The 60,948-nt window shown below is 47.7% G+C and overlaps 2 protein-coding genes and 1 long non-coding RNA gene across 3 annotated transcripts; 1 reads left to right on the top strand and 2 right to left on the bottom strand.

Moving 5' to 3' along the window:
* Positions 1-16,875: 16,875 nt before the first annotated feature.
* On the bottom strand, positions 16,876-23,003 carry LOC135408949 (uncharacterized). The gene is made up of 2 exons (XR_010427948.1): positions 22,014-23,003; positions 16,876-17,176 (listed from the first exon to the last, which is right to left on the bottom strand). It is a non-coding gene; the product is annotated as an uncharacterized LOC135408949 (long non-coding RNA).
* TPBGL (trophoblast glycoprotein like) lies at positions 20,268-22,580 on the top strand. The gene has a single exon (XM_064643878.1). It carries the CDS (start codon positions 20,597-20,599, stop codon positions 21,668-21,670), a length of 1,074 nt encoding a protein of 357 aa, XP_064499948.1. The 5' UTR covers positions 20,268-20,596; the 3' UTR covers positions 21,671-22,580.
* Positions 23,004-28,213: 5,210 nt separating the features above from the next.
* On the bottom strand, positions 28,214-57,932 carry PGM2L1 (phosphoglucomutase 2 like 1). Its single transcript, XM_064643896.1, has 14 exons — positions 57,630-57,932; positions 49,258-49,425; positions 44,481-44,587; positions 42,840-42,924; positions 42,133-42,216; positions 40,283-40,476; positions 39,478-39,667; positions 39,166-39,263; positions 38,264-38,444; positions 36,672-36,765; positions 35,469-35,598; positions 33,692-33,881; positions 33,246-33,379; positions 28,214-32,226 (listed from the first exon to the last, which is right to left on the bottom strand). The coding sequence occupies exons 1-14, from the start codon at positions 57,738-57,740 to the stop codon at positions 32,124-32,126; spliced, it is 1,869 nt and encodes a 622-aa protein (XP_064499966.1). The 5' UTR covers positions 57,741-57,932; the 3' UTR covers positions 28,214-32,123.
* Between the last annotated feature and the right edge of the window lie 3,016 nt (positions 57,933-60,948).

Below are 60,948 nucleotides of genomic sequence, written 5' to 3'. Positions count from 1 at the left end.
TCCGTGCTGGAAGGCTCAGCCAAAGAGGAACACACCGCCCTGCAGATGGTGAGAGCTGCTGTCAGCTCCTACAGGGAGATCACAGCTGAAGTGGAGACACAAACTGGCATGTGGGAAGGTAGACAGGGAAATTATTCGGGATGGGTGAGTCTGTCACTACCTGTGAGCAACAGCCCAGTGATTGCCTGTCACAAAGCAGCCCTGCTGAACCTGATTGCAAACCTGATCTCACATGTTCCCAGCCAGGCTGTTGGCAGGAACAAGGAAACAGGAGATTGCACAGAAGTGCCAGCAAGCTCTCTGGGATTAGGGAACACCAGGTTTCCCAGGGGGGGCTGTGGAGGATGTCAGGTCCTGGGCAAACCCAGGGCTGAACCAGTGCTGGTGACCTTGAACTGGCAATGCAAGGGAGCTCCTAGAAGAGGCAATGGGCAGGAACTGATGCCCGCGAAGTTCCACCTGAACATGAAGAAATTCTTCACTGTAAGCACTGGAAAAGGTTGCCAAGGGAGGGTGTGAAGTCTCCCTCACTGGAGATATTCAAGGACGTTATGGACACAATCTTGTGCTCTGGGATGACCCTGCTGGAGCAGGGTGGTAGGGAGCTGCTGTGGTCCTTTCCAACCTGAACCACTGTTTGTGAAAAAAGGAAATCCCTCATCCCAGCTGCCTGCAGAGATTGCAGGGGGGAGGCAGTGGTACAAGAGGGCTCACAGTTAAGTGTCATCCAGCTCTCCGGAGGGAGGACAGGTACCTTATTGGATGCAGAGCAAGTCCCTGCCATGGTGACTCACAGACCCTTATGTTGCACTTCTTATTTACACTCCCCAGTGGTGACGTTCTGCTTCTTAATGGCTCACAGGACACTATTTCATCTTCTAAATATCCATCCCCATTGTGCTGCCTGAACTGCCTTCATTCCATCATGAGCTGACTGCAGGCATCAGTCATGGCTGTGATAAACACAAACTGCCCTGATATCACTTCCCAGCCTGGAAAGAGCCTAAGCTCAGCTGTGCAGGAGCCAGATGGGAGAGGGAGTGTGGAATAGAGACTTACACTCTGTTAAATGTATGTGACATTTCATTATGACTGCAATAGCTTCTCTCTCATCCCGGGTAACACAAGGCTGAATTCTGCAAATAAGAGGAAAAACCCAGATAATTCAAGCTCTGCTGCTTCCTGACCCAGCCTGGGCATTCATTCACTGTAGCACAACCCTGTTCCTGGAGGATTTATTATCTCAAACGCTGCATCACACAAACACAAGAAGCTGCTCAGGATCAGAAATAACCCACCTGAATCCCCTGTGAGTTTTGTAATTCGGGACTGGAGCTGAGCTGCCCACAGAGGGTCGATTATTCCCGTTATTTCTGCTGTTGCAGTGCTGAGGAGCTGCCCTGGGAACTCAATCCCATCTCCAGGTGCTGTGGAAATGCTGGATGGAAAATCGGTGCTGTTTTAATGGGCAGGTATTGGCCCAGGTGGATGGAGACAGCAGCTTCAGCCAGGGGGAGCTACAAGGAGGTGGTTTGGTCACACATCCCTGTGAATCCCACTGCTGTTAGGACTCATCCGTGGTGGGATGTAGGAAAGAGCAAGGATGTGGCTGCACTGAAGTTTACAAAGTGAGGAAAAAAATGGAAGAAAACCCCAAGGATATTCTCCAGAAATTCATCAATACCTGCCACCTTCCAGGCCTGGCTGAGCCACGCTTTCCATGCTGGAGAAGCAGGGATAGAAAATAAAGGGGCTTAAACCAAGGAACAGCAGCTCATGGTGCTTTGGAGAGGCAGAACAGTCAAATTAGAGCTTTGGGCAACGATATAAAAGTGTTCTGGGTTGGCCCAGACATGACACATGGGAATTGCTGCCATGGAGCAGGGCACAAGGATTAGACCTGGACACATGTCCAAATGGGAGAAAGGTTTTCCAAGTGGGAAAAGATGCTGCAGAGGAATGTGTGAAAGCAAAGCCCTCCTGGAGGGCAGGACTTGACTTTGCTGTGCTCTGGGCCATGAACCACTGAGCAAGGGGTGACACTTTCTCAGAATAACACCTTCAATTATTAATATAGTCCTTGATTTCTTTGTTTTAGAGCAAAAGCAGGAGTGGTGACCTCTGGTCTCCCAGTTTCTCTCAGCCTGTCACCTGCTTGCAGCAATGGGTGTTCAGGGAAAGGTTGGGTAATCAAAAGGAACACACAGCTGAAAACCTTACTGATTAGTTCCTATTTTGTCCTGATATCCTTTGTAAAATTAAGGCCTTTTTTTCTTTCTTTTGGAAAGTGGAAAGCACAAATATCAGCAAACAGGAGCCGTTTAATACCAGACTTTTAGCAATGGGTAAGTCTCTATCCAGCTCTCCAATTCTGATAATGATCTCCTCCCCAAAGCCCTGCTTTCCACAATAATAAAGCCCTTTTCTCCAGTAACACAGAGCTTTGAGGCAGCTTTATGGGTGGTGGGTACATAAATAGGACCAATTTGTTTCATGCCTGGAGGAATATTTCTTTTCTGGCAAATGAATTTCAGAAAGGCAAGGTGTGAAAATACAGTTTTCTGGGCTGTTTTTCCTTCTCAGGCAACCCCCCACATTCCTCCAACCCAGTCCTTGGATGACAAACACTCTGGAGCAGGTACAACATCATATGTATGTGGAATTAGGGACAGAATGGATTTCTCCATAGAACAAGGCAGAGCTCATGGAATCCCAGAAGGGTTTGAAGAGGACCTTAAAGCCAATCCAGTTCCACCCCCTGCCATGGGCAGGGACACCTTCCACTATCCCAGGTTGCTCCAACCTGGCCTTGGACACTTCCAGGGATCCAGGGGCAGCCACAGCTTCTCTGGGCAACCTGTGCCAGGGCCTCCCCACCCTCACAGCCAGGAATTTCTTCCCAATATCCCATCTATCCCTGCCCTCTGGCAGTGGGAAGCCATTCCCCCTTGTCCCCAGTCCCTCTCCAGCTCTCCTGGAGCCCCTTTAGGCCCTGCAAGGGGCTCTCAGGTCTCCCTGGAGCCTTCTCTTCTCCAGGTGAACCCCCCAGCTCTCCCAGCCTGGCTCCAGAGCAGAGGGGCTCCAACCCTGGCAGCATCTCCGGGGCTTCCTCTGGACTCTCTCCAGCAGCTTCGCGTCCTTGTGCTGTTGGGGTCATGGAGCTGGAAGAGGTGTCCTGGAGAAGCTTTTCCCCAGACAGAAAACCATTAAAAACAGCCTGTTCCTACAAGTATCCAAATAGAGGATCAGCTTCCTCTGGCTGTGGGGCTGTGGGATCACAAGGAGCAAGGGGCAGGATCATTGCCCACCACCCAAGGGCATAGAATCCTGCATGGGAGGGACTTTTGCAATGCTAAAATATCAGTGTGACTGGGAGAAATGTTCTTGTGCACTCCCACCAGGGGCTGCCTGTGCTGATTCCCCCCTGGAGGAAGCAAACTTCCCCATTCCCATCTCACTGGCACACGCTGGTGGATGAGAACAATACCCAAAGTCAGAAATAAATGGGTTGAATAATTTAGAGGGCTCTGGAACATGGGAATGGCAGAGCACGTCGCCAGGAATAGGAAAGCAGGGCTAATAAAAGCAAGAGACAGAGGGAAATTCATTAAACATTTTTCAGACAAGAACATTTTGCCACTCGCAGAAAAAAAAGATAAATATTAAACTGGAAAGGAGAGAAATTTTGTTCTCCAGATGGGTTTTTTGATAGGAACTACATAAAAAGCTGAAGAAACATTTGATTAGAGATTGGGAGAGAAAAGCCTTAAAAAAAAAAAAATCTGCAACCCTAATTTCAATGTTATGAGGCTCAGATCCACTCCTTTGGGTCCTGCCTGTGCAAGCAGCCTGCAGGTTCACCTGCATGTGCAGAGGTGTTTGTAGCAGCATTCAGACAAAGAAATGCCATCAGATTCCAACACAGGGCATTCAGTGTCTCAGAGGCTCATCAACAGCACCTTCCAGCCCCTTTTTCATGGAGCATTTCTCCATTTCTGCCTTTTTTTCTTCTCACAGTCACTCTCTCTGCTCTCCCATAACCTCCCACCCAGTTGCTGCCACCTCCAGCACTGGGGAGTCCAAAGTGCTGGCAGGACCCTCCCCACCTAAATTTGCCATCAGCCTGTGCATCCATGTTTTAGCTCAGTCATTTTGTGTTTTTGGAGCACTTCTGGCACTTTTTGGCACCTTGCTGTTGCCCAGGAGCAGAGCACTGATGTCCCCTGAGTGCAAACTTGCTGGGAACTTCACAGGAAAATCCCTTGTGGAGTGCAAAGGACATAAAAAATAAATGCCAGGGCAGGCCCAGCACTGTACTGCAGGAAAGTTTCTCCATGTCTTCATGAGGTTTCACCACCATTTCCCTTCTTTCTTGTCCTCTTTTCACCCCCGACCCTCTGAGCCTACAAGTCTCTAAATTTACCTCCAGTTCGTGGCTTTAACATCAGGATGAGCCTTTTGTATCATCCTTTCCTTCCCTGTGTTTGCAAACTCCACTGTTTCTGACATTTAGAAACTAAACAAACCAGGCTAAAAGCTTCTGGTCTTTGCAAGAATAATGATTAAAGGGGACAAAATAATCGATGCTCGCAAGGCAAATATGCATGAATAATTCAGGGTGTTTGCTGGAGCCTTGCAAAGACAAACCAGGGCTGGAAACAAGAGGTGGGACAACCAGAACAGGTAAAAGCCTGGAATAAAATCACCAAAAAAACATGAAAACAGCTCCCTAAGGAGCAACAGCTACTGCCTTTGTAGTAAGAGGAATGGAGGAGCCTCACCTCAACTGGGGCCAGGAGCTTTCCAATGGTTTGTGATGTAATTGAGATGTTAATGGTTGTGGATTTTTTATTTGGGATGGCCTGAGGAAAAATGAGGATTTCTGTCCAAGCAGCTTCTTTTTCTGATTCTTGGTTGCCCCCACAACACATTGTGCTCAAACTAACCCAGCACTGCAAAGCCTGACACAGATAAATAGACCCAGCCCACCTGAGAGGGGAGAGCTGCAGGGGAGGCTTTTCCATCACAGGCAGGTCAACACACAGGTGAGAAAAGGCCTCTGATGTTTTCATCAGGATCCTCCTGGATCAGACCCCAAGGAGTCAAGGAGAGGTGGGAGCACCAAGCACACCTGCTTTGGATCAGAGGGGAAAAGTGTCAGAGAACTCTGTAACAGATGACAGGGCAAGAGGAAACAGCCTCAGGTTGAACCAGTGCAGGTTTAAGTTGGATCGGAGGGAAAATTCCTTCCTGGAAAGGATTGTCCAGCCCTGGCACAGCTGCCCAGGGCAGTGGTAGAGTCCCCATCCCTGAGGGATTTAACAGCCCTGTGGGTGTGGCACTTGGGGACAGGGCTCAGTGGTGGCCTTGGCAGTGCTGGGGGAGCAGTTGGACTCCGTGGGCTTTTCCAACCTAATTATCCCATGGTTTAAGCTCTTCTCATCCCAGCATGTGCTGCTTCCAAAAGGATCTTTGTGGAGCCACAAGGACATAGCAGAGAGCAGTGTCCACATGAAATATACATTTGTCTCTCTGAGTTTGCCATAAAAGATTTTATTTTCCTGACTAAGTGCCTTGCTGCTGGGGAAGAATCAGGGCCCAGAATGAAACCAAGAGTCTTCCTCTGCAGGTACCTTTAAATGTAATCTTCCAGGCCATAAATCCAAGTTTAATCCGACATGGGAGTACAACTCCAGTCCTCATCAATTCACCTCCCTTGGTTACACGTGAATATAAAAGGCTCCCTGATTTATCCAGCCTGGAAGAGCTGCTCGGGGTTTCTTTTCACAGCTGACGTTTTATCTATCAATTCCTCACTCCCCTGTGTCTGTTCCTGGGCACCTGATTGGAATTTATGAAGATCTGCACTCCGCCTCAGAGCAAACCCACTTCCCCTTACAGTTCCAAAGCACAGGCTTTTACCAAGGGAAATGGGAATATTTATCAGCCCCCAGGTACAGAGACACCAGAAAAATAAGAAAATGCCATTTTAAGGCTTATTTCATTGCCTTTTTTTTTTTTTTAAATGCCACTTTTCTGCTAAACCAAGACTAACAGCCCTTCTCACAAGACTGTGTTGCTTCTGGAAATCAGGAGGAAGGGCTGATCTCACCCAAATCCTGAGCTTCATTCCCTGGGATCCTGTTTTACTTGCTAAGCTTTGTTGACTTTAGATTAACTATAGGAGTAAAGTAACATCAAAATATATCAAGTTAATTGCCTTCTGAAGGGACAATGCTGTTTCTGTGGCTATCCATTGCTTTCCCTCATAATCTCAGCGTGTCCTTAGATTTTTCCAGCTTGAATTCCCAGTCCCTGGACCCCTACCTTCTCCTTCTTCTTGCCCATCTTCCTCTTTCCCCATCTTTTCCATCAGCAGCACGTGGCAAACGTGCTCAACTCCTCCACCCTGTCACACTCTGTTGTGCAGGAAATCGCCTTTGGATCTTGGTGTGTGGGATTCCCAGTGCCACAGGGCAGGATTAGGTGGGATGCTGGGAAGGAATTCTTCCCTGTGAGGGTGGTGAGGCCAGAGAAGCTGTGACTGCCCCATCCCTGGAAATGTCCAAGCCAGGTTGGAGCAACCTGGGATAGTGGAAGGTGTCCCTGCCTACGGCAGGGGATGGAATGAGATGAGCTTTAAAGTCCCTCCCAACCCAAACCATTGTGTGATTCCATGATTTCTCTCCCAGAAGGACCACCACAGTGCAACTCTCGAGGCAGAGCACAGCACATTATCCCCATTCCAGGGCCACTTTCCATCAGGAAAGAAGTAAGATCACTGGGCACTCCACAACGAGTCCCCTGTGTCCCATCCCTGCACCGAAATCCTGTTGAGCTGTTATTTCTATTACCCACCATTTAAGTCCCTCATTAAGACCTGTTAACACTCACTTAATTCTCTCCCAGGACATAAAGTGCTCGTGTTTAATGAACTCTCTGCAGAGCCAGAGACATCTGGGGAGATTTAAAACAAGCTCTCCAGCAGCTGGTCAGGGTGTGATTAATGCTGTGGACTCGGGAGGAGCAGAACCAAGGGGACAAAAACTCCAAGAGGAAGAGGCACAAGCTGTGCCTTGGTGAGCGAAGCTTGTTCCTTCCCAAAAACCAGACCACATCGTATTGAGGGATCAGGCAGCAGTGACATTCACCATCTCTGGCTGTTTTGAAGTGAAGGGTGAGGAGCTCCAAGCAGAAATTATGACCTAGAAGGAGAGAATGAACTATTTGGGGAATGGGACACAAGGATTTTCAAGGCATTGGAACAGGCAGAGTGGTACCTCTAAACCACAAAAGTATTTGTCCATGGAAAGGAAGATACTCTGGGGTACATACCTGGCCACAGTGCCATGGGATGTCCCCAGGAGGGAATTCCCACCTAGATACTCTTATTTCCACTGCCCAAACTCCTGGAGGTATAAAGACAACCCAAAAATGCTTTTCACTCTTTCTGTTTCTGCAAACAAGGTGTCTCTATCTCTACAAAGATGCCCCCTCCCTCTTTTCACTTTTTCTGCCATTAAATAGTTAAATCTTTGCATCCTCCACAATATCCCTGAAAGATCCTTAATGAATCTGCCCCAGGGAGAACCCATGCTGAAAAAAGGGCTGTACTCTCCCTCTGCTCTGGGACTGTTCCTGCCTCATCCACCTCCTGTCAATTAGCCAGGGAGGAGCCGGGGGGGGGGGCGGGTGTCGGGGGGGGGGAGGGGGGGGGGCGGGTGTCGGGGGGGGGGAGGGGGGGGGGCGGGTGTCCGGGGGGTCACTGGAAACATCTTCCAGCTGCAGGCTTTGCAAGGAAAGCTCTGACAGCTCAGGAGCCATCAGTGGAGCAAGGAATAATTTGGCAATAATCCCATGTCCTGAGCAAAGATAACGAAATTGCAGTCAGCTCCTGACAGAAAATGCAGGGAAAATTCATTTACAAATAACTTCCCAGGCACCTGGGGCACAGTCCGTGTCTCTCTATGTGCACACCAGGCATTTATCAGTACAGCAACAGATCACGGCCACGCTCCTCTCCTGCCCTTTGCCGTCCACAGCCTTCAGGGATTCATCGAGCTGGGAGTACTGGAATATTGACACACGGGACACAAGGCATTTGTTGTTCAGAGTGTATTGGATGGAATCTGATCCTTTTGCTGCATGGATGAGGCTCTTAAAACCCCCCTCCAAGTGAAGGCTGTACAGCTGCCCCTCAGTTTGCACAGAGGTCATTAGACTTTACCAGCAGTGGCATTTACCCAGCACTGTGCCAGGGGAACACTGAAGCTCCAGAATGTCACAGCGTCGTGTTAGGGCTGTAAAGGTCCAGCTTTCTCCCAGATAGATCATATTTCCATGTCAGAAGGCAGCAAGCAAGGGAACTTGTTTAACTCTGCAGTGCCTGGCTGCTGGGTCACCTTCCCATACCACCAGCTGCAAAGCCAGCTGTGATTTTCCTCTCTTCACCCCAAAGGGTTTTTTTCCCCCATTCTCATGCAGGAGCTGTAAATTCTTTCAATCCATTTATTTGCTTCTTCTTCTCCCTCATTATCTGTCCCTTGCATATCCCAGGATCCTGGGGAAGATGATGCTCCTCCCTTGCATCCATCCATCACCTGCTGGCATTTCTGGCTCTCGTCCTCTGACACCCACCTGTCCCTCAGTACACAAACACTCTCTTTACCATCATCATCTGTTTTCAGAGTCCAACAGACTCCTATTAAAGAACAACAACCACTGGAAAAGCAGCCAGCACAAAGCAGGGGTGGGATGAACTGGGATAATTCTGGAAAAGATGGGAACAGATGAACTGAGGCCATGAAGATCCCAGTGCTGCACATTTTTACAGGAACCTCAGTATGAAGGTGATGCTGAGGTATCATTTGAACATAACTCTGCCCTCCTTGTGCTCCTCCTTTGCAGCTCCTGTTGTAAAGGAACACGATGAATGAGGCTTTGGGATGAAAACAACCCAAAAGAGTTTCCAGTCAATGTAAGAGGGTAATTGCCAACCACATCCTGGGCTGCATCCAGAGAGGAGTGGCCACAAGGCAAGGGAGGTGATTCTCCTCCTGTGCTCCTCTCTGGAGAGACCTCCTGCAGAACTGCCTCCAGCTCTGGGGTCCCAGTACAAGAAAGACATGGAGATGGAGATGGTCCAGAGGAGGCCCCGGAGATGCTTCAGGGTTGGAGCCCCTCTGCTCTGGAGCCAGGCTGGGAGAGCTGGGGGGGTTCACCTGGAGAAGAGAAGGCTCCAGGGAGACCTGAGAGCCCCTTGCAGGGCCTAAAGGGGCTCCAGGAGATCTGGAGAGGGACTGGGGACAAGGGATGGAGGGATAGGACACAGGGAATGGCTTCCCACTGCCAGAAGGCAGGGATAGATGGGATAGTGGGAAGGAATTCCTGGCTGTGAGAGGGGGAGGCCCTGGCACAGGTTGCTCAGAGAAGCTGTGGCTGCCCCTGGATCCCTGGAAGTGTCCAAGGCCAGGCTGGAACCTGGTGTAGTGGAAGATGTCCCTGCCCATGGCAGGGATCTTTAAATGTCCATTCCAACCCACACCCAGGCAGTTCCACAAAGGGGCCAACACAGCACCTCCCATGCTGTGCTGGAGGGTCCTTTCTGCAGAGGGGTCTGTTCCCACCCTCCTGCCCAGGGAGGTGTTTTGTCCCCAGTCACCCCCAGGACTCAGGAGAGGGGGCTGTGACCAGGAGAGCACTGAGGACACATCCTGTGGGATGCACACACACAGATCAATCCCTCTGGCTGCTGCTGGAGCCATCAGACTGATGCAGCACTTTCATTCCCACACTGAATTGCTCCCTTCCTCCTCATCCCTCATACGGAGGCCTTTTTTTCCTCTCTCAGTTGCTTATTCATACCTTAATGGCACTTGATTTTCAATGGGCTCTCAGAGCCCTTTCTGTGCATGCTTTGCAATGCTGTTGGGATTTTCCACATTCCTTTGTTCTTTAAACAACCTTTTGCCTGCTTTCCCTGTAGAGACATCAAATGGTGCCAGGGTTACACAACTTCCCCTCTTGGATTTGCCATCCAGCTGGATGTGGCCATTCTCAAACTGAAACAGGAATAGCAGCAAAGCCTTTGGAATATATAAATACACTGAGATGGGCTCCTCTTGGTCGCTGCTCCAAAGCAGGGACACCTCCCTCTAGATCAGCTGCTCAAGGCCTTATCCAAGCTGGCCTTGAAGACTTCCAGGGTTGAGGCATCCACAATCTCCCTGAGCAACCTGTTCCAGTACCTCACCACCTCATGGTGAATAATTTCATCCTAAAATCCAGTCTGAATTCCCCCTCTTTCAGTTTGTATCTGTGACTCCCTGTCTGCAGCTCCTGGTGAAGTCAGGAGAGTTTCTGAGTGTGAGCTGGGCCTGAGGAGATTGGGCTGGCAAAGCCCTCTGTGCCTGATTCAGCTGCAAACCAGGCATCTCAATCCCTGCCCAGCCTTTTGCATGTCTGCTCTGGGTCAAGTCCTGTCCTTTTTCCCTCTCCCAGAAGTGTATTCTGAAGATTTTAAGCCTCTACATTTCCCTTCTTCAGAGCAGCTGTTCTGCCTGACTTCCTTCCCTGGATGACAAGGAAGAAGGGATTGTGAACCCTCCAGTGGACATTGATACTGGCATTTGTTTTTCCATTTGACAGCCCATCTTTCCTTGAGCCATTTGCTTTCCAAGGCGTTTAGTGCCTGGTGCACCTCCAGCTTTCACATCCATCTGCTAAAAACCCCCAGCCCAATAGCATTTGAGTCCCTTTCATCATTAAATTGTTGAGGTTTTCCCTGATCAGATCATTCCAAGCTGCACCTGCAGCCCTGGATGTGAGTGTCAGTCCCTGGTAGTGGTTCCTGTGGTGACAACCAGTCTCCAAATATCTGCATGGGATCAGAAGGAGCCTCCTGTGGAGCAAGAATTGAGCCTATGGATGTTCTTTTTCTGTGGGGCTGATGAGGGAGCTCCTCCAGAGGCAGCTGGAAGGCCTGCCCTGGACTGTTGGGATCTCACAGCTCACTCACTGGGGGTGTTTTTCAGTGCCCAAAGCACAGATATTTTAACTTGCTCCTTAATTTGCTCCTTAAAGCAGTTAGCAAAATTCCAGTCATCCATCAGCCCTGGCAGCCCTTCCAAAAGGCATGGCCAGGAACTGCACATTAATTGGGAATGCTTTGCTGAATTTACTGCGTGGCAGGACCGAATTTTTCACTCTGAGATGAAGCATGAATGTGCTGTTTGGCACAATCAATACTCTTCTAGGTTGCTAGGAAATGATTCAGGGATTCAGTGGGGTATTACCACCCCTCCTGGGCAATGAACAGAAACATAGCAACTCCTCCCCTGCAGTGAAGTGTCTGTGGATCAGCATTGGAAACTGCTGTTTCCATCAGGGGATGGGGATAAAATGGGACATCACCGCCAAGGGCATTACCAAAGGGATAAAGAAGTCATTATCCCACTCTACTCAGCACTTGTCAGGCCACACCTGGAACACCTGGAACACTGTGCCCAGTTTTGGTCCGCACTATGCAAAGAAAGTGGGTAAAGGTCCATAAAAACACCACAAAGGTGATCCAAGGACTGAGAAGCTGCCACATGAGGAAAGGCTGAGAGACCTGGGTTTGCTCAGAGGAAAGAAGGGCCAGGGAGGACCTCATCGCCACATTCCAGTATTTAAAGGGTGGCTACAGAGAAGGCAATATGTCTCCTCCCACCTCCATCCAAGGATTCTTGGCTGGCTCCCCATGCCCCTGGGAGGCTGAGATAGCATCTTGGAGGAGGCAGGGCACGTGGTGTGGCACTGGTCCTGCTGGGAGCCCTAAAAAAAGGTTTAATTAGCAATAGGTTCCTGCTGAGAGGTTGATCCGGGCCCTGCCTGGGTTATTCATGAGATTTTTAGAGCAGCTTCCATCAAGACCTTCTATTTTTTTTCAGCTCAGCCTGAGTGGTGATGGCTGGAGAGAATGCAAATGGGGCAGTTTGTTACAGCCAGGGTGAGACCTCTCTGTGACCATCTCCTGAAGGAGTGGTCTTCAGGATGTCTTAGCAGGGCTTTAGGATACAAGTCCAATGCCCATATCCCAGATCCTCTCTCCCAGGTCAGTGCTACCTTTATTTAATTTTGTACTTAATTTTTATGTTTCACTTGTGGCCATTTTCCCTGCTTGGATGGAGAAATTTCAGATATCACTTGGTCAGAGTTGCAGGTGTGTTGGGTTTTTTGTCGGGATGAACAACAAAAATCTCACTTCCTGGAGAATTTTTCTATTTTTCTGTGAGAATCTCTGTTTCTCAATGAGGTGTTGCAACTTGTGAGATGTTGCAGCTTTTCCTGAAAGGAAAAAAAGGAGCCACATTCATGACTGATAGTTGAATAGCTCCCAGTGCTCTGCACATCTTCAGATTCACACAGGTCAGGAACTGAAGGTCTGATCCAGCAAAGCCTGAAGTTTCAAGCAGTCCCACAGCACCTGGGAAAATCCTTCAGGCACGTGCTTGTGTCCCCTGGGTTTTCTGAAGTGCAAATGCACCAGAAATCAGGCCAGGAAGGGTCTGATTGCACCCCGGAAATGTGGAAGTATCTTGGACCCAGGAGACAAAGTGACAATGGTATTTCCCAAACACGTGGGTTTATGCATTTGCATATCCTTGGACCAGCCGTAAATCCACACTTCTCCAGTGGGAAAGGCAACACTCCCTTTTAAACAGCCTTAGCTGAGGGTCAGCTTATTAAATTTTGTTTATCTTAACTAAGCTGCATATGATTGGAGTTAAAATTATCCCATGACTTTGATCAGCCCTGAACCATTCCCTGGCTGCCAGTAAGCTCTCACTCCCCGTGGATCTCCAGAGTCTCCTGCTGGTGTCACTATGTCCCAGAGTGAGCTGCACCTTCCTCAGCAGCCCCATCACAGGTCTACTCTCATGGTCTACTCCATGAACTCTTGCTTTTCTCACAAAAGCTCAGCCTGAGGATTTTAAGTCCCATCCTCAGCACTTCAACCCTTGGCTGCTGAGCCTTGCAGGAAGGAGCAGGCGTTTTTCATCCTTTCAGTAAACAAAGCCTTAACCCAGGCCCTTAAATCTGTCTAGATTTTGAAATAATTGCAAGCAGCCTCCTAACTTGTATGAAGTTTGATTTAAGCCTTAATTTAATGGTTTATCTGGAGAGCAGGAAGTAAGCTGGCACTGCCAATTAAGAGCCATCTGTTTTCTCCTAATCTTTTGCAGGCTCCAGCCCAGTAAACAAGATCCACCACAGCTGGGCCATCCCTTGTGCCAATCAGAAACAACCCACCAGAGCTGCTTCTGGGGACCATGTCCCAGGGTCTTCATAGATCAGTGACTCCTTCCAGCCCTGGGAATAGTGGTGAGTGTGGTAAGCTGTGAGTGGGATGCTCCGGAGAGAGGGTCAAGGACCAGTGTGGATCAGTGCTGGAGAGGAGGGAGATGCGTCCTCAACAGAGGTGGCTGCTTTGAGCAGGACCCTGCACCCTGCTGGCCCCTGGAGGAAGACCCTTAGATGGATGGGACAACCCTGAAGGAGGGGTGGGCAGATTCCTCTTGCAGAAACCGCTGCTCCACACAGCAGACCACGGAGAAGATGCCAAGGAGCTTCTTTCAGCCTAGAGAGGTGATTGTGGCTGGGAGAGCAGCAGGGCTGCCAAAGACTAAACCATTTCCCCTGCCCAGAACAAGACACCAGGGACAGCCATGTGTCCTTCCCTGCTCCCATTCCCTGTGTGCACCAACCTCCAGCTGAGGATGGATACTGGCTCTGCTCCCAGGCCAGCTGGCCCCATGCCCTTGGTGCACCACCACAGTCAAGCAGTTCTGGCAGCTCTGAAGTGAATAACAACCCTGGACATAACCACATCAGGCTTGTTCATCCCTAAAATCTTCCCCATGTAGCAGGTTTTTTTAAAAAAGCCTCTATTCTAAGCACATAAAAGCTATTTCTGGGGTGCTGAGAGGTATCTGCCCTCCCTGGGGTAGGGACTCTGTGGAGATGACATCTCCCTCAGCTCCCATGGCATCAGAGAGGTCTCTGGGGAAGGTGACTTGGGAAATACCTTTGAAAAGTCAAAGACTGGGGGCTTTCCTTGCCCCCCACTTCCACATAGCAGTTTCAGGGCAGCCCTTTCTTTGGTTCTCAGGAGCTTTCATCACAACCTTGATGAAGCTTGTTGGGGTTTTATATGCTAGCCATTAAACAACAATAAAGCAGCAATTAGAGAAGGATCATTTACCAGATGTTATCACCTCCCTTGCCAGCATTTTCCTCTGCAAAACCTTCTGGCTGCAGCATTTTGCTCCAATGCCACCTCTGCTGCCCTGCCCTGCCGGCACAGGTCTCTCTGGTGGCACAGCAAAGCCCACCCTGCTTGGATGCACAGCCTGAAGAGCAGCAGAAGGAGAAGAGCCAAGCCCAGGTTCCTGAAGCTTTGGAGGGCTTTTTCCTTGGGGGTTGTTCATGACTTTGATTCATGGAGATGCTCCTGCAGGAAATATCTCTCTCCTGGCTCTGCTGAGTCACAACACTGCTTTCCACGCCATTCCCGCCTTGCAAGCACCTTCCCCACCCAGCTGGAAGCCCTCTGGCCACAACAATGACTCCCCCACCTCATTTTGGCCAAGGGTGACAACCATGAAAGGTCCAGGAGAGCAGTCAGGGCTCTCCAGCCCTTTGCCTGACACTGTACTCCTCCATCCCTCAAAAATGGGATTTCTTGTTGTAATTTGGGCTGAAGGACAAAGACAGTGGCCAGGGAGAGTGAGGAAAGGTCAGGGAAAGACTTGGAGGAGGCTTGGACATGTCACCAGGGGTAGGGAGAGGCAAAGTTCTCCAAGCAGGAGCAGTCCTGCTACTCACATCTTGCAAAGGAGCCCAAGTTCCCCACAGCTCTGGTTGGTGCTGGCTGCTGCAAGCACAGCTCCATGTGGGGGCACAGGGAGGCTCATCCACCCCACACCCACCCACAGTTCTGCTGCAACTCTTTGGGTTGGTTGGGGTTGGGAGGGACTTTAAATTCATCCAGTTCCATGGGCAGGGATACCTTCCACTAGACCAGGTTGCTCAGTCCCCCCTGCAAACTGGCCTTGCATCCCCAGACCCACCTTGTTTCACGTCTGAACCCCATCTCTTCCTCACAGCTCCACCAAGGACAGTGTCCAAGGCCACAGCATCACCATCAGGTGAGGACAATGCCTGGGTTGGATTCATGGGCTGCTCTGCTAGGACACGTTTTCATCACCTTTATTTGAACAACTTACCCTCTGGGTAAACCTCAGAGGCGACTCTGTCCTTGCTGGGCTTTAGTTTGTGAATCTCCTAAGGCACGTTTTAAGCCAGCAGATCGCTGTGGTCCATAAAAGAAAATAGGATTCATTTTCCTGCCCCTCTTTTTGTTACAGTTTCAGTCGGTGGTGCCAAGCCACAGCCCTTGATGCTTTACAGCCCTCACTAATGCACTGGTTCTTCCCAGAGCAAACTATTTATGACCCTGCCACAGAATGGAAGGTGGAAGGTCCCCATAGCAAGTTATTTATAGTCCTGCTGGTCCCTGGCCTCAGCTTTTCCCCCTGGAGCATCCCTCCTGCAGTCAGGAGGCAGTTTTATATGTTGCCATTAGCTCTGTTGTCACTCCTTGCTCAGAAATCATCATCAGTGTAGGGGGTTTTTTCTCAGTTTTTCAGGAATTTAGGAAGAATTCACCATAAACCTCACCTGCAGAGCCCAGGCTCACCTCAGGGGAGCTGCTGGATGCTGCACACACCATCCCACCAAAGCCAAGGTAGTCCCAAATACCATGAAAATCCTGTTGCCCATGGGAGGTGGGAGACAAAGGCTGAGCTGTAATTTCAGGTTTCTGGAGATTATGGGACACTCTCCCATTGGCTTCTCCTTGTCTCCAAGGAGGCCAGAGCAGGGCTGTCACTGGTGAGGGTCACCCCCAGTCACCTCCTGCAAAGGAGGAGTCTCAGCATGGCCACAGTTGCTCTTTTTGACCCCTCTAGACTCAGAACATGATTTATATCACCTGAATAATGCAAAACCAGGTTCTACCTCAGTGTTTCAGCAGCTGGAAGACAGAAATTCCCTGAGGGGGCGGGGTGCACAGACCTCCCCAGCTCACTGCACCCCAGTGTGGGACTGGCCACCAGTTTGCTGGGTGGGAGAAGCCCCCAGAGCTTTTTGCAGGGACCTACCCCAAGCACTGCTGGCCCTGGTGTGTCCCCCAGTGCAGATCCAGGCAGGACACATCCCCATCCCTGCTGGGGTTTGCAGGGAAGTGTTTTTTGCAGGACTGTAGCACTCCAGTGACACCAAATCTGGGTGGCCACCACTGAGCACCCCCAGGGAAGCCCGGCTGGGTCCATGCACCACCTTCATCCTCACCTAAACCCCAGCAGACACAGAACAGGCAGGGATGGAGGAGAGTGAGGCCACAGGACCCCCTGTTCCCCCCCCCTTTTTATCCTACATGGCCTCAGGCAAGGAGATCCATCCCCACCATCATCATCATCATTGCACAGCCTCGTGGGGGCAGGAACCTCCTCCCTGCCACCACCCACCCTGCAAGGATGGAGAGGGACACCCAAGCTTCCCAAGCCCAGGAGCAGGCTGCTCTGAGTGGGTGCCCCCATAGCAGTGTCCTTAGCTGGCAGCCCTGATCCCAAAGATGTCCATCCTTCCATCCTGGGAAGGAGCTTTGAGTTCAGCTCTGCCATCAGGACTTTGGGGTTCCTGGGAGCTGCAGCCCTGAGCTTCCATTAAATATTCTCCAGGTGCTGTGAGTGATCACAGGTGAGGTGTAATCTGTCCTATCTCCATTACTAATTGTCAGCTCCAATGTGAGTGATTGTGTCCCTCCCCCAGTTCAAAGTTGAGGAAATGTATCTTTTTATTTGCTTGGTGTCATAGCAAAAGCTCAGCTGGCTGCCAATGGAAAACATCCAGGGAAACATGTTGGAACCACGGCGGGAGTGGCAGCCCATCAGCTGCTTCACTCCCTTGGCTTCCACCTGACTTGAGAATCTGGGATGCTCAAGCAGCTTAGCATCAACCATGGCCTGGGAATAAAGCTCCACCACCATCCTGCTCATCTTCTCCAGCAGCCCATGTCATTGACACATGGTTTCCAAGCCACTCATTAAAGTCTGCAAGTGGATTTGTCGCCCTGAAAAGCAGAGAAATATTATTATTATTAATAATAATAATAACCACCACCACAACAACCACAATCACCACAACAGCTGATTTCCAGTGAAATACAGAAAGACAAGCAGGTCTGAAGGGCTCTGGGGAGTGGGGGTTTCTGCAACCATGAGGGAGACAATACAATGAAGGAGCAATTTGGAGCCCTTTGCCTAATTACCCATCCTGCAGCAGCCAGAAGGTGTCAGGCAGATAATTAAACAGCACCACTGTTATCAGCTGGTCTAGCCACACCAGGGAATCAGTGATGGACAGAGGTGGGTGTCCACTGCACTCCAGTAATCCTGTTTATTATCCTTTTTGAATGTATGTTCATGGCCCATATATTCACTCTTGCCATTATAGACTGGTCCTGGTTGTGGGGATGGGTGGGAGGTAAAATGCACATGAAATTTTATGGGGGACATTCTTCCCCTCCTCTTTTAGCAGCTCAAATGCACAAATCACAGAATCATGGAATGGTCTGTGTTGGAAGTGACCTTGAAGCTCATCCAGTCCCACCCCCTGCCATGGGCAGGGACACCTCCCACTAGCCCAGGTTGCTCCAAGCCCCATCCAACCTGGCCTTGGACACTTCCAGGGATGGGGCAGCCACAGCTTCTCTGGGCAACCCGTGCCTGCCCACCCTCCCGGGAAAGGATTCCTTCCATGGGACACACAGCCTGCCCACTTCCAGAGCCCCTCCCAAGAGCACGACCAGACCGTGACACTCTGGCTTTGCTGGGAGCTGACCCTGTGCTGGGCTGGCCCAGCTCCCAGACCCCATCCCAGCATGAGGCTCCTGTGAAAGCTGGGCAAATGAAGAGCTCATCCCTTTCCTCTCTCCTGAAGCAGAGCCACTCCTGAGCTGTTTGCAGCCAGCTGATGTATTGGTGCCCAGCTTTGGCAGAGCAAGGCTGTGGGAGGAGAAGGGTTCTGAGCCAACAGCCCGGTTTTCCAGGCCCCATTCTCCTCACCAGGAGGTTGGTGGACCCTGGGATGGATCATTTACAGTTGGTAACAAGAGGGTTTGCTTTTATTTGGGGATGTGAGGACCCTTTTGAAGCAGCACAGGACCCCGTGATGAGCAAACACAGACCGAACGCCTGTGATCAGCCTCCTGTAACCTCTCTAGCACAGGAGTCCCCTCCCCAAATGATCCTATGTCACATCCATAAATTCATTGCATCTCCTTTTCTCTCTACACCTCAGGTGGGTGTTCGTGATTCCCTTGGGACCAGCTGTGATGGGGACAATTTCCCCCCCCAAGTTGGGAATGGGGCCACCTTGAGTCACAGGGCAGTGACTTTTCAGGACCATATCCAGCTGGCACAGCTCACTACTTCTTGCTACACCCAAAGGGGATAAACTCTCCCAAATCAGGGGAACTCCCAAGCTTTCTGGGAGTGGAGAGTGCCACGGAGAGGACTGTGACTCCTTGGGAGGGTCAGCCCGTGCAGGCTGAGGAGCATCACAGGCAAAAATGCTGATGTAAGCAAACCCATAGTGGCATGAGGAGGGAGACTGTGCCCTCTGGACTATTTCTGGCTTGTTTTTCCCAACTATGGAGCCACTGATCTATGATATTGTCAGTGCTGTGACTAAGGGCTCTGCAGTTGGAGTCACATCGAGCTGGAGTTGGAGAGAGGGATGTGAGTGGCTCTCGGGGGACCGGTAATGGGAGAGAGCCCTTCACCTCCTGTTTACACTTTAATGCCCAGCCAGGTCATTCATTATTTATTGCTAATGTATTTATAGAGCATTACCAGCACGCAGGAGCTCTGCAGACAGCTGGGGGAAAGGTGCTCTCTCCTTTGGATATTGTGGGATTAACAGGGCGGTTAAACACAACACGGGCTCTGCTGACCCACTGCCTCTGTACCCTGGAGGGGCCAACTTTCCTCTCCTGGATCTTGTGGCTTTTCCACGAGTGTTTGTTTTTTCCCTTGTAGGCTGGTGTAGCATTTTCTCCATGCATCTGTTGGGCCCTGGACACACAGCAAACCCTGGTTGTGGGCCCCCGAGGCACCTGCTCCCTCATGCCCACTGATCTGCACCCTTGTGCTGGCCATCACAGTCCAGCACTGTGGGGTTCCACTTCTTTGGGGTGAAGAAAAATCACCTTGATGACTCCAGGTCAGCCAGTGAGGTCCTAATTCACTGCCTTCCCTTACCTCCTCCTCTCCTTCCCGTTCAGGAACCAGCTCCAGCTTTGACCACCCACAGCTGCATCACATGTCTGTTCTGTTTAAATGCAAATCTTTGATACCATCTTAAAATATGCACCAATTAACTCAGCTGTGTCCAGTTCCACCTGGATCTCTGGATGCCAATGAATCCATTAGCAGCCCTGTCCAACCTCGTCTTGCAGACTTCCAGGGATGAGGCAGATATCAGTTATCACCTGGGAGGGTGAAGGGACCCAAGCAGTCTTGGAAGCAGAGGGACACAACCCTGCAATGCTCAGGGGTGCTGCAGGATGTCTGGCTTGTGGGGCAGGTCAGGGAATGGGGACAGGGCTAGGAGGGGAGCAGGACAGACATAGATCCTTCCCGGGCTGGAGAGGGGCTGACACAACCCCAAATCCTGCCTGAGAGGGAGGCGGACTGAGACAATCCCCCAAAATCCCCCTGGGACGGAAGTGGACTGATACAACTCCAAATCCTCCCTGGGATGGAGCAGGACTCAGACAACCCCCCGAATCCCGCCTAGGCTGGAGGGGGACTGATGCAATCTCTCAAATCCTCCCTGGGACGGAAGGGGACTGAGGCAATCCCCCAAATCCTCCCTGGAATAGAAAGACACCGTGACAGCCCCCATCTCCTCCCCAGGGCTGGATGGGGACACACCGCACCATCCTCCCAGCTCCCACCTTGCTGGGTGCCGGACAGCTCCCAAATCCTTCCCGGGCTTGATGAGGACCGGGACAGCTCCTAAATCCTCCCCGGGCTTGATGGGGGCCGCGACATCCCCTAACCCCTCCCCGGGCTGGAAGAGTACAGAGCCAGCCCCCTCCCCCCGCAGCGGCGGGGTCTAGGCGGGGACCGGTGCCGAGCCGAGCTTAGCCGAGCCCGGCTCAGCTCCCCCCGACGGCCGCTGCCCGCGGCGCTCCGCCGCCCAGCCCGCAGCGCCGGGCAGCCCCAACCCGTCCCCTTCCTCCTTCTCCTCCTCCTCCTTCTCCTCCTCCTCCCCCTCCACCCCCCCAGCCCGATTTGGGCAGCGGCGCGCCCAGCGCTGCCGGCAGAGCCGCCGTGTGCGGGCGCCGCGCCGGAGGCAGCTCAGCCCCGGAGGGGGGGCTGCGGAGAGGCAGGAGCGACCCCCGCACGCCCCTCCGTCCCCCCGCAACCCCTCCCCCATCGCGCCCCGGCCCCCCCGCCCTGCCCTGCATGCCCGCGCAGGCAGCATGGCCCGCAGGCAGGCGCGGGCAGCGGGCGGCGGGCGCTGGCTGCCCTGGCTGGGGCTCGCCCTGCTGCCGCTGGCCGTGCCCCCCGCCGCCGCCCCCGGGGGCTGCCCCTCCGCCTGCTACTGCGTGGCCACCCCGGAGCTGGTCACATGCCGCTACGAGCGGCTGGAGGAGCCCCCGAGGGAGCTGCCGGCCGCCGTCCACAACCTCAGCATCGCCGGCAGCAACCTGAGCATCCTGCCCCGCGCCGCCTTCGCCGCCCGCCCGCTGCGCGACCTCCGCCTGCTCCGCCTGCGCCACGACAACATCCACACCATCGAGGACATGGCCTTGCAGGGCCTGCCCGCCCTGCGCACCCTCGACCTGAGCCACAACCCGCTGCTCTCGGTGGCCGCGGGGGCCTTCGCCGGGGTCCCGCTGCTGCGCACGCTGCAGCTCAACCAGGCTCTGCTGGCGGCCCCGCTCGAGGAGCAGCTCGCCCTGGCCATGCAAAACCTCACCCTGCGGCGCCTGGAGCTGGCGGGCAACGCTCTGCAGGCACTGCCGGCCTCCCTTCTTCCCCCCGGGCTGGAGGAGCTGGACCTGCGGAACAACTCCCTGCAGCGGCTGGCGGCCGCCGAGCTCCGCAGCCTGGAGGCGCCGGAGCTGCGGGGGCTGCGGCTCAACCTGGGAGCCAACCCTCTCAGCTGCGACTGTGCCCTGCGGCCCTTCCTGGCCTGGCTGCGCTCCTCGGGCTCCCGGGTGCTCGACGCGCGCAGCCTGCGCTGCGCGGGCCCCCCTGCCCGGCGCGGGGCCGTGCTGCTCCGCCTGCGGCCCGAGGAGCTCGTGTGCGCGGCCAGCGAGGGCGGCGAGCCCGGCCAGCTGGAGACGGCCTCCTACGTCTTCTTCGGCATCGTCCTGGCGCTCATCGGCATCGTCTTCCTCATGGTGCTCTACCTGAACCGCCGCGGCATCAAGCGCTGGCTCCACAACCTGCGCGAGGCTTGTCGCGACCAGATGGAGGGGTACCACTACCGCTACGAGCAGGACGCCGACCCCCGCTGTGCCAGCGCCGTGGGCACCCCGGGCCTCTGACGGCGCCCTCGGCATGACCCGCCGTGCCCCTCGACGCCTCTCCGCTCCCAACATCCACACCTCGCACCAGCCCCGTCCATCCCCTTGCCATGGCACCACCGAAAATTAGTCTCCGAGGACGAGCCGGGAGCGGGTGCTGGGGGGCAGCAGAGCGGGGTGATCCTGGAGGGCTCTCCCTGCCCGTGCCCTCACCTTAGCGCTGAATCCCACAGGGGACCAGGCTGGATCCATCCCCCCCTTCCCGGTGCCCGCGGGCAAGGGAAGCACACCGGGATGGGCCCCGCGGGGTGCTGGCAGGCAAGGCCTCGGTGCTCCCCGGAGGATTAGGAGCCTCTTCCCACACCTGCTCTCCAGCGGCGAGTTTTCCTCGGCGGCCCGCGGGATTCCAGGCTGCCGGCGGGAATCGGCACCGCGCGCGCGTGAGTGTTTGCTTGGCGCATCCAGGCGATACCCGAAACTGTCCTCCTGGATGTTCCTGGAGCCTGGACTTGACTTTGACCATGTACAGCTCTCTTTCCTATTAGATTTCTATTTGACAGATGCAAAGTTCAACTCGATTTCTTTTTTTTTTCTTTCGCTCCAAAGAGGGAAACACACCGTCCAGCCGCCCCCCGCCCCCGAGAAGCGACGTGCTTCGCCGAGCCCGTTTATCCATTTAGTTTTGTTCCATGACATTTCCAGCTCGTTCCAGGCACAAAACGATGCAGCTGCGTAGGAAACGCCTCCGTTTGCTGCGTGCATGTTCCCCGGGGCACTTTTCTGACTCTGAAATCTATCGTAGACTCGGCTGTCTCGGCACTTTGTTATTTAAAACGAGCGAAGCAGAAGCTCCCGTCCTAATTCCCCCGCCCGTGTTTGCTTTAGTGCCTGTTACTATATCCTAGAGCAAATATATTGAAAGCTGCACCCACTCCATCGTCTATTTTCTCTAGAGCTCCTTGCAATGATTTCTAAATATCCCCGAAGATAGTGCGGCTGGTTTGCCAGAGGAAGGCAGCTCTGGGCTTCTTCGTGGTTTCTCTGGTGCTTAGAAACTTCTTTTCCTGGGCTGGTTTGGTGACTAGGGATTGCAGAGAGGTTCTGTGGGGCTTGTGCACAGGTCTCAGGCTCTGCCTGTCTTAATCCTTCCCTTGGGCTCAGGAAAATTGTCCAGGAAATAGTTTTCTAAAGCAGTTTTTCTCTCCCGGGTGGTTTGGCACCTAATCCATGAGACACTGGAGTGCTGAGCATCTACAGATGCAGGGCTGCGATTCCCAGTGCTTCTCGAAAGGAAGCTTTTACAATGTGGCATCTTAAAATGCTGAATTCCAGTGCTGGGATGAAAACTGGAGTGTTGCATTTTGATCTTTCTGTGTTTGCCTTTCTCCATAGGGGGAGGGTGATACTGGTATTCAGTGTGCTGGGTTAGTAAGGGAGAGTTTTCTGGGAGTTGTGTTCCCTAAGATTATGTGTGGACTCAGCTGCTGGGTGGAAAGCTCTGCTGGAGGAAAATACAGTTATTTCCTACCCCCCAGAAGGATGTTTCTGGTGCAAGATCCTTTGCATTTTGTCCCTTTTCTTCTTCCCTTTTTGCAGTTTTCCCCACCTGAACTTCCTCCCCTTGAAATCCCAGTATCAACGTGGTCAAGCTGGGAAAGGGGAGCTGGAATAGAGCCTGGATTCTGGTAGAGATATAGCACTGGGCACCAAAATAATTTTCCTGAGTGTTTTGGACTAGTCCTGCTGAGGAGGGAGCTGGTTCCTGATGAACCCTGAGAGCACCCTGGCTCAGATCATCTGACAAACTTGTTGCATTTTGGGGATCTTTTCCCGAGGTTTCCTCCCCACTGTAGGAGCTTGCCACCTCATGCAATGAGGGAGGGGGAAGAAATCTCAGCCTGCCCCTCACCTTCATCCACTTCCCTGCTTCCTCTCTTCACTTCCCACCCCTGTGCAGTCGAAATGCAGCCCCTGAGAGAAGAAAGGGCTATGGGGTGGATTAGCACATGTGGCAGAGCATGGCCCAGGCTGTGACTCCACAGGCACAGCAGGTCATGGGGATAGAGGTGGGAAACCCTGGTGAGATTTAACATCTTGCAAGGAGAAGTCTGGAGAGCACTGCAGGCAGAGGGGTGGTTGTTGGATCAAGGAACACCAGAGCCTGGGATAGATAACAGGAAAGAAATCACCTCCAGGATATAGGAAAAGTGGCTAAACACATCCTGGCCTCAAAGTCCCTTGACTAGCAGGGTGGGCTGGTGTGTGCAGCTGGTTGCTCCAGCTTTTCATGAGGCTGGACGGAGGGATGTGGTGCCTTTCAGGCCCCAGGGATGAGAGTTCTCCTTTTGGCACTGAGCAGCAGGAGGTTGGGAACATCCTGAGTGCAGCGAGACCCTGTGTGTGTGCACTGACCCCCTCCAGGGAGGCAAAGCCCTGGGGTGTGGGTGGATAACCAGCTGTAGGAGCATAATTCCTGTGGCTTGTTAACATCAACATTACTCTGTGCAGCACATACCCCACGCATGACAAACCAGCAGGATTAGGGAACCTCGGGATTAGCGAATTGTCACCGAGCTGAGAATCAAAATGTGCTTTTTGGGTTCCCAGAGACAGCCCTGTGTTTGGAGAAGCCCATCTGTTCGCATGCAGTCCCTTTCCATGAAGGGGAATGTGGACCTCCCAGTGTCCCAAGCCCATGGCTGCTGCTCGAGTGGAAAGTTACCCCAACAGCTCCTGAAACCAGATGAATTTCAGGATATGAACAGTATAGGAACCAAGCAAAGGATGCTCAGAACCCCCTGCAGTGGCTCATCACCGAAAAAGAGGAGGGGGAAAAAAAGCCCAAAAATGCCTATTTATATGCCCTCCAAATGAGATGCCACCAGCATTTTGCAGCCCAGAGTGGGCTTTCAGATCTGCTTTTCCTTCCTTATTTTCCAAAGAGCTCGGAGGTTCTCCTGGGCTGATCCAGCCAAGAGGCAGGCAAGGAGGTGGATGTGGATGGAGCCAGAGCTGTGCCAGGATCCCCTCCCTGCCCTGCCTGCACCCACCTGCCCCCACACACATCCTTGGGGGGTTCAGGTGCTCTGAGTATCCCAGGTGTGTTCCAACTTGCTCCATGGTGCCAGAGCTGTAGGAAAAAGGCTGAGGGTGGTCTCCTTTAGTGCAGAAGAGGCCAAAAGTCCCAGTATGGATTGCAGCTGGATTTATCCAGGGGAAATAACTGAGCTGGAGTACCATCCTTGTCCCCACTGAGTGTGGGGTTGTGATGCTCCTACCCAGGGGCAGGGAAGGAAATCAACCACCAGCTGCCCCCTCCTGATAAAAATACACAGAATTAATAATAATTAATTCTCCCTGGGCAGCTTCACCCCTGAGAACCCTCATACCAGGCTCCCTCACCCTCACCTTTCTCCTCTGTTATCAGGGATTAAGGCAAACCTAGAGAGGGAGGAAAAATACCCCTCTGCTTTTCACTTTTTCCTTTAGAAAGAGCAAGAGGGAGATGTTACCCTCATGCCTTGGGGAAACTGAGGCATGAACAAAGCAGGAGTGAGTTCCTGAGAGCAGGGGGCAGGGGAAAAAAACTGACAGAAATGGATTTCAGACCTCAGCAGGACTCAAAACTCAGGGCAGCTGTGGGATCTCCAAGCCCAGGACAATCCCTGCTCTGTTTGTCCTTCTTCCAGCTGAGAGGTGGCTCCGGCACCCTGTTAAAGAAATTAAGATTATTGAGGATCCCCCCCTATTACCTGTGGATGCTTCTAATTAGCCAGGTTGGGATAATTCTGATGATGGAAGGTCCTTGCTGAGCACTGACCTGCCCCTGGCAGCAAGGAGAAGGTGGAGGTGACAACAGCAGGGATCTGAGGGCTTTTCCTGAGGGAGAGGGGCTGGGGACACTCAGCTGGGCCAGGGAAGCAGGTCAAAGCCCCCAGCAGCAGCAGAGCTGTGTGTTTTCCCAAGCCTAACTCCGGGCAGCCCCAGAGGGAGCTGGCACAGCACTGCCCGGGCAGATGGGCAAGGACGTGTTCCCACTAATCTGCCCCAATCTGGATTATTTTTCCAAATAAATTTGCTTTCCCAGCTGTTTTATACAAGATTTTGGCATGTTGGGGACAGGTGGGGTTCTGGGGATGGGGTGGAGGTGATGGAGGGGTGTCCCTGTGCCCTCATCTGCGTGGAGAGGGGGGACCAGAACATCTCTGAGGTGGTTTTGGCAGCACGTCACCCAGTTCCTGAGGCTGGGATCATCCCGTGGTGCCTTCTGAGGGCAGGGTCTTCACTGAAGTTTCCTCCTATGAAAATCCACTGAAAAATAATTGATGCTGAGGGGTTGGTGTCACTCCACCCCATCTCCCATCCAAAGCAGAGCTGGGATCTTCTGCAGCTCCCATTGGGATAAAACAGCACAGAAAATCCCTCTGGCGCTGCATGCCCAGGATGATCCACATCAGCCAGTTTCTGGGGGTTTGGGGATCTCTCAGGGAGCCAGGGGGAGCAGGATCAACCCAGGGCACATCAGTGTTGGTCCCTGCTCCTGTGTGAGGACACACCAGCACAGCAGGCCTGTGGAGCTGCTCCATCCTCCCAGCATGTTTCCCAGCCCCTCAGCAGCCTGACATTTACAAATCCCTATTTTTAGATGATCTTCATCCCTTTTAATTGTTCAGGTGGCTCAGAGATGCTGCTCTGCATGGGCAGGACAGATCCCTGAGCCCCTGTTTTCCTCTGTGCCTCAGTCTCCTTTTGGAAAACAGTGGAGTTGACTACCATTGACTCCAGGGACCATGTTTTGGGGGATGTTGGTCCCATTCCAACCCCAAACCCTCTGATGGGACTTCAGGAGCTCCATACACACAGAAAACATTCCTTAACTTCCCCAAGTAACATCACAAGAGGAGGCAACCAACCCTCATCCCTTCTTGCTCCCCTGACACCACCAGCAGCCCAGCACCCACGGCACTATCCTCATTCTCCCATGGCAAGGTGGAGCCAACCAGGACCTATCCACGAGCCCCCAGGGAGCTGAGCCCAAGGGACAGCCCACACAGGCTGGGCTTGGCACATTAATTATTATTAATTAATTTAGTTACTAAATTAACATTTAAATTGACAAGACCTAAATGTGAAGCCAGGCACCACTGCCTGCCAGCACTCCGGAGCTTCCAGCAGCCCCAGCACTCCCAGGCTGATGTCCCCAGGTCCTGGTACTGTGCCAGCAACACAGAAAGACCCTGGAACCTTCAGGTCCCCAAACTGCTCACACAGGCCCTGAGGAGGCTGCACCAGCCCAGCCATGCTGTTCCCAGGAGAAGTGTCCGCATTCAGCAGGGAAGCAGCAGGACCTAGTGCCACGGTCCTCCTCTCTGTGCTGAAGCACATCCCACTGCTTTGCACCCCAATCCCAAAGCCCAGGGTGCCCACACATGCTCAGGGGGTGCAGCTGGCCAGTGGCAGCACCCCCAGGGCTGTGTCCCTCTGCCTGGGCTGCTGGTGACATCCAGTGCTGGCTCCTGCAACTACAGCTCGGTGGAGCCTCAGCCACGTCCTGTGTCCCCCACTCCCTGCCCTGCTCTGTCCATGTGCCCTGCTGCTCTCCTCACCCCCAGCCCAAACAAACCTGTCCATGTCCCTCCCCTGTCTTCTGACATCACAACTCCTCAGAAGGGGTAGGGTTAAGTCTCTCCCTAGAGACCTGCCCAGCCATTGAGCTGCCCAGCACAGGACAATGGGTGGTAATTTGGAGTAGTTCTGGGGAGCTGGGAGGAGAAGGGCTCCAAGAAGAGCCTTACAAAGGAGATAAAACCACCACTGATATGCAGGATGAAGCCTGTGGCCATCACTGAAGGGATGCAAGAACCTTCCTGGATGTGCTGCTGTGCCCTCAGGAACCACCTTCCATGAACCTCCACAGTGTTTTAACCTTTAAATACTAAAGCCAAGCTGGAGAGAGCTTCTAGCACCTTCCAGTGCCCTAAAGGGGCTCCAAGCAAGCTGGAGAGGGACTTCGGACAATGGCCTGGAGTGCCAGGACAAGGGGGAATGGCTTCGCACTGCCAGAGGGCAGGGTTAGAGGGGACATTGGGAGGAATTCTTCCCTGAAAGGGTGGGGAGGCCCTGGCCCAGGTTGCCCAAAGAAGCTGTGGCTGCCCCATCCCTGGAAGTGTCCAAGGCCAGGCTGGAGCAACCTGGGCTTGTGGAAGAAGCCCATGGCAGGGGATGGAACTGGACAGGTCCCTCTCCAATTGCCCAGTTCCCTGGTGGGACAGGATGTGGAACTAAAATCCCCTTGGGGTCAGTCCCACCCTTGGATGGGCCTGCTCTCCCCTGCAGTGCCCACCCCACCTCACCTGCAGGACAGGCTGCTCCTCTCCCCATCCCCTTTTCCCTCAGACAGACCCTCTTCCCTCCCTTTGCCAGCTCCCTTCCAAGCTGCTGCTTTTTCCTGAAGCAACTTCACCCCAAAATTCTTTAGATATCCAAGTGCCACATGGATATTCCCCCAGCTCAGCTTTTGGGGCAACAGTGTTTGGCTAAAGAAGATGGAAGAAATCGGAAGGATTGCAACTACAAAGGGAACATTTTATTATTTTTAACACTTCATTCAGCTAAATCCACATAGCAATACACAGAAACTCTTCAGAAAAGTGCAAATTCTCACTCTATTTTGTAATATGCCCAAGTTTTACAGAACAGACACTGGGTAAACGGGAGCACAGATCCAGAACTCCCCAAGATTCCAGGCAAGGCAATGGAACTTCAGATACTTCAATCACCTTGAACAGAGCTACTCTTGAGCAGGGGGCTGGCAAATGTTCTGGGGATCAAGCTACGCTGGAACCACCCAGGTGTCACCATGCAGAGAGTCCCCTCTCAGTCAGGGAGACAAGAGGACAAAAAGTGGGGGGAAAGACAAAATAAAGTAGTAACAATATGAGTTTTAAAATTAAAGGGAACATCCAAGTGCTTCCTAAAGCAGCACACACATTCCACCTGCCTCACTCCACCTTGTGGCTTCTCCATCAATGCTCCCAGAATTTCACAAACACGCTGTCTCTAACAAAACAGGAGCTGAAATCCATAATCCTTCAGGAGCCTGGCAGAGAGGGCACACAAAGTGCTACCTGAGCACAGATAAACCAGGGAATAACACCAGGAATGTCAACATGCAGGTAACCACCAACCTGGGACAACAACAGCTTTGGATCAGTAAGGGCAGGGAAGGGAGCCCCGGGCAGAGTGTGGGCAACTCCCCTTGACCTCAACCACAGAGGGTTTCACATCTTCACCTACCCTGTGGACAACACAAGTGCATGTCCCCTCCTTAGAAGAAAGAGCTGAGGGAAATTAGTAGCTCCTCAGGCAACATCCCAGTTCTCCCACAGCCCAAGGGAATCCCAGCTCCTCTGAGTCACATCCTGCTGGGAATGCAAGGGAAGCAGACCTGGCTCAGCACCCCAACACCAAGTGGGGGCTACTCCGCTCCTTTGGGCCACAGCCAGCCTGGTGCTGGAGGTTTCCAGCCCACCTTTCCCTGTTAAACACATTCCCTCCTTCTCTCTCATGCCAGAGTTTATGATTCCCTCATGCCTTGACAGGAATCATCCTTTAGAGATGCAGGAGAGACATGGGCAGCCCTTGAAACTATTTAAGCCACACACTGGACAGTGTTTCACAACTGGAATAAGAAATCCAGCTACAAGCTGTGTCTCACTGACACTGAGCCTTGCCTGGCAAGTCTCCCAAACTTGGAAAGCTCCTGTCCCAGACCCAGGGAAACACAGCTTTGCCACAGAGATTAAACCTGTCACATCAGAAGGGAAAAGGCAAAACCAAGCCCTCTGGGTTTTATCAAACACTAAACCCAACTCACTGGCCCTGTGATTGCAGTTTAAGTCAATGTCCAACCTTTAAAAATGTGTATTTTACCTGGAAGCACCTCGTGAACAACACCCAGGGTGTCCTTTGATCTGTGACCTGCTCCCTACTCAAGTCAGAAAAGCCTTTGTTCTTATCTGAGAAGCAGGAAAAAAAACAAAAAACAGCTGAACAACTGAAAGAAGGTTGTGCAGGAGCCAGATTAACTCTAACAAGATGCATAACAAAGTTACAGGGCAGAGAAACAAGAGAATTCCAGTCCTTCACAGTAACAGAGGTAAGGGATGCCAGATCAGAAGGAAATAAAGGAGTTCCACAAATGGAACAGTATAAATATATCCAACAGTTCCAATACAGTAGGAGAACAACAGTAGCAGCAGTTTCAAAAGAGCAAATAGTTATTCTACCCTTAAAGTACATTCAATACATTGTGCCTGTTGCTGTCATCCCAAAAGCATCACTAACAGCTACAACTCACTGCCAAACCCATCCATGGGAAGAATCCCAGATACACAACACCCACATCTGGGCTTTTTCATTTAATTAAAGATATTCAGACTATGAACAGTTATACCAACTTCTAACAATGCTTACTCAAAAACCCAGATTGTCTTCATTTATAACACTTGGCTACTGATGCAAAGCAGATCTCTGGGAAATGGCAGATTCCTGCTCTTTGTAGGAGCACAAACATCACTCACAAGACAGAACTGCTACAATAACACAGCACACACACACTATGCTTTTTACAGCCTTTGTTCAAAGTTATGTCCCAAGTCATTTGTTCTCTTCTGTACCACCAGGAGAACAAAATCCTCAATGCTTCAGGGTTTAAGCTGCTGCCAAAGGCAGGAATGGCAAAGAGTTCCTGCAAATTCGGTGCAGATCTGCACATTTTTTTTGGAAAACTGAAGGCAAAGCAGCATCAGAAGTGCCTTCACACCTTCCAGACCTACTCAGAACTATACAACAACATAAGCATACTCTGATTTACCTGTTTTCCCCCCACATCAATCAAATGTACAATTAAAAGAACAAAAAAAAAAAGGCAGTTTTTTGGCATTAGATACATTTCACTCAATGGCAGAACAATTTGGAGATACTTTCTCTTAAAATAAAAAATAAATAAATAGTGACAGGTCAGAATTTGTGCAACACAGACCTTCTGCGGCACATGTACATTCATATACATCAAAATACTTCTCCATGGATATAGTGCAGGAAAAACCCAAACCAAGGGGCTCTTTAAAGCCATGGAGAGGCAGCACACACAAACCCACCCTGTGCCATCCAGCTGGAAGGGTAAAATCAGATGGAGGACAAATCTGGAGAGTTTGCAATAGTGGCAAACAACAGCTTGAACTGAAGTGCATCTTGGGTTCTTCTCACATCACCTTCAACACAACAATTCAGTGCTGGGTTTTATCTACTTTTTATTTACTTCCTGTCAGTGATAACAGGGAGATGCCCAGAACCAGCTCTCCTGTGCCAAAGTGTGGCTTTGATCTTCTGAAGTACCACATCTCTGCAGGAGAACTTGTGCATTGGCTTATTTTTTTTGGAAATGTGATTAGCTGTATCACTTTCTACTCAGAAAACAGATAATGAGAAGTCGTTAAATATTTGCCCTAAGAGAGAAAGAATAACAGTATTTACAAAGTGCTACTCAAACAGAAATTAGCTGACAAGACATGAAAAAAAAATCATGACTTAGTAACTCTGTCAGTGTCTCACCTCCACTTTTTTTTTTTAAACACAAACAATATAAATTCAGGTCAGAAAAAACCAAAAAGTCACTGACTGAGTACAGAAAAACTTAATGAACACAGAAAAACCAAAAAACCTTAAGACCCTTGAGGGAGGTGGGACAAAAAAGAGCTACAAAGCCTATGATAGTCAGAATGGGCAATTTAACTAATGACCAATTCCTGCTCCTTTGGAAGCCTTGGAAAGGCACTACACAATTCCAACCCCAAAGCAGAACTGCAGGTGTTGCCACTATTGTTTCACTGCCAAGTTTTTTAAGACAGACACAGAAAATGCACCAAGAACACCTTCACCAACAGAAGAATTAATTAAGCAGCTGAAAAATGTCAACGATTGGGCTAAACAAGAAATGCTGAGCTCTACTTCCATGTTTTTGGAAGCGCAGACCTGTTCTGAGGGTCACACAGAGCTGAGAGGAAGCAGCAGGATTTGTGTCAGTCTGGAGTGATCATTTCTACCTGACTTTCAAAGCTTTTCACACAAAGAAAATGTATTTTAAGTACCTGGAGTGAAGTTAAGACAAGATCCAGTGGCTAAAATCACCTGCCTTAAACATATCAGGGCAGTTCATTTGCATTGGTGTGGGGGTTATTAACCTTTTGGTCAAAAGGATGGAAAATTATAACAATTAATTCCACTGTTTTCTCCAATTTCCTCCCCTTTTTCTAGCCCAGACTTTGGTGAAAAGCCCGACAAAAGAATGCCGCTTCTTTACAGAGCAGAAATGCAGCTGTTTAACACACAGACACACACAGACATTTGGAACTGATCCTGTTCTTGGGCCCTTTGTTCCACGTGGAGGCTCCTGGGGACACCCGGGACAGGCCTATGCCGAGCGCCAGGTCAGCCCGTTCTTGTCAGGCTCGAGGAGGTTCTCAATCAGAGCCTCAATCAGCTTCTGAAGTTCTTCTTCCAGCACGCTCCTGTCACTGGAAAAAGGAACAACAAGGCCATGTCAGAGCTTTGGGGAACACCAGGGAGCTATTTAAAATAAATAAATAAACAGCAAGACCTGAAGGGGATGGATGCTGTGTTTCCTATCAGCATAAACATGTAGAGACTCCAACCTGCTCCTTTTTGAGAGGGATTATCATGGAATCAAACTGATTTGGATTGGACAGGACATTTAAAGATGGTGCTCAGAGCCCTCTAGTGGCCCTTATTTTTCTCTTTAATTAGTTTTAATGAATACAGCAATAATAAGGTAGTGAGGCCCTGGCACAGGTTGTGCTCTCTTCACAATCTACCCCTCACTATCCACTGACCACCTAAATCTGACCAAGTATTCAGTGAGATGAACGCTCAACCCTGAATTCAAGTATGTAGAAATAAATACCAAACTGAGCTTCCTTTGTTTTCAATTCTCTGCCCCACAGAAATGTTGGGATACAAGTCTAAGAACAAGGACTCCTGCAACTCATGTTGGGGATCCAATCCAAAAGCTTCTCCTCACCATCTGGACTGAACTTCAGCTCCTCATTCTCACTCCTGATTTCAGTAGTATAAATATACCCTGGATGATTTTCCCACTCTCCTTTCACACTGGAAGCAGCTCAATCCAGGTGACTGTCAAAAGAGAACTGATCCAGCTCCCAACAGATTCCCAAAGGAAATAGGAGACTACCTGGCTTTAAGAACATTTGCCAGCAACAGCACAACCTAAGAAAAAGAAAAGACTGGACATGGCGCATGGATGACAAGGTCAAAGGCTGGATTCAGTCCCAGAGGTCTTTTCCATTTTCTGTGATTTCTTAACTTCATCACTTTTTAATTCTAAGTAAATGAGGAACTGGATTAACTAAACAAGCCTACTGTAGCAGATGCTGAAAACTCAGTATTTTTTTTCTTATCCACCACAGTGGAAATCCCTTATGAGCATCACTCATAATGTGCATCACTCTGGCCAGTTTAGGAGGCTGGAAGTCACTTGAGGCTCAGGTTTGCTGACCTCTGCTCAGGCAGGGCACACATCTCAGCGTAGTATTTGATCTTTGGCTCTGTCCCACTGGTCCGAAGGGTGGCCACACAACCGTTCTGAAACGTGAAGGTGATCATCTGACTGCTTTTGCTCACTGGCAGCACCTGCAAAAACAACAACAAGCTTCTTTACTCCCACTGGAACCCCAATATCTGAAAGCCTCCTGGGGAGCTTAAGAGTTGCCAGAGCATCAGGTTCAATTAATTAATCAAGTTCATTTATTGCTGTACCAGAACAGTCAACACATTTCACATTTAAGCTGTTTTCTCCCCCAGTAACGATGTTAAGCAGCCTGATGACGGAATTATTCTGCCATCTTAGCTGACACAGGGCATCTCTGCCTTGTTAATGCTGTTCTTTACCTTTTAGTTTCCTCAAAACCAGACCCTCCTATGCAGAAATACTTTGCAACTCACCGATTTCTTGTTTGGCTGGCTGCTGTCATAGCCAGTGGTAACATCTCTTACATGTAATATATTGTAATTTCCACAACATTTGGGATAAGACTGAGGGCCATCAAAGTTCCGAAGTCTCTCAAATATCCTTTTGATCGTAGGAGGGTCATAGCACAAGAAATAGGAAGTCTTGGATATGTGATATCCATACCTACAAGCAGATGAACATTTTCAGTTACAAAATTCAGAAGTTTTTGGCACATTTGGTATCTAAAGAAAGCCCCTGGTTGGAAAAGGAGCAACAGAAAAAGAATTCAGTTCTCAGAGCTGTGGGAATAGGTATTTATAGGCAAATGTTTGGACTCTGAAGCAGATTTTGCTGCATTACTCAGATCATCTTGAGCTATTTTTAAATTAAAGCAAAGTTTTCAGCCCCCAAAGAAATAAAAGCTAACCATTTGGGTAAGTGCAGCCTTGGTGGCCCTCAAAAAATGGATATCCAGTGTCATTCCCCCAACCAAAAATTGACTGCCAGAGCCATGTTGCAGCTACAACAAGGAAGGTGGCTGATTATTCCATCCAAGTTAAAACCACCATCCCAAATCACACCTAATGCTCACTAGGAACAACCACCACATTTGCACACTGAAATTTAAGTTGTTCTTCACCATATTCCACCCACTTCTACTCCAATAGAGACCCTTCTCCACAGCTTAAAAATCAGGTGTGACAGAGAGGAATCCTGTTTGTTATCCCTGTCATTTTGATCCACCTGCACAGAGTTGTTTTGGCTACAGTTTGCACAGGACAGAGCAAAACCCTGAGTACCATGGAGAGATAAAAGCTGATCATCCTTTGTGCTTCCTCACTCCAGGTTTCTAAAGGCCACAGTGTCTTCCTGCTGGGCTGGCAGAAAAAGGAATGACATCCATGATACTACTCTGTGCTGTAAGTTCTGTTAAAGCACAGGAATTTCTGCTGATGATCTGGGCTCACCTCAGTACCTGCCTTAATTCTGGCATATGTGATCTTCGTTTTATTGCTGGGATTGTGTCTGTAGCTGTTGTACACACACCCTTCCTTTCACCTCTGCTCTGTTACAGATCTCAGCATGGGATAAAACAATTCCCAGCACGTGTTCAAGGGGAAATGGGAAGTGTTTAAAGACACCACAACTAAGATATGGCTCCCATTCAAACATAAGAGAAGTACCACAGCAGGAATCAAACTAGAAAAAACAGTTCGCCCTGGTAGATCCACATGCAAAATTTCACTATTTATTAAAGAAATACAATAGAAAGGGCCTCTTCAGTCCTTGGTATTCACAGAATCCACAGAAATTCATAGATACAGAGTGGTTTGGGTTGGAAGGGATGTTGAAAATCATTCAGTTCCAAGCCTCTGCCATGGGCAGGGACATCTTCCACTAGCCCAGGTTGCTCCAGCCTGGCCTTGGACAACTTCCAAGGATGGGACAGCCACAGCTTCTCCGGGCAACCTGTGCCAGGGCCTCCCCACCCTCACAGCCAAGAATTCCTTCCCACTATCCCTCTGGCAGTGGGAAGCCATTCCCCTCTTGTCCTGCCCCTCCATCCCTTGTCCAAAGTCCCTCTCCAGCTCTCCTGGAGCCCCTTTAGGTACAGTGGGATCTGCACTAGTGATGGACTGTAATCCATAATACATCAAAAAACCCAATTTACAATGTGAAAACATTCAGAGGACACATTAAAAATATTTATTAGATTATTCCCACTCTAAAATAGTTAAGTAGAACATACTAATGAAGAATACAACTCACATTTCATATATCTCAACAAGTTTCTGTGCCAGTGTGAGGTTCTGGCCCTTCAGGTATGTTGCCATTTCAGCAATGACCACAGCAGCACTTACACCATCTTTATCCAACACTGATGTGCCACACATAAAGCCTAGAAATAAAAAAAATTGATAAATTATTACACTGATTTCCTTGATTAGGTTTTAACCTTTTATCCTGTAAAAGAAAATTGGCCAGTACACATAAGTTGGTTTATTACTGCATATGCAGGGGAAATCTAATTAACTTGGGGGTTATAGGGCTGGAAAGATCCGTGCTGTAGTCAATTAATTCCAGATTGATAACATCTGCTCCCTGGGGAGTTCTGTCATAGTGCAGTGCTAAACAAATACAAACACAGCCATGAACCAGTGCTGCACAAAGCTTCCTTCTTCCTGAAGGGATGCACCAGCAAGATCCTAACTCGTTATGGTTAAAAGCTTGAATTTTAGGAATAGAACTGGCAGGGACACACCCCCCCTTCAGTGCGTGCTTCATTTTCAGATATTCTGAGAGAAATTATTTGCCCCCACATTCTGAGGGAAACTACTGTCCCAGAAAGCTTCCATTTATCCCAAGAAATGGAGAAGTCCTACAGCAAACGTTCACAAGACAGTTCTCTACAGGTAAGTGGTGTCTGAAGATCAGCAAAGTTCTCAAGGCAAGGTCAGCAGGAACATTTACACACCTCCATAAGGTATTTAATGCTATTCCTGCCACAGCTGGATCCCTCACGCTGTTCTGAGGGAGGGGATGGATACAGTTCCCAAAAGAACTGGTGTGGTGGGTGGCACAAGTCACCTCCCACTTCCACATGGCCACTGGTAATAAGTCCTCACTGAGAGGACCTGTAAGGTATTAAACTGATTAAGAACAGATCCTGTGCTTTGTCTCAGCTAAGAAGCCACAAAGCAACTGGAGTTTCGCTTTGGAATCTCAGGACTTTCAAGCTGTAAAAGAACATGTTTGTATCCAAAACACAACACCAGAATCAGAGGGTCATATGTAAGTAATTTACTATAGTAGTTGGCAAGTTGATTTGAGGAGAGCAAAATATCAGTACTAGTAACTACAAGGAAAAAATAAAGTACTTTTTGGGTGATTTGTTTCATAACTAAGGTCAGTCCTTTCTAATCACACTCCCCCCCAGTTCTCAACATTTTACAGGGATATTAACAAGCCTACCAATAGACTCTTCGAATGCAAAGAGAACTTCTTTCCCATTATCCAGGAGATTTTTTACTCTGCTTCCAATCCATTTGAAACCAGGGAGCGTTTCCTAAAACAGGAAAAGAAATAGTGCTTAAAAAAATCCCATTTTCAATTAAGTTTTAAGTCAAAGAAGGTAAAGCCACTATTCCTTCACTTCAGACTCAAAAAGCACACATAGGAAAAAAAAAAAACGTATTGTGAATTTTAGGGTCAATGGGAAAGTCTGCTGCAGTCAAAATGCTAAAGCTTAAAGACATTTTTCTGATTTTCTTGAAGTAATTTCCCTAAATTTAAATCTAATTAATTGACAAAAAGAATAGAGACAGCAAAGAAACAGCAGACAGTTAATTACTTCAGTTTAGATTATGAATTTAAGGCAAAGAGTTGCTGGATAGCATTTTCCTAGTGAATACTCAACTAGGACATGAGTATCTAATCAAGGAGTAAACGTGTTTGAGAGACTGTGGTTCTCTAAGGTCACATCTTCTGTGGTGCTTGTTAGATGAGACAAAGTTATTCAAAAGGAAAAGCTACAGAAATATAAACAACCATTTCAGGTGATGGGAAGGAAAAGCACTGCTTTTTTTTGGTAAGTCACTCAAAAGCAGTCAAAAAGCTTAGAAACAGTCTGATGAGAAGGAAAGTACAAAGAGGGGAAGTTTTTACAGGAGACCAAGGGGCCTTAGCTTCCCCCCCACAGTCAAATACACCCCTTTTCAGAAAAAGGCCAGTATTTTACTGAGATAATGAAATGCACTACAAGGAACTGAGATTCAACCTGATTAAGCTTATCTGGCCAGTCACTCAAAATGGTTTTCACAGTTGCTTTCAATTTTAAATTCCTCACTGTTTGCCAAAATATTTATTCCTATAGCACACAGCTCTAATTAAAACATGGATTAAACAAGACCTGGACTTTTGTATGTTTGTGCTAAGCTTTAAGGCACTTGCTCCTCTTCTGGCAAAGATCCAACAGCCTCAGAAATCAGACTTAATCCTTGAATGTAGGAACTAAAATAAACTGTCAGTCTGTGGGGTATCCATTTTCTTTTTCAGCAAATTCTTAATGAAGCTACATTAAAGATCTGAATGTAAGAGTTCCTGTGTCTGTCACAACTTGAAGTAAAACCCAATTAAAAACCCTACTGGGACCTGAAGGAACATTGTGTGACCTCAAAATGCTTATTAAAAAATCCATCAGCATTTTGTAGTGAACACAGCAGGCTGCACAAGCTTTCATCCTCACACAGAAAAATTTCTCTCTAGGAAAATAACCATGGCATTTATCTGTAATTTAGGTGTTAATCTGAATTGCCTATTAATGCAGCTTTGCTTAAGTTGATCTCACAGTCTGCAAGCTGTAACATACACTGAGGATGCTGCAGCGGACGAAATCAGGCTTGTCTGGGTAAAAACATTCTCCGTAGGTTGAAATGCACCAAAATTCCAGGCAAAAAGAGTGGGAGTAATTTACTTTTCATGTTATGAAATCACAGGTGGGGTTTAGACAGGGAACATGGCAATCAGATCTTACCCTGCCAAGACATCACAGAACCCAGGCTTACCTCAAAGTGAAATCCCTCTTTAAGGGCAATTGCTCTCAAAATTTTTGAGGAGACTGTGGTGGCCAACATGTAAACATTCCTCACATCAGCATCTTGGGAGCAGTTCTCCTTCCAGCGGGAAAACATCCACCACCCAAACAGAGCTGCCAGCTCGTTGCCAGTGAACACCTTCCAGCAGCCACTGTGGAGAGCAGAGGGAGATGTAAGAGCTCTCCCAGGTTTCCCAGGAGCATCCACTCAGGGGGAAGAGGTTTTCTGCAGCCACTGGGACAACAGGGATCTGAGCACACCAATGACAAGCTGCTCTAGACAAAGCCACCGGACCAACAGGACTCCACACTCATCACATCCCGACGATTTACAAGCCCAGAGGATTCTGTCAGCAGAGATACCACAGAGTATCCTCACTGTGAGCCTTAACACAGCTCAGCTTTTCTGGACTTATCCACCAGCAGCAGAGCTGGCTAGAACTGATTCATACAGAGCAGTCTATGCCATCTATACACTGCAGTGAGGCAATGCCTGCACAACTCTTACTTACATGGGCAGAATTGGGGCCTGTTAGTGGAAAAAAAATAGTTTCTATTCAATATGGACAAGCAGGGAAAACAAAAAAACCTCACACCCCAACAAAAAGCCCACAACACTTAACTGTGCCAAGGCAGGTTTGCCCAATATAAATGAAAAAACAGTAACAAGGAGATTTTACTGCCTTTAGTAACCTCTCAGTTGAGCTTTATCTGGCCATTTACAACAGTAAGTATTTAATCTAATCTTTGAGTTATTAACTGATTTTATTCAAGATGCAGTTGGAGCTACACCAAAATATGTAACTAGGAGGAAAAACACCCAAATAGCTAAGCCACAAAGGAAAGAAAGAGATAAAAGGTCTCATCGCTTACTTTTCCTGCTGTTCTGCCACTGCCAGTCTATCTGCATCTGGATCAGTGGCCACTACTACTTTAGCATTTTCTTTCTCTGCAAGCCTCAGTGACAATTCCTGACAGGAGAAAGAGAGGGTAAAAAATGTAAAAATATAAAATAAGAGCAAATAACCACAGCCTTCCTACTTACATCTAACACAATGAAAGAGAAATCCCATAATGGACTTCCCAGTGCATCAATAGAGCTGAAACCCAGGTTCTCCCAGTCCCCTTCCCCATTTTGTTTTTTTCCCCCTCCACAGAAATCTGATGAAGTAAAAACCAAAATACCAGCACAGACTCTCCCTCTTCAGGATTGGGGCATTTGACAGTAGAGAAGTCTGGGTCTGGATCTTTTTGCTCAGGTACTGGAATGGGGGGCTGGAAGCCAAAGGCTTTGAAAGCCAACTGCACATAGTCGTGTCCAACTCCATGGAAAGAGGTGTGAACAAACTTCAAACTCGTTTGCACGTTTAGCTCCCTGAGGAGGAAAACAACATTTCTGTAAGATTTGGGTCGTTTAACAGGACTATTTCCATGAGAGAGAGCAAAAGAAAATGCAGCCCCACCGTGTACTACTCTGCTGCTCTCTGCATTAATTTCAAAGACGGAAGGAGTGAAAAGTGCTTATTTGGACTTTCACCAGAAATTGCTGGTTTAAAGCTTCCCCTGGAAAATGAAGTATTTACCTTCTGCTGAATTGGATTAAAGTCTCCCAAGAATGAACTGCTGATTTCTACATCAAACTCAAGCTCCTCCACCACCTTAAAGATGTTACTCTGGTTCTACTCCGCCTGTCATTCATCCTCCTCCTTTTAGTCTTGTTTTCTGCCTCACTTAAACTTGAATTTCCTCACCTCTATTTCATACACCTAAACCACATCTTTACTCTGAATTTCTGGACTCTTTGAGCATATACCTTTGTATGAAATAGGATTAAACCATTTTGCTGAAGATAAAGCTAAAACTAAGGATGGTGATTTTACTAATTTACTGACAGAGAAGACACTGAAGTCTGTCTGCAGTCAGTTTTCCCACACATAGCCCAGAGCTTACTTAAAAACATAATTTAAGCACGTTTTGCTTTATACAATACCTATGATAACAGATCTTTTTCAGGTCCTCCATGTAGCAGTCACATATTTTCTTCAGAGGATCCTGCCTAAGGGGACTGGTGTCCACTAGATTTTCATTCCAAGAGCCATTCCATGGTTCAACACACTCTTCTATACATTTTATAATTTCTTTGTCATGAGGAGAAGTGATCTGTGCTCCATTTTCCCAATAAACCTGATGGAAGTTGAAAGAAAACGAGACAGTTTATTTACAAAAGATTATTAATTTGATAAATTATTTTAACTATAGGACTTTACATACTTTCTGCTTTTACAAATGATATAGAAAATTCAGCATCTGACTGGCTTGATTCTCAAGAGCCATTTGGAAACACAATGAACTTTTGAATTCATGATTTCAGTTCTATAATGATAAAACCACCCAGCAAAACCACCTGTTTTAAAAAACAAAGCTGGTATTTAACTATTATGACTGAAATATCAGGATGTGAGAAACCAGAGCTGGGCATTTACACCTGAGATTGTTGTACAAAGTGTAAGAGAAGAAAAATGTCACCTTCTCCATGGTTTGGCATTCCTTTGGTAAAAGAAACACTACTTGCTTTTTAACCCAGAGCAGAAGAGATAAGCAGAGTGCCAAGGTATGTGTTTTTCCATGGCTGAACAACTGTAATCTTTCAGCTGGGAACACTATCAAACCCTGAACTTTGAGAGTCTTTGCTGAAGAATTATTTAGATGCCAGTTTTCCCACACTTGGCTGAGATCACAGTGCAGACTTTCTGCTCAGAGAATCTGCCTCTGTTTTCTTGTCAGTTTGTCACATTTGGTTCAAATTGTCCAGAACCTGCTGAATTCACAGAAGAAACTGTGAAAGATGAAACAGTTCTTGCAAAAGACCAGGAAAACCCACAGTATCCTGACAAAAGTGCTGTGTACCAGACATACACATAAAAGCTTCTTGAGAAATGAAGCACCTGGAAAACCGATGTGGCTTCTTTCCTTATTCTGAGCAAAAGCAAGGGCTGGTGCAGTACTTTACAACTTGTTCCGGGGAAGACAAGTACAGGAGTTCTCCCTGTGCACAGGAGGATTGGCTTTCCCAACTTTGCCATCAGTCACTGACCTGTTATGAAGCTTCTGGAGCGCTCAGCTTAGTTAAACTTGAGAGTTTAGTTCAGATTCTTATAAAGTTTAGAAATTAAATACTGTCACAATAGTGCATGAGCAGCACTTGCTGTTGTGGATGGTATTGCTGCCCCCAGCTTTCAAAGTGAAGCCACCCACACCTCCAACGCCCAGACAAACACCCTGACAGGGAACAACAGCACATTAAGTTTTATTAGTCAACTTTTAAACTGTTCCCATCTTCAGCACAGTCACACTGTGTGCACTAATTCACCTCAGTTCTAGCTCAGTTTTAAACTAACTTTTTACTTCTAAGAAGTGAACACAAATTGCTGAAGCATTTCTTCAGCTGCTGATCAGGCTCCAGGGAACGTCACGACAGATTTTGCTCACCACACACAGCCAGTGTGGTCTCATGTTCTCACTGCAGGACAGTAGTTCAGGTTATAGAAGGATGAATTATTTGAAATAATTTATCTTCTAATGCACACCTATGCGTGCTCCCAAAAAAAGCCTCTATGTTGAGGGTGGGGAGGCCCTGGCACAGGCTGCCCAGAGAAGCTGTAACTGCCCCTGGATCCCTGGAAGTGTCTAAAGCCAGGCTGGAATCTGGTCTAAGGGGAAGGTGTCCCTGCCCATGGCAGGGGTTGGAATGAGATGATCTTCAAGGTCTTTTCCAACCCAAACCATTCTGTGGTTCCACAATAAGCCAAAATGGGAATACTGGAACTTCACAAGCTTTACCTTGTATCCATTGTCCTCCTTCCTGTTGTGGGATGCTGTGATCATCACTCCAGCCACAGCTCCGAGCTGCTGCACAGCATAGGGCTACAAAGGAAACCCAGAAATGTCCATTTACCCAAGAGTTCTGCCACAGACATCATAGTAGGACAGTTATGCAACAGGATGCTACAGAAGTGGCTTTTCATGTTGCACCAGCTTATCTGGAATATGTATAAATGAACACTCATCACTGTCTCCTGTAGCCAGTAACAAAAGTTTGTCCTATTCTGCTGCATGAAAACATTCTTTTTATCAGTTACATAAATGCAATAGTTAATTGGCCAACTAAAATCTATGCTCAGATTACATGAGCACTTCAGAAACACAGGCTGAAGCAGAAAGCAGGAATTCACCAAAAGGCTTCAAAATCAAATTAATGGTATTCCCAGCACTTCAGTCCTCACCTCAAAACAATATCCACACCTTGTGGAACAGAAACAAGGATTTTAAAATCCTGCAAGAATAAGCTGCTGTGACTAGAAGAGACAGCTCTGTTTCTGAGATATTAAAAGCAGAGGCACAGAAGAATTCAGTGATATTTTTACAGCCTCCTTGAAGGGCCAAGTACACTGAACAGCCTCTATTTTTCCATTTAAATAACAATTTAGGAGGCAAATCGCTGGTTCATGTTTTTAGTAAACTCAAATATGGAAGAGAAGGTGACTCACCACAAAGGGTGTGGGGACATAGGTAGAGAAGAAGTACACAGGGACATCTTTGGCCAGCAGCACTGCTGCAGTGAGCTTTGCAAGCCTAACAACAGGAAAACCAAAATATTCAGTCAATCCAACTCCCCACAGCAACGCAGTAACCTGATGGCATTCCTGTCACCTCCAGACAATTGTTTCTCCAATCCCTCCATTGCTTTTTGGCTTAATCTTCAGTCTATCACCCAAATAAACCGGTGATACCAAACACAAAGATACAGAACCTACTGGAGGGACACTTGTCCTTCACTCAAGAAGAGAACCAACTTCCCAGAAAGTCTGAAGGACCAGATGTCTGCAACAGCAGGTTTGGAAAAGGATTTTGTATCCCACACAATGCTTGTTCAGCAGCTTCAGACAATATCCATGAAACCTATTCCTAAAATATCCATCTGCAAAGCAACTCACTCTTATTCCAGAATGTTTAGAAATAGCAACAGCACCCATGGTTTTAAACCTTGACTTTACTATAAGATGGATAAAGTGCTGGAAAAGCACTGCTCCCATTGGAAACCCCCTTTCTAGGGAGGTTCAGTTTGATTTCAGCACTGCTGTCACTGTGTGTCACCCCAAGGGGACACAAGAAACATGCAGCTGAGAACTGATCCTGGGACAGGTTTGAATTCCAGGCTTTGTGTGGCTAAAAAGGAATGTTATTCTTACACTTCCCAATTTTTAAGCTGTGCATAAACCTTCACAATTTGGATTTGCAAACAATGTAACAGGTGAGTTTAAACCCCTTAAGCCCAAGCCTGGTGGATAACGGGCCACACACATCGAGGCCCAAGGGAAAGGAGAGGCACAATTCCAGGGAAAGGAGAAACTCTTGGAAGACAGTCACTACACTCTGTGCTCTGTCATACCAAGAACTTTTACATCCCCAAAATATGCAGTGCTGACAAAGATAATATTAAAAAAGAGAAAACTTTGTTAATTATTGTAGTTAATTGCTGAAACTAACTACTCATTACCTAAATACTAATTAGCTAACTAATTAGGTTGGGGTTTTGTAAGGAATGCCATTATCACATGTTTTTTGCTCCTGAAATAACAAGGGATTAAGATTCCTCATAGAACTCAGAAAGTTCTCTCCCCTTTTGTTACAAAGGGCACAATTTGACATCACTGAAATTTAAATTTTAAGCATTCCAGGTCAAATATTCCCAAAGTGAAAATACACTGGATTACAGGAGGCTGCAGGTGGATTTTTTTCCCCCCAAACAAGCTTAAATCAGGTGCAAAATACAAAAGAATGACAGTGTTAGAAGCACAGTAACACTTATTGATTTCAAGCTAAATGTTAATATTCTGAATTTACCTTCATATTCAAATTTTTCTCCAGGCATATCAACTTCAACATCTGCCTCATGTTCTTGTGCACTTACACTTGTAAATTCTTTGGAGTGACCAGCCTTACACTCCACATTTCTGGCAAACTGGTACCATAAACAATTTATTTCCAGCCTCTCTTCACTACGATTTAAATGGACTAAAGGAGGGGGAAGAGAGTGCCCAGTTCATCACAAAAAATGCTGACAGAACAGAAAGCATTCAAAGCCACAATTTCATTTCTAGTCTTGCAAATGTAATCAATACTCATACTTCTTACTGCTGCAGTTGCTGGTGACCTGACCTCGTGTGTCATATCCAACAACAAAGCCTCTCTGCTTAAAGTCTGAAAAATTCCTCTCAAGATACTTGTAGATCCCCTGGAAAGAGGAAAAAAAAAAAAACAAGGGAAAAATAAGAATTAGCACACAAACATTAAAGATGAGCTTTCACAGAAGATGGATAATGTCAGTAGGCAAAATACAGCTCAAAAACCTCAATAATGATATTCACAAGAGCAGCAGTGATTTTTCCCCAGTGTTCACTGAAAGAAAGCAACCAGAGAAACAGCTGAGGGAAATAAAAGTGGTACAACAGTAAATCCTCAGGCAGCAAACACTTGTTTTCAATTCATACTGTGCTTTTATTTATTCAAATTATGTTCTTAAAGGCTCAATTGGAAAAAAAAAAAAATCCATTTTTGGGAGTCCATCCACTCAGCCAATATAAGGTTTGTGCCAGTCTGCTCTTTGTTCTTGAGCTCACAGCACAAGTCAAGACACCTTTTCAACACTGTTTCCAAAGTGTTAGTCCTAAATTTGCCTTAAAAATCATGGAATGGTTTGCACTGGAAGGGACTTTTAAAGATCTTGTGCTCCAGTTTCACCTCCCCTGTGGCCTCAACATCCATTCACCTCCCAGTTAGAGTCTCTCTGGAGATCCATCACGGAAACAACCAAGGGCAGATCAGCAGTTTTAGATAAAAAGATGGAAGCACTATTGTTAATGGAAGTTTCCAGAGGCTACAGTTCACTACAATCAGACAGCAGCACTGGGAACTTAACTCTAAAAACGCTGCCTTTCACAGGGTACAAGTTGTCTCTTGGTAGCAGTGAGGGTGTTTCGTACTAGAATTCAACAGATTTTTCACCCCACCAGTATTAAATGCAATTCTTTGAGATGTTTTGATCTGGATCTGACTCTCCCTCAGCTGCTCCTGGTGCTCCAGACCCTTCCCCAGCTCCATTCCCTTCCCTGGACTCTAAAAGGATGCGTTTCAAAGCAGGACCAAAGGAGTACTGGCATCTCTTTGGAGAATTGCTTCAGCTGCAGATGTTGAAGGATTCATAGAGGGAAAAGCTTTAAAATAAATATAAAGATAAAAACTTTAAAAGAAATAAAATTTTAGAATACTGACAGGACTGAAGGCTGTGCTATGGCACAACCACCAGCCCAAGTCACACAGAGGAATGGGGAAAACATGTTTAAATTTGAGTTGAACACACCAAATAATGTGTAAAGAAATGAACAGCAGATTTCTTATCAACAGATCCCTTGTTCAGACTCCCAGTACCTGGATGTCAGAGCACACTGCAGAATTTTGTCTGAACTAGTCCCTCAAACATCAAGAACTGCATAAAAAGACAATTTATGGAAGAAACAGGATTTTAGACAAACCGGTCCTAGTTAGAAACAGCAAACAAGGGCATATAAAGTATTCAGAAGCAGCACAGACAGAGTTGAGACCGAACAATACTCCTGTCCACATCCAGTGCATTACAAACCACTCTGGACAGATGGAAAGCTGCTGCACATGGTTTCTATTTCACATCCAACCCCCAGGGGCTTTCCCTGGAACTTTCTAGCAAGTCTGGGCACCTCAAGGATTCTGCACATTCAATGTGTTCCTCGCCCCTTCCTTACTTCCCAACAACCACCACCAGAGCTCATTTGGGTTTTTGGCTCTCAGGCCCACACCCTCACGCTGCTCCCAGCTTTCCATTCCCTCATTCCTCGAACACAGAGGAATGGATTTGTTTTTGTTGTAAAGAAACAGCCTGTGCTGCTCCTTTCAGCAGATTAGATCTTCTGTATTTTCTCATCCCAGGGATTTCTGCCCAAGCATTTTTGGCAGCTATTTGGTGCCACCACAATCCAGGTAACACTCTCAAGGCCGAGGTAGATTTTTTTCCTAGGAAATCCTCTTAAACCAGCTTCTCTGTTTGACAGGAATCAAAGATTCCATGTGAATAAACCCAGGAACATCTTTACTTTCTGCCAAGGAGCATTTTGCTTAAAATTAACAAAATTCCTTAAGCTCAGACAGAGATCCCACAGCTAAGGTTAACCCAGTCCTACTGGACTTGTTTACTGTCCAAATACCTCTATTAAAGCTGCAGAAAATGAACAAGACTCAGGTTTTGACAGTGTCCCTTGTTATTAAGTTCATAATGCTTCTAAATGAGAACCATGTACATCTTGTGGTGACAATGACTTATTAGCAGGTGTCAGCACACAAGTGTGTAACCCCCTCAGATCTACACCAAAATTCACTGAAGTATCACAATTCCCCATCCCACTGCACAGTTCAGGTGATTTCCAGATATAAAATCCATGGAAAACAACAGGTGTACATCTACAGCCATGTTTTAATTAGTCCTCTTGCAAGACCAGCCCCTTAATGCTCAAGTGCAAAAGAAGTGAGGGAAAAGTGATGCTGTCAATGGGATGAAAAGATTTCTGCTTGGTGAAATCAGGAGAGCTACCAACAGCTTCATGAAATCCTGTATTTACAGTTTTTCAACTATTACCCTTAGGTTTGCTTTTACAGCAACAGGAATCTCCTTGTGCAAAGGTGGTTTTGTCACTGTAGAAGCCAGTGACAGGTTTCTTACCCATTAATAAAACCATCTGGACATTATTAAAAAGCACAAAAGAAGCAATACTTGAGCAGGAAAATTAGGGTTTTACATGCAGGTTATGTACCTACAGTTTTCAGGAGAGTCCAAAGCAGCTGCTGGATATTCTGTACCTTCCTGGATCAGACTTTTCATAATATCAATATAATCAAATCAATATCAAATGAAGGGCACAGCATATGATTAAGGGTGTGAATTCACTACAGTTTCTTTTAATTGAAGGAAATGTTAATTACGCTCAAGTCTGCTGTTTGGCCATTTATCCCTGTCCCAGGTAAAGACAAATACAGAGAGACAGGGCTGCCCATTTTCAGACTAAGCTCAGCAAAACTGTTCCTGCTATTAAACTTCTGACACAGAGTGCTCAAACAAAGACTAAACCCTACACAGTTTACTTCAAAAACAAGTTCTAATCCACTTCCCAGAGGCTGCTTTTCCTAACTTGATATCTGGCTTCAATAAACAACTAAAAATAGCAGCTCTACAGAGGGAGTGAACAGACACAAAACCAGACTGCTGCTCTCAAAAAAACAGTAATTCCCATGAAACTGAGATTGCCCTCCCACTCCCTGCCAGGCAAAGGGAAACTTTTCCCTTTCTGCCAAGAATGTGGATCAGTCAGCAGAGCCACGCTCAGCCACGCTCCCGGGAGCCCAGGAGCACAAAGGCACCACGAGCTCCAAATCCAACAAGCTGCACAGGCCAAGGAGTAAAAGGACTCTTACAAACTCCCTCTGCATGAGTAAGAGGTTTACTCTGCTTCAAAGAGAAGTGGACTTGTTTAAATCAGCCCAGCTACTTTTAACTGTTCCACCACTGGTGACAAAGTGATAGTTTTTAAACTGCCTTTTTTTTTTCCTTTATCTCTTCAGTTTGTTCTCACTGCATCCACAGGGACCACCTGGGCCACAGCAGTAAGTTTTGTTCATACTATTAGAGCATTTCTGAATGGCAGATGAGTTTGGCAGGACCTTCTGGTTGTAAATCAACTGAAACAGCTCCTCAAAAGAATCTAAACCATGGTTCAGGGCAGTGAGGAGTCTCTCCCACCACTCTACCCCCCGGGCAATGATACCAGTCACAACTCCACAGCTGCCTCTATATCCAGATCTTCAACTACATGTACCAGTTCTTTTGCACCAGCACCAAGCAGACCCTGACCCCTGGCAGAGGAGCAGGAATTAGGGCTGAAGCCTCCCTGGACAGAGCTCTACCCCACAAGCACAGACCTTCCCCAACAACACTAATAACTATCAAAAGGGCAGCGTCTTGGTTTAACCCCGGGCAAGAGCTGTGTCTGAGTTCCCTATCTATTCAAATCAAGAAGTCCATCCCAAAATACTCCAAAATTCAAAGAACTAGTCCTCAAAGAGATCACACGACAATGTTTTCTTGGAAAAAAAAAATCCCATGATATCTGTAACCCAATGCACAAATATTAAATCACCAATAAATCAGGAATCACCAACACCTCCAATCCAACATGTAACACTAGATTTGTAGTTTGAGACCTTTAAAGTTCATATCTTAAATTACTTTCTTGTCTACTTAAAAGAGTAGAAAGAGCCACGTGCAGAGCTACAGTAACTCCAGGCCACTTAACCAACTATCTAACCCAGGTGGTGGGAAGCATAACCAGTAATATTGGAAAGATTCCCCAAAAGCTAAACAATTCCCAATACAGATCTCCAGTCAGCCTACTTTGCCTTCTCATCTGATTTCCTCTGTATTTGCTCAGTAAAATCTGCTATTTTTGTGTGGTTATTCACAACTGGGGCTAAAAATGAAAGACAAGGTTTGTTTGGGGGTAGCTTTGCTTTTTGGAGTTTTCTTGTTGCTTTTTCATTTAGCTTTTTAAAATATGACAGCTAATGATCCCCAACTACAGAGCAGTTTAGCAGACTAACTACTGGCCAAATTCCAGTGGAAGTGATTAGAACTGCCTCCTAGAATATGCAGTTAAACCTCCTCAAGCTACTTAATTCCCTTTCAGCACTAAACACTTCACATGCTACCACCCAGCTGTTGAACAGCTGCTGCATTCCAGCCTCTGCTTGTGTGCCAGTGGGACATCGGGACCAAATCCTTCCTGAGGAGCCACTGAGCCCTCTCCCAACACGTGTCCAGCTCACCTGTGTTGACTGGATCACTGTGAGGTCGTTGATGTAGCAGAATCCTGCTCCCATGGCCGAGCGGAGCCCGGCGGTGCCGAAGCTCATCCGGCAGCACAGACGATCCCGTAGCTCCTTGTGCTTCCCATCCTGCAACAAGCTCTCAATCTGTTCCTTTGTTTTCTGATTCTGCAAAAGAAGAGAAGGCCTTCATTTAGTGCTTGAAATCAGGAACTGAACTATATGCACTCCTTGGTTTTAGGTAATTCCAAGTGCAAGTTCTTCCTATCCTATAAAATACCTGTGCACCAACTGGCCTCCACTCATTTTTATCATGTTCCCTTTCCCATCTCATCCTTATTAATAAAAGACTCCAGAGCTCTTGTTCTGGAAACTGATATGTTTGTCTGGTCATTAATACACCTTCCAGCTACACAAAGCCTGTGAGTGACGAGCACAGAGACTTTGGAACCGGTTTTTCCAAGGCGGGTAACGCAATTCAATCTTTCATCTGTGCTGCTGGAAGACAGACAAATCTGAGCTGCAGAGCAATGTTTCCTTCCTCCCCACCCACAGGAAAGGTCTGTGAAGAGGCACAGAAAAATCATGGAATCACAGGACCATTTGGGCTGGGAGGCAATTTAAGAATCATCCATTTCCACCCTTGTGCCACAGGCAGGGACACCTTCCACCGCACCACATTGCTCCAAGCCCCATTCCACTCTACACAGGATGGATTCTTATCCAGTGATCCCTCTGTTCATTCAGGCTTTTCCTAAGCTTCCATAACAGCTAAAAACTTTCAAGTGTACAAACTGCACGTTGTACACACCCAACTATTTGTTCTCCATAGTTATTCAAGCAATATTGAACTCACTCGATCACCAGAAAACCCACACCCAGGTCAGAAAAGACACTTCCCAGATCCTACACACACAGTGTAGGAGGAGGTAATGGATACACAGCTGGAAAAAAACGACTTCAGAAGTATAAAACACAGCTCAGGTGGCACAAGTGCTTCTCCAAAGCAGGGTCCCAAGGAAGGGTTAAAAAAGGCAAATGGAATCTGCAGGGCAAGAGTGAAGCACCCCTGACATTTAAAGTAGAGGTCAGCCAGCTCCAGCAGCACCAGGACACACAGCTCTGCACAGAGAGGGGGAACTTCTTCAGGAGGACTGGGAAAATGCTGGGAAAAGCACAGATAGGAGATGCACACACTCACCAGGAGAAAAAACACACAGTAAAGCTCGTTGAAAAATCTGAAGTTATTTCTGCAGCTTGGTAACAGATCCTGAACACCAGATATGTGAATTTAAGATAAATCTTCATTCCTTTGTGCCTTAAAATAAAAGCTATTATTGTCCGTGCTCTTGGATGGCTCATCAACTAAAGCAAAACACTGCTAGCAACACAGCTAAAGCCAGGCCTAAACAGAAACCAAAACAATGGGGCACAACAAATACTGAACCACAGGAGTGAAGGTTTCTCTTTTAGCTGCTCACAGGCAGCCAACCAGAAAAACAAATGACTGACCTGAAAAGAGTCTAAGTAATGAAAAACCTCATTTCACACTATCATATTACATGGTTTTGCTTTAAAATCAGGTTATTAAATTACACAGCATCTTTGATAGCTTTTCAGGATACGCTGCACCGCTTCCCTGTAAAAACGGAATAAAAATTGCACATTGCAGGCTTTATGGAGCTTTGCAAAACTGAGGCAAGACCTCCCTGAAGCAACAAAGCACAAAGGTTTATTTTACAAATAGATTAAAAAGCATTTTTGAGTGAAGCTATTCCATTTCTTTCCTAAGGAATAAAAATGAGCCAGCCAAAATAGCACCCAAATAACATTTTAATTTCCTCAGTTAAGCTAAAGTTTGATAAAAAGAAGAGGAAAAAAATAAAATGAAAAGCGAAAACCTCCAATCTTTTCGTAGATGATCTGAAACTCCTGGCCAACAGAAAGAGGGCATTTTACAAGATCTGGCATAAATTCAGATGTGCTGATGATCAGTGTCATGCTCTGGGTTACACGTTCAGTAGCATTGGAAGCCTGACCTCCAGACAGGTTATCCCAACCTGGCACAATCCCTACTGCTTTCACTCTTCCCAGCTTGTCTTTTTTATTCCAGGTCGGAGTTTCAAAGCCCATTAGCTTAGTTTCTTGCAACATCCTGTCTGGGTATGAGCAGCATTTACCACCCTGGGAATTTTGAAAACAGCTTCCACTGCTGACATTTAAGCTGACTGCAAATCTGGGGAGAAAAAAAAACAACAAACAAAGCAGGATTTTTTGCTGGTTTGCTTTGCAGTTATGAAATCAAGTCATAAAACTGAAGGTCTCACAGTGGCTTTTTGAGGGTTCATTTTTCTGAGTGTAATAGCTGATGGAATCACTCAGGCTGGAAAAGCCCTCTAAGATGATGGAGTCCAACCATGGACAACCAAGGCCTCCACTGACCCATGTTCCCAAGTGCCACATCCACACAGCTTTTAAATCCCTCTAGGGATGGGGACTCTACCCCTGCCCTGGGCAGGACAACCCTTTTGGAGAAGAAATTTCCCCTAATATCTAACCTAAACCTCCCCTGGCACAACTTGAGGCCATTCCCTCTTCTCCTGTTACTTAGGTAAGCAAAAGAAGTTCCTTAGAGATTTTAGACTCCAGTCCTTGGATGACTTTTAATATCCTTAAAAAAAAAAAAACACCTCAACATAAAACAACCTAGATCTTCCTGTCTTAAGCAAAAATAAACTAGGCTGTTGGATACAAAAATAGTAATTCCTTATAAAAAAACAAAAAGCAATGCTCTAAGATACCCCTGAATGCCCAGTGGCTCCAACAAAGCAACTTAAATTCTCATGGATTGAGTGGTCTGAAGAGCAAACAGGTTTTTAGGGAGACACAGACCCTTCAAAGCCCTGAGCCCCACACTGCTACTGGTTTTCCAAGGATTTTTTACTGGCGGAAAAAGCATCTGGCAGAGAGCAGGGTCCTTGGAGTCCACAAGGACCAGGCTTCCAAAGGGGAAAAGAGAAGAGAAGATGGAGGCTCTGCTATCATACAGCTTCCCAAGAATCTGCCCAGAGCCCCCACAGCACAGGGACCCACCCCCTGCACACACACATTATAAATACAAATATAAGAGAATACACAAACACAAATACACATAGCAAGAGATAAAACTATTTGTAAGTATGTATATTTCTATATATATTGGTCTAAGTAATACCAATATCTACATATATGTGTGTATATATTTATATATCATATATATAAGTATATCAATATATATGTATAAATATATAAAGGCATCTACAGGTAGCTACAGATATGTGTAACTATAAATGTATATAAAAATACATGTAAATATGCAAACAATATACAAGTAAACATATAAATGAATGTATAAATATGTATATATATGAATGTATAAACAAATATATATTATATTACATATTTATATCTACACATATTTATATTATAATTTTTAATACATTAAAATATTATAATATTATATATGTATGTATTTATAACATTTATACCTATATCACAGAATCTGCTGAGTTGGAAGGGACCCACAAGGATCATCAAGTTCAACCCCTGGCCCTGCACAGGATCATCCTGAAGAATCACACCATGTGCCCAAGAGTATTAAATATATATATTAAAAATATATAAAATATACTAAAAATTAAAAATCTGAATAAATAAAAATGATATATACCTATAAAGATACATCTATAAAGGTCAGTGGGAGGACAAGGCAGCCAATCAAGAGCCAACAGATGCCATCCCTCCTGCTCCCAGAGCACAAGGGGTCCTGCCCTTGCCTGTGCAAGGAGGTGGCAGATAAGGGGACGGGGCAGGAGGGCCCTGGGAGGAGCTCATGGTACCTGACCATGCCCTGCTGGGGCCAGAAAAGGGACAAAGAGGGATAGAGAGGCCTTTGGCTGGGGTTTGGACTAGAGGTGGCTTTGTGGCTGTGGCTCTGACAGGGGATTCCTCCTCCTCAAGCACAGCCCGTCCTCACTGGGTTTACCTGGGTGTCCCTCTCTGCTGGTCCTTTCCCCAGCCCTGGACTCTCCCCCCTCAGTAGCAGCTCTGCCCTCACCTAATTCTCAACCTGGCAGCACCCAAAACATGCTGTGAGTGCCCTCAGACACTTCAACCCACCTCTTGAGGATGTAAACTCGTTAAACATTTTTAATTTTTCAGTAGCTTTGAGGCCGTTCAATACCTGGGAAGTGAAGAGCAACCAGAGCCCAGGAAACGTTTTCCCACCCCATTCCAAGCAGACTCTTTCACTCACACAAATACCAGAAAAAAAAGACAGTTCTGTATCATGTTTTTCCTGTAAAATTATTCCTCTAATACATACACAAGCCACCTGTATGAAGTCAGCACTGCCTCCCCATAAAATGAGGTTTTGCCTGCTACCTGGGCTGTTTCTGACTCCAGTTCTCAGATAGAAACTTTACAAAGCCTATGTCAGTGGTGCTCCAGAGTTAAATTTGGAAGAGGCTATTAAGGTTTCTAAAAAGAAGGAAGGGGGCTGAGCCTGCTGGCAATGTCAGATATACTTTAAGCAACTACTTATAAAAATTTACTGCCAGCATCAGAATCACAACCTGCAGGAGACCAACGTAGCTGCCGAGGCTCTGCAACATCAACACTCTTCAGAAAGGATGGAGGTTTTATTAAAAAAAAAAATATATATTCTCTACCAAATTCAGTGTTATGCTCCTACATTTTCAGTTTTCCACTTGCCTTCTGAGGCAGGAGCACACTTTTTTGTAGCTCATCAGGATACAAAATTGGAAACAACTGGAGAATTAAAGACAAGGGCACCAGCTGAGTATTTCTTATAGGTTCTTTCACTCCCAATCACATTAATCCTGTGTACTTAGTGCCAGAGTTAGGTTTCACAGCTAATACCCTGTCAAAATAAGTGGCAATTCACTACCCTCAGCCATCATCATTTTTTATTTTGCAGGCACTTTTAGCCTGGGAGAAGGGAAAAATGGTCTCAAGTTTGCTTAGAATTCAGCAAATTTGACAGCCACAAATTAAGTCCATCAAGCTTTGCCAGCCTTTGGTTTTCAAGCAGCAATTAAGCTTTTTTTTCAAATAAAATCAGGTTCAGTCCCTCAGAACACACCAGAGTATCTGTAGGAATTCCTAGTGCAGAGAAATGGAACATCACCCATTGCATAGCTAATCACCTTCATTACACAGTTAAGACCAGCAGTGGCACCTGCATCAAGTTGTCATTTATAATTTCTCTTAGAAACTGTTATGTTCTCATTTCTTGTTAAGAAAGAAGTGTTTTTCTAGTGAGCAACCTCACCACCATTTTTATGGGAAAATCAGTTAAGTAACTGCACCACTTCTTATCTTGGCCCAACACAAAACAAGAAACAAACAAAAAACCCAAAACCTCTTAGAACTGCCTTTTTTTACACTCATTTCCACACTCTTTAACTAAACCAGACTGAAAATATACAAGGGAAGTCTTAATGCTCAAGTCTTGTTTCTAATACCTAAAAGTCACTGTAGAAACACTGACCAGGGATGCCCTTTCCTGCCTCCACAGTTTATTTATCACTTTATTTATCAACCAATATAGACAGCAATGCCACCAAGTGCAAGTTCCAAGACTATCCTGATGGATTCCAGGGAGTTTAATGTCTTAGAAAAGGTACTAAAGCACAAAATTTGTGCTATTTCAGAGCTCACTCCATTCCAAGTTGGTCCCAGTAACATCGCTTGTACCAACAAGTTTCTGCCCCAGTCAGTAAAAATCAGCTATTTCAGTAATTCATAACTTTATCTTTTATGTTTTAACACTAGAACTTGCAGTGCACACGTGTAGTTACAATGGATTTTTCAGGGGCCCATTTCTAGGCTTGATTTTCCCATTTCTACTCTTAAAAACTTGACTTAAAAAACTTCTTAAGGAAAAACACTACAAGTCAAATGACTGGAGAAAGTTACTGGTCTAACACACAAGTCCATTTCCTGTTGAAAGGCATCTCAAAAGCCACAAAAATTAAAAGAGCACTGAGGGACACCCCAAAAACACCTCAAAACCAACCAAGCCATCTTATGAGCAAGGAATGAGCTCTCCCAGCTACACCTGAGACAATGACACCGAGTCCATGAAATAAAATAAAGTAAAATTGAGCAAAATGAGTCCAACAGAATGAGTGCAGTGAACAGGACCTGCACAAACAGCTGCTGGAAGGCTAATTCCAGTTTTTCCCCCCAGGGGATGTTCTAACGGTGCTTTTGTGACAGCCAAAGCATCCCCTTCTCCCAGGCACATCCACCACCATCCAGGAGCAGTCTGGGAACAAAGACCACAATCTAGACTCCTTTAGGAGACTGCAAAGTACAACAGGACAATTGGGAAGCGGATGAAAGCGAATTAAAGGCACAAAAAGTAGAACAATGACCGATTGTTCACACAGTTTACCAAAGAGAACCGAACAAAAGTCGTGTGGCTTTGTGCCTCCAAGACAAAAAGCAAACGCACAGCAATTAAGGAGAGGGAATGGGAAAGCAGGGAGAATGCCAGGAGCATTAATGAAGATGCTGGTCAGAAGGGGAGGAGAGCGGAGAGATCATCACACGGTCAGGTTTCCCCCACCCACCCACGCCCCAGCCCACCACCAGCACATCCAAACCACAGAGGACAACGAGCACGGCTCTGGCAATTAATTACAGCGAGCAATTTTCAATTAAGTCACAGGACAAAAGCCTCCCACAGCTGGGAATGCGGTGCATAGATTTTCCCTTGATCAGAGGCATCAAAAAAATCCCTGAGACTCAGGAAGCTGGGGGTGGGGAGGGAGGGAGGCACAAGCAGCTCCTCGTGAAGTTGGATAAGCAATAAATCTCCAAGGCCTCATTTCCCATGAAGTACAAGGCCGTTGGACCAATAACCCTCCTCATGCCCTATTTCCTGGTTTCTCTTTGCCTTCCCATCCCAAAACACCTTCACCTGGTTTGTTTACAGCCTCTCCAGGGGATTTTGGGTTGTAAAATCTCCCAGCAACTCTCTTGGAAACCTCTAAGTAGTTCCAATTCCCCAAGTTCCCTATAGGAAATTTAATGATTACCACCTAAGGAAGCAGGGCAAACAGGTGCAATTAAACTGACTCTGCAGTTTGTATTTTATTGCTTATTTATGGCCTTAGAAAGAGCTCTAGAAACGATATTCCACTATTCCTGGTTTTAATCAAAATATTTTCCCCCATTGTAAGTTCTACTTCATAGGAAAAGTACATAATAATCAGTTAGAAAACCCAAACAACAAAAATCTTTCAAAACACTAACCAGAAATTATCTAAAAAAATATTTGCTGGAGCTCAATCTGGGTTATCAAGTATTATCAGCAGTGCCATTTCCCTTTTTCACTCCTTCCCTGCCACTATTCCCGGATATTTTCACAGCAGCACTTCCAAGAGCAGAAGGTGCAGATGGCAACTGTTAATTCCTGCAAAACTGAAAGAGGAGAGCATATTTCCAAGCAGGAGAGAGCTCATCTGAGAGCCATCAGGTGGGGTGTGCTCTCAGCCCGCCTGCTTTGGTCCTGGTAGGATGCAATTAAAGAGGAAACGGTATAAACACACTGGAAATCACTATCACTAAAGAAACAAAATAAAAAAAAAATAAAAATCAAGAGATAGAAACCTAAAAAGCAAAAAAAAAGCCAGGAGATGGAAACCTAAAAAAAAAAATAAGGAAAAAAATAAGCCAAAAGCCCAAACCCCTGGTGTACTGGTAGTTTACCCTCCACCAAGATGTTTTTTAAAGCACAGGGCATCATGGTTGGACAAACCAGCTGCAAAGACACCCTAAAATAACCCTTACAACAATGAGATAAGCAAAACAACCTCCCACACCACTTTGTTTTCATTGCTTGGGATGGTTTAATCTGAATTAATCAAGCCCACAGTGCTCTTGAAACACCGTGTTGGAGCTGGAAAAGGGACGTGCCAGAATTTGGACCCTCCGTGGCCTGTTTGTTTCCTGGGGAGAGGGGGTTAAATTTGGGAAGCTGAGGAAAACGGGCTCAGCGTTTTAAGCCACCCTGGCACCTGGGTTCACCTTGTTCCTTAAGGATGAGCCATCCCTGCGCGGGTAGAGCCACGGGATGGGCGCAGCATCACCCTTCCCGTCTCCCAGGTGAGGAATTCCACAGGCAGGATCTGGCCGGATCCAGACGGTATTTTTTTTCCAGCGGCAGGGATGGAGACAAGACCAAACCGCGGGCAGGATGGGATGGAGACGGAATTCCTGAAGGCACATCAGCCCTGGGAGGGTGGGGCAGCCCCCGGGGGGAGCGGGATGGTTTTTTGGGAGAGTCCCCCCTGGTCACCCACCTTGTCCCAGCTCAGCCACTGCCACACCGCCTTGTCCAGCTGCGCGTCCCCGGTGCTGCGGGCCACCAGCACGTTGGAGTTCACGTCCCCGGGGGCTCCGCAGTCGCCCATGGTCGAGAAGGACGAGGAAGAAGCCTTTTCTTCACTTCGCCACGCCCGTGGCGGCCCCGCGCATCGCCCGGAGGAGGAAGGCAGAAGCAGAAGGGGGAGATGAGCGCTGGGGGGGGGTATCTACTGGGCTGGTTTTTATGCGGGATTAACGGGGAGCGACCGCCCCCTCCACCCTCCTCCTCCTCCTCCTCCGGCCCCGCCCCCGAGACACCGCCCAGCACACGCCCCTCCCCCCGCGGGCATCATGGGAAGTGTAGTTCAAGCGCGGCGGGGGAGCCGCGGAGGGGAGGGGGTGGGGGTGAGAAGAAACTACAACTCCCATCGGCCCCCGCGCCGCGCGGCGCCTCAGGGAGAAGGGAAGGGCGGGCAGGGCTGAGGGACTCAGGTTCGAGTCCCGCCTTCTGCCTGATGTGGAAAACAGCGGACCGTGTGTCCATCGCTGACCCGCTGAACAGGCACTGCCCGAGGCCTCGGTGATGGATCCGAGGCAAAGCTAAAACCCTCCCTGGTTACGCCCCTCGGGCTGCCCAGAGCATCATCTGTTCCCTCTGAGAGGATAATGGACATGGTGCTGCCCCGCAGGATGAGCTCCTTCCTCAGAAGCGTTTCCAAATGGGCTTCAGGAACAATTCCATTGCCATTAGAAAGAGAGTCATAGCCTGTAGCTCCCCTCCCTTGGCTGCATCGGCTCTAATTGAATTGCCTGGCCTTGAGCAGCAGGGGTAGGGTGACTGTATCCTGCTGAGCATCCTCATCCCAGACAGCATCCCCATCCCACAGAGCATCCTTATCTGAGATAGCATCCTCATCCCACAGAGCATCCTCATCCCACAGAGCATCCTCACCCAGCCTCACATTCTCACAGCAGTTGCTATAGTGACAACAGGCACTGCAGAGGGACAGAATCATGGAATCACAGAATGCTTTAGGTTGGAAGGGAACTTAAAGCTCATCCAGTTCCAGGCCCTTGCCATGGGCAGGGACACCTCCCACTAGCCCATGTTGCTCCAAGCTCCATCCAACCTGGCCTTGGACACTTCCAGGGATGGGGAAGCCACAGCTTCTCTAGGAATTCCATTCCAGGCCCTCACCACCCTCACAAGGAACAATGTCTTCCCACTATTCCATCTACCCCTGCCCTCTGTCAGTTTGAAGCCATTCCACTTGTCCCGTCCCTCCATCCCTTGTCCCTCTCCAGCTCTCCTGGAGCCCCTTTAGGCCCTGCAAGGGGCTCTCAGGTCTCCCTGAAGCCTTCTCTTCTCCAGCTGAACCCCCCCAGCTCTCCCAGCCTGGCTCCAGAGCAGAGGGGCTCCAGGTCTATGTCCTCTTCTGGACTTGCTCCAAAGGTCCTTCCTGTGCTGGGGATCCCAGAGCTGGAGGCAGAACTCCAGAGGGATTTGAAGCTTTGAGAAGATGGGCGGGGGGCTGTTGGACTGCAGCCCAGGAAGTGTTTTGGGGTACCCAAAGCATAGCAAAGTGCTGAAAACTGTAAATATAGAAGGGAATGATCCACCATAGTTTAGAAAGCTCAATATGATAGAGTCCATGCCCTGAAGGGAACTCTCTCCTATCTGCACACACAAACAAACCCTCCAGTCCAGAGGTCTGGCTGGGTGTGGGGGGGGGATAAACCTTTTGATTGGTCTGTTACAGTAAATTACTGATAGAAGTCAACAGAATACAAAGATAAGAAGAAGGAAGTAGGTCACCATAAGCCAGGACTTTCTTTTATGTCCTCTTGTATCCCTATTTCTGGTGCAGAGAAGGAGAAGAGTCTGGACACTGATAGAGTGAGGAAATCAGGTGTAATAATTCCTTCTTGTACATCTGGTGGCATCTGCAGCAGCACTGATGCCATCCTGAGCCCAGCAGTCCCATGAAAACCACATCCCTGGCACGTTTCTCCAGATCTCAGTGCTTTCCATGCCTTTGCTGCTCTTTTCTCCTTCTCCATGTTTTGTCTTCAAGGAGAGAAAGCCAGAGCCAGGATAACAGGAGATCCAGCCTGTAAAATCTTAGTTTCCCCCCAAAAACAGGATAATGACTGTGTTAAGCACCTGTCCAAAGAGCATTTCCTACAAAAAGTTTGGAAAGGCCATAAGAGATGTTGTTAAAATAAAAGTTCATCCTTCAAATTCTTCAATTCTTGCCTTTTTTTAAATTATTTTCCCACAATGAAAGATTTAAAATATCCTGAATGGTGGAGGGTTTTTGCCATCTGAGCATCTTTCTGTCCATGAAACCTTGAACCTCACGGAGAGGTTTCACTCCGGACACTCACCCTGCGTTACCAGTGCTCAGCTACAGAGCCATGATTAAAAGCAGGATTTTCCCTTTGGATATCCAGATGGGAGAATCATCCTTCCCTCAGATGCCAATCCTCCTCCTTGATTATTTCCCTGGAGAACAGGCAAAGCAGCCTCACAGAGGATAAAAGTCCTTAACGATTGCTTCTTTACCAGGAATAACCGCAGTGTGAAGGGTTGGAAACTTCTTGAGATCTCACCATGTTGGGAAGTGATGATGTTAGCTTCCAAACATTTCCCTGTGAGGAGGCTTTGGATATAGCTATCTCCGAGGCAACGCTGATTCCAGGCAGCCTGAGCACCTCCAGAGCAGGGCAATCATGTAAAAAATGATGTTGATACGGCTCGGATCGTGCTGACGGAGATTTGCTGCATTGGCCTGGAGGAGACACTGACCTAGTGGGAGATGACAACTAAGTCCAGTGTATTTGAGGGTTAAGCAGCCTCCAGAAGAATTTTTAAAGCTGATTATCCCGCTCCAGGACAGTTAAACTGAGTCCCATCTGCTGGCATGGCTGGGCTGTGCTGTGCCCCAGCACAACACGGCTCCCCCAGGCACATGGGAGGGATTGCAGGGCCTCCCCACACTCACTGGCTGCCAGCACAAACATCTCTTTCCATCTATTGCTAACAACAAAATTTCCAGTCCTCACGGTCATGGAAGAAAGCCAGAAAATAGGAAATTAATCTGGGAGTGAAGGAAAGCCAACGTTTTTAATTTTTCACCCTCGTGCACCATTTCGCCTGAGTGAGGCACAGCACGCCCAGAGCAAACGGAGCAGCAGCAGACAGCCCAAGGACCAAAAACCACGGGAGAGGCCACACTGCCAGCCATGGATATGAGCCAGGATGGGAGGAAAAGCGCCGCCAGGATGCTGAGAGCTTCCAGGGCCAACAGGGGC

This window comes from Pseudopipra pipra, chromosome 2, assembly GCF_036250125.1.
Source record: "Pseudopipra pipra isolate bDixPip1 chromosome 2, bDixPip1.hap1, whole genome shotgun sequence".
Taxonomy (NCBI): Eukaryota; Metazoa; Chordata; class Aves; order Passeriformes; family Pipridae; genus Pseudopipra; species Pseudopipra pipra.
This window is presented reverse-complemented; position numbering and strand designations above follow the sequence as displayed.

Excerpts from the sequence above, each read along its gene's own strand:
- TPBGL (XM_064643878.1), top strand. The coding sequence starts at position 20,597 with ATGGCCCGCAGGCAGGCGCGGGCAGCGGGCGGCGGGCGCTGGCTGCCC.
- PGM2L1 (XM_064643896.1), bottom strand. The coding sequence starts at position 57,740 with ATGGGCGACTGCGGAGCCCCCGGGGACGTGAACTCCAACGTGCTGGTG. Across the intron at positions 49,426-57,629 it reads AGTGGCTGAGCTGGGACAAG|AATCAGAAAACAAAGGAACA; the intron begins GTGGGTGACCAG and ends CTTCTTTTGCAG. Across the intron at positions 36,766-38,263 it reads AAGAGGGATTTCACTTTGAG|GAAACGCTCCCTGGTTTCAA; the intron begins GTAAGCCTGGGT and ends TTCCTGTTTTAG.